Source organism: Lepisma saccharinum, chromosome 11 (genome assembly GCF_977018435.1).
Source record: "Lepisma saccharinum chromosome 11, izLepSacc3.1, whole genome shotgun sequence".
In the NCBI taxonomy this organism is placed as follows: domain Eukaryota; kingdom Metazoa; phylum Arthropoda; class Insecta; order Zygentoma; family Lepismatidae; genus Lepisma; species Lepisma saccharinum.
The window spans coordinates 20,095,517-20,147,054 of NC_139239.1; the positions used below are offsets into that span (position 1 = coordinate 20,095,517).

Here is a 51,538-nt window from a genome sequence, read left to right on the forward strand (position 1 = left end):
ATTCATTCAATCAATCAACTAAACAAAATACTATATAAAAATCATGTTCAAAAATTTCAATCACAACTAGTTAGTATCCGCTGTTAGTTTAATTTATAGAAAGAAATCGTGAAGTGAAAATATAATTTTGTATGAAACAATGTAAATTCACTAATCTCAAAATTAAATATAAAGTAAACAAAAGAGAAGCATGATAGAGAATGTTATTGGATATGCTTACAAATTTCAACTCTGATAGATGTTAAACATACCCAATTTTGTCTAAATTCCACTAATCAATCTGACGTTATCTTCCATCAGTAAATATCCTGATCGACCAACCTGTGTGTACTTATCTTGATTATACGCGTAGATCTGGCAATGGTGCTGCCATCTGTTATCGAAAAATTACCGCAAAATCACCTTTAGTACAGCCTTAAATATAATAATTAATGAACGTCGCACCAGTGGCAGTGGCAGAAACTTTTATTAGCCTACTAAAATTCTTGATTTTAGCCTTCAATCTGTTCTGCTTATTGCTCTTAAGTAATAATGTATAAATTAATTCTTTATTAATTACAGTAATGTTTAAATTATAACTATATAAGGCCACTGTACTTCAGACCAAGGAACAATAATCTCTGCTTTTTTTTCATAATCAGGTTGCAGGTCCTGCGTATAGTGTATGGCCCAGGCCGCGCACCTAGCTAGGGGCGGCCCTGCACCAATCACTGCATTCCTTTCTTTGGCATTTAACTTCTATGATATTTATGGTATCAGGTCACGAACATGGAAACTAATGAAAAACGACTTATGTATTCCAATCGTCCCATTGTTTCTTGCAGGTCAGCACGCACAAATAACAAAAAAATAAAGAAATAATACTCTTGCTGAAATTTACTATCTTTAAAGCATTTTTACATAATAATGGGTGTTTTGTATCAACATACAATAACTCATTTTTGAAACCTAGAAAAATGCATTTTTTGAAGTTAGATATTATTGATCTGAACAACGTATTAACAATAGCATTACCAAGAGACGAGGTACTTTGCATGTCCACGTGTGACTTCGCATTTATTCTACTACTCATGCGATTAATATTCTGAAAAGCAGAGTTGTTGTTAAAATGAAAAATATACTTTTCTGCCGTGTAATTTGAAAGCTATTGTTTCTACGACATAGGCGTATCAAGCGAGAGGAGAAAGGTGAACTTGCCCCTTGGAAAACGAGTGATGAATTCTTAGTTTGAATTCTTGTTATCAGTTCACTTTATGCACAGAAAGGTGAATAGGGACTGGACCTACAGTTTAAAGCAGGATCCGAAGCAGTGTGCAATGTTGAGATTGATTTGGTGTTTTAAGTCCACTTTTTGCACAGTAAGGCTAATCGTGACTGGACGTACAGTTTAAAGTGGAATCCGAACCACTATGTGCCTCCATCGGGTATCGAACACACTGTGCAATGTGCCTCCACCTGGTATCGAACCCGGGACCACTTGATTACAAGGCGATTACGTTATCACTAAGTTTTGGGAGGCAGGAAAAGGAATGAGAAAAAAATCATTTGGTTTATTGTGCTTTTGACGGTGGAAAGTAAAATCAATGTTATTTCCTATTTAAATAATTCAAAGTAAAGTATTATTACAATTCGAAGTATATATTTCCTCTCTGAAAGGGTTGTTGCTCCTTGGGAAAAAGTTTTATTTTGTAACCTTTGGTTGGAAAAAAAGTCTTGCTACGCATGATGTCCGGGACAAAAAGAACATGTGGCAACCCTGCTGAGTACACAAAACTTAATTTTCTCATCCCATAATAGAATCCGGTCTACTAACAGACAACTAAATTCCTGCAGAATACCTTAGCAACATGCAGACACGTTGATTGGAATTCATGAATATACCGTAAATCCAGTGAACGGAATGGCGGTTCAAACTCCTTCCAAGGTCCCCAGAAGGCCACGGACACTGGCAGTGGACCGGGCGTGGTCCCTCCGCCTGCATTTCTTAGGCACGGCATCCCTCATATATAAAAGCCCCCCGCCATCCTACACCAGACACATTTCCTTGTCAGCATCAAGAGAAATACCACAAACAGAAACATGAAGGTAAGTTTGGACGCTGTGCTTGGTCTGTGCATTCAATGAGTACATATGTGTAGCGAGTATGTGCTTTGTTTGGATCTTGCTTGACTCTAACGAATATAGTGACGATTGAGTAGGATTCGATCCTGGAACCCTTGCTTTGTAGCGAACTCAAGCTATCTTGAGGTGGCTAATTTTAATGTCAGAGATATTGTGTTAGTTACGTTTCTCACAACTTGAGCATTATTTCAAATTAGTCCATAAATGTCAAGGAATCGCAAAAGAGAAAATCACTGCACAATTCAGTGGTTCGAATCCCACTTAATCCATAGGTCCACTTTTGATTAATCCACCTGTTCACAGAGACAAACTTCGAGTAAATTGTTGATATAGCTTCCATGGTGCAACTATGGCACAGCAAGGAATTCAAAATTATGTAAAAACTAGGTTTTTCATTAAACTCTGACGGGAATGGAATCACAAATCTCCCGATGGTGAGACAGTTAAGTTGGCATTTCACTCTAGTTATATGACCAAAAAATTAGCAAACAAAACTATTATTCCTTGAAAATTCTTTAATTCTTATTATAATCTCAGACAGTGGCGGTGATTGGGTTTCAATACTAGGGGGGCAAGGTGCCAAAGCTAAGGGGCGTGCAAGGACAGTTTACTTTCGTTTGGTATATATAGATAAGTTTAGCATAATGCGGGGGCAAAAGTGACAAAAAGTGGGAGGGCAACTGCCCCCTCTCGCCCACCCTATATTGCTATTAATCTTAAAACTCGTGAAATAACGCTTTAAGATTAAAAATCTCAATGTACAGGCCTTGAATATTGACACATTTGATTGTTCCAAATATTATTTTAAGGAGAATACGCTCCCCCTCACCCACACATACCTAAGTATCACTGCCTTGAGCTTCTTGAGAAGCCCTATAATTTCCAGGCAGGAATTTCTCTGTTAAACCTACTTAATATTAAGTGAAATTGATTATAAAAATATAGCTGAATTTATTCTTAAGGTGACAACATTTTAAAAATATTATTACAGAAACATTTCAATGTTGAGAATTGAATCAAACAGTAAAATTATTGGAAGAAGTGTTTTTGTTCGATACTCCACTGTTACTTTCTCGAATATTATCTTTAAATTATCTTTCGAACAATGATATTGCGTTTTCCAACAATTAAATGTTTTATAATATATTTGATGTGATTTTTGTGTAATATAAAGACATGCATCCACAATAAAACAGGGAGGGTGGGTTCTAGAATAATACTATTGATACTTGACTGTAACTGACAACAATTTAATAGTGTTCAGAGACACCCATATGCCAAATTTATGACAGTTTAGTCCGTCATACAATTAATGCTCGGTATTCAATCTTCTTTTTTCAGTCTTGAATTTTATTTCAAACATACAGACTAGTATTGAAACAAAAAATTATACGATAGTTTGTCTTTTTCTCCGTACAGGTCGCCGTCGTTATCTGCGCCGTCTTGGCCGTCGCCAACGCTGGTCTGATTGGCGCCCCAGGCGCCGCCGTCGTGAGGGCTCCAAGCTTCGACAGCGCTGTCATCCAGTCCGACCGCATCGGAGGGAATTTCGCCTACAGCGTCGCCGAGAACCACGCCTACGCCGCCATCTCTCCAATTGTCCAGAACGTCGCCACTCCAGTTGCCGTCTCCTACTCCGCTCCAGCTGTTGTCGCCGCTCCAGTCGCTGTCGCTCACCATGCCCCAGTCGCTGTCGCTCATCATGCTCCAATCGCCTACGGCGCCCACGCTGTTGGCGTCCCAGCCGTCTCTGGCGTTTACGCTAACCACGTCGGCGTCGCCCCAGTCGGTGGTGTCGTCGTTGCCAAGTAAGCTTCCTTTCTGCTTGAGCAGTATCGTGCTGTGACGTTTCTGTCTGTTTTCTCCGACTTATCTCTTCCGACTGTTGGCCTTCACTGTTGACGTTTGAAAGGTTTTACAAAAAAATAGTAATTTATGGCTGAATAAAGTACCTTCTCTTCCAATTATATGTATTTTATTGATGCTTTATCCTTATTTAACAGAAAAAGGATCTAGTCTATGTTATGCTGTTGTACCATGTCTTAATTGAAATTACATTTTTGCAACATATTGAAAGTTTAGTTTGAGGGATTTATTTTTGCATTCTTTCAGAAGAAAAATCACATTTTAAAAAAAGTATTACTATTAAAATAAGGTCGTCAAAATTTGCCTTAAATCCACTTTATGTTCAGATAAACTAATAAGGACTGGGCCTACAGTTTAAAATGAGATCCTAATCATTGTGCAATGTGTCTGCAGTAAAAACGAACCTGGGACCCCTTCATTACAGTGGGTATTAATAACAACGTTAATAAGAAATGTAAAGATACATTGTTATTATTAGTATTATTATTATTAAGTTATATTCGGCACAAAACACGATAGAAATAATATTAATAATCGCACATACTATATAAAATGAAGGAAAATAACGAAAACATATAGTAATACGAATAGATTTATCAACCCAGAATTTTCGTTCTGGAGAAGGATGGTGTGTGTATGGTCGATTTTCGGAATATGTAAAGATATATTTAGTACCAAAATGACCATAAATTGAACTTTTGTGAAAAATTGGAGAGAAGAGGGGTGTATGGATAAATTACAGGTTGAAACAAGTGGGAGGTGATGATTTTAATTATCTTCTCATTTGTATCCTAATTATTATCGACTATCTTCATCAACACACATCATCATCATCACGTTCAACTAACAGCAGCAAATATAAATGTTAATTTACAAGTGTTAAGTTTTTCTTTATATCTGGAAAAAACTTGAGGTGAACAATGATTACTAGATAAACTTCTTATAATCCTGAATGGAGTAATTTAAGATTTAAAATTGTTGAGTAGCCAGTGTCCAATATAACCCGCGTTTGAATTCCATAAATAAAAATATGCATGCAACATGGATAATGAGCCAATAGATATTTCACCTCAACTTTTTTTTTTTTAAAGAAAAAACTCTTGTAGGTCATAATCTGAGAAGGAATACTCACAAGATGGCACTCTGCTGTCTTTCCTTTTGAACTGTCTGTACACCTAATACAGCAGACTTATCAACATCATTGAAATATACGTAAAGAGAACCTATTTATGCTATTTAAGAGCGTACTGGGTAACACTTTCTTTACGTTACCTAAGTTTGTTATATCCGTATAAACTACTGCGCATGGATAGTGATACGCGACAATATTTGTTAACTCTTGCCTAAAAGGAGTGGCGTTAATGTACGATGTTCAAAAAATTACACATTTTCCGAGAGCACAGAAATTTTGGCATTTCGGTATATTTGGATACTGCAGTGTTTTCTTTATGCTAACTAAATATTAAGATTCGGTTTGACATCTATGATGGAAAAAGGTACTGAAATGTAGATTTAATTATAATAAACAAAATGAAATTCATTGTAGAACAGGCTTCAACAACTCGTGTGCTTGCTCTCAGGTGTCCCGGGTTTGAATCCTGGCCTGGGCATGGATGTTTGTGAGTGTCCATTCATCATATCATCACTCATCCCTATCTTCGCAAATTAGCCAAAAGTGGCACAAAAGGCGAAGTAAAATAAAGCAAATCAAATCAAATTAAAAATTCGTATGTACTTGCGGAGCCCAGAGATCCCTCCATGTGCTAACCACTCTGCCACGGTGGTCGGCAGAGAAAGCGAGCGAGAGAGAGAGCTAGATCGAAGGAGATATTGCGGCCGGGATTTGACACTGGCGTTCGTGGCGCGCTGTGCTAACCACTCCGCCAAGCACGTCGGCTCCTAAATCTAAGAATCCATTAATATGGTAATAAATGGTTATCTCTACCCTCTTTGAGGTCTTCCTTCATCACCTTTTGAGGGGGGGGCGGTCTAATATTAAGCGATCGTTTTTAGGGGCGTCTAAAATTAAAGGATCAGCCATAGGAGCGTCTAAACCTAAGTGATCACCTCTAGGGGGTCTAAAATAAGTGATCATGTCTAAGGACGTCTATAATTAAGCGATCACCTCTAAAATTAACAGTAACCCCTTTATGAGCCAATAGGAGACAGACTAAAAGGGGGGGCCTCTCCCATGGCGCAGTGGTAGAGTCCTCGCCTTGTAATCAAGAGGTCCGGGGTTCGATACCTGGTGGAGGCACATATAGTGGTTCGGATTCCACTTTAAACTGTAGGTGCAGTCCCGATTAGCCTTACTGTACATAAGGTGGACTTAAAACACCAAATCAGTCGTTATTTTTGTGTGTGTGCATTCCTTAAGAACTAATATTGTTCCTCCATTTAAAAATTTATTTTAAGGCAAGGAGTGACAGTTTCGCATCAGGTATGCATTTATTTCAATATTCGAAATAGGCACTGCTACTGAAAAGAAAACAGGTACAAGAGAGTATGAATTTCCCGCCATAAGCTGCAACTGGAAACTGTTTTTTTAATAAACTGCATACAATGTGTTAAGAAAATGTGGTGAATAACTGTTTACAGAATCCTGTGTATTCCTTATGGACAAACAACTTCAAGTTAAGGTTAAACAAATGAAAGTTTCGGACTTTTCCCAACACAAACAAAATATTCAGCCTGTCCCCTTTCCGTTCATGTGTTTTTCTGCACCATCGGAAGTTTGATATTCCCAAGAGAACAAGCAAAATAATACTTACTTCCCCTCCTACAACCTCCAGCTCGCCGTACGGAAAGGTCAGTTGGGGAGGAGCAGTTTCGGGTCCCTCGCATCTGGCTGAACATAGAAACTTTTCCTCGTATCTTTAAGTCTTTGTCACATCTACCAATAAAAGTAGATTTTTTTTCTTCTATAAGCAACTCGTGTAACTAAGTTATCTAATCTCTAAGATACTTAATGCATAAAAATACTAACGCCAAGATATAAGGAAGAAGAATAGTGGAAATCTGAAATTAGATTAGTACTTTTATAGGGACCTGTTATAACGAATCAGTAGAATAAGGGCAAAGTCAAATTTCATCTGAAAAGCAATCCGAATAGGAAGATCATATTTTAGCACTCAAATTACGCTTGTAAGCATGATTGACGCCAACGGTAGGTCAAAGTTGGCCATGGCCCACGGAAAAAATAAAATTTTGTAAACTTATTCAACGATATGACGAAAAAAGTGCATCTGAACATCAAATTAGAAGTCGCCTTCATCAATAACAGTAGCGTGCCCAAGCGGGGTTTATGGGGCCATAACATATCCCCCCTTTTGGCCCAATATTCCTATAGAAAAAAACGCCGAAGGTAGAGAAGATTGCTACGTTCCGCGGATTATTCTCAATGGAACAACTTACGTTTATTCCTCGACGGCGAGCCTGAGACTTATCAGCCTACTATGAAGCCCTCAGGTTGTGGGAAATCAGATAAGGATATGCTTACGTAAACCTTACCAACTTGCACTCGAAATTAAACTCCTTATTAGAAACAAAATTGTATTAAGTTCATAATTGTTCTTCACTACACAAATTACCACATTCACATTTCCAAAATCACTTCCATTATTCCAGCAACATTCATAATAATATCTCTCTCCTAACAACTCACAATCGAATGTTTTAAGGTTAGTCCATAACCATAACAGACTACTCATTTGAACAAAACAAATTACGTCATCACAGACAATTAACATCTTAAACATATTAAACACTTAAAATGATACAACAAGTGGGTGTGTATCAAGATGGCAACATGAGGACTGACTACTACGTAACTCCCCATTTCAAAAATCTTGGGCGCGCCACTGATCAAGTTTTCAATAACTTTGAAATTTAGTATTTTACTCTCATATCAGAAGTACTGATTTAGCGTTTATCCATATTTTTCCTCAACATATTACAATGTTAATTATTAGTAGAATAATAAAGTGTTGTTTTAAATCAACTTTTAAGCACAAATTGGCTAATTGGAACTGAACGTAGAGTTTAAGGTGGGATCCTAACCACTACGTGCATCCGCTGGGTATTGAACCCGGGTCCCCTTGATTACAAAGCGAAGGCTTTACCACAACGCCATCGGGAAGGCGCTTGTAATATTAATTAGTGTATTATAACTTGTAATTATAATTAGCCCTGAATCATGTTTTGAAACATCAAACCTAAAATTTAAGCATTTTTATGCAATATTTTAATGCAGCCTATACTATTTCTTTTTACTCCAATATTTAAACTTTCTGTTACCGGATAATGAATCCTTGGTTGAATAACGTAATTACAAGACCACGGATTTTTTTGTAATATCAAGGTACAAAATATGTACATAAATATGTAACAATAAGATCGGACTAGGCCCTTCGAGGGCTGTGGAGCCACGGGGAGTATGTAACAATAATTGATAAAATATGTACCTAAATATCAATTATCAAAAGGATATGTAGCTAAGTATTTAATGTCAAAGAATATATAATAATAATAATCGAGTATCCAAGCAATTTCAAGAATTCTGCTAGATATTTATTTTATTTGAACATATTCAACATAATTTTAAGGACATAAGTTGTTGAAATTAAAATTTGTATCAAAATTTATAAACTCAAAAAAGCACAGCAACGTGTACTTTCCGTATTCTTTTTGGTCTTCAGCCTGTCTATCGACTTGGCAGTCAATTTTAGGTGATAGTAATCACTAGACATTTCCTTGATTAGAAAATATAATATCACATGAGCTGCAAATTTTCTTCGTCATGTTTCCGAGATCTAAAATATAGGACGGAGGATCAAGACAGGAAAAAAAATACCGAAATATGTTGTTTTATGTAAAGAAATTAGCAAATATGTAAAATATGTAATATCCTGGCAAATATGTAAAAATATGTAACATAAAACGTATACTAAATCATATCAGTTATATAATTTGACATTTTCCTGTTCAAGGTATGTATCTAGAGAGGAATAGAATATGTAATTACATACAAACCCGGGCTTTAGTAATTACAATGTAAATATAAAAACACATTTTTATTTCAAAATGTGGCCCGCCCAAATCTACATGCATGACAGCCATCCAATGCCCTCTACATTAGGAAGACTGGTAGTGGTACTGCCACTCTTTGTAAGTAATGAAGCAAATCTTCAAGTTCAAACAAGAGAATGAAGACAATCCCGTCGCGTGTGGAAAGAATTGAAACCCGGGGGTATTTCCAAAATCATCAACCTTCATTCATTCAACCTCGATAACGGATCTGCATGCAACCGCGTCACTTGCAATAACTTTTAGGCTTTTATAAATCTTGGTTTGATATTGATTACGAAGGCCATTGAAACAGATAAAAATTTTTACAACGTTATACTTTGGTCAAAAATCTCCACAAAGCAGGATGTGTTGCGTCTTGATGACAGCAATAAAATAACTTGCGAGCACATAAGCATTCACGACACAATAGATCACGTAAGCCTAACATGGGATTCAAACAAATTCAAGAAACGGAAATTATCCTTCTAGGTTTTGGAAACACGCGTGAGTATATATATATGAAAGTGTACGTCATTCAGCATTATGGCATTCCTCATACTAGTGAGAGGACACTACTCATGTCTCATCAGGAAAGCCTTCCAAATCAACGGGTGTTGAAGCATGTTGCGACTGGTATAAATGCAACGTAGAGGAAACGTCGAAATTACAGCTGTCTTGAGGTGCACTGCAAGTGGTTTGCAGTAGACACTTGTGTCAAAGGAACAGAATGAAGGTAAGATTGATCTACAGTTCGACCACGGTATTAGTGCTTAGCTCGACTGGATGAAACCAAACCCAAAAAAGAGGGGAGTAGGTTAAAACATGCACGAAACTACACTGCATATTTCAGATCAGTATTTCTTTTATATGCGTTTGGTCATTTATTATTGCTCGATTCTTTGTGATTTGTAATGGCTGTTACAACTCCTAACAAACACTCTCTAAGTGGAACAACCCTCGAAGTGGAACAAAAACATTTTCGAGTTACACCTGCAGGCAGGGCTGTAGTCGAGGGCTATACGGCGGTATACACTTCAATCCCTGAATATTAGTGACGTTATCCGGAAATCACTTGGTGAACATACCGAGAAAAAATCATCATCAAGTATGAACATGTTCTCAAATGGGCAAAAGTATGGGAATCAACATGTTCTGAGCTAAGGTTCCACCATGAGAGCCTACGCAATAACATACACTAAAAATTAGTCGGTTTGCTAATGTATTTATTTCTCGTTGTTTAATTGATTGTTGCATCCGCACAGTTGCTAGGCTACAACATAAATCTTTCAGATTACTTTTGAGAAGAACTATAACTTCTCAACAGAATTAGGATTTTCTTGCAACTTGAACTTTAGTTTTCGACTGCTAGATGGTCTAACTGCAGGTAAAGTCAATGTAACATATTCTGTAGTGACAAAACCAGAATTCACTCCTTTTCAAAGCTAGTTTTTACGTATCTTCTGTAAGTATAAATAGAATTCGATGATTTTCGTAGAAAGTAATAATGAGCAAGGTGATTTTTTTACCAGATTGTTATGCTACGAGTAAATACTTCATCAGTTTCTCATTCTCACCCAACATGTCGCTGGGAACCAGGGTTTGCTCCTTGTTTGATTCTTGGAAAATGTGTTATGCTTAAAAGATTAAAGTATAAGGTAAAGTTACTTAGTAGCTCATACAGGTTGAACTAAAATACTTACATTTCCCTCTTATTTCAAACATTTCAGGCTCTGCCCACCTTATGGGCCTTACTGGTTGTATCGAGAGCATCTTTCACAAGCAACCCCCGAGTGTTCAATGGTGTGACTTTCCAGTTACAAGTTCCAGTGCGAAATGTGTACGGTTCCTCAGAATTGGCCATTGCATCGCCTACAGCGGTCGCTTTGGCTCCAGTGCCAAACTTTGCGGTCCATCAGAACTACATCCACAACCAATTCGCCCTTGACTCCGGGGTCCCCCAAACGTTCACGTTCAAGAAGAAGATTACCAGAACTCCCATCACGCTACACGAACACCGTGAACCAGTGAGGCTGAGGTTTCAACTGCAGAGGACTCAAGACGATAGGGACGTAACTGTGGTTCGAAGACCTGTGCATATACAAGTCCAGCAGAACAGGGTGGCGGTACCTACGGTATTGGCGGTTCCGATATGGCACATTCCTCCGCCCCCTCCCCCACCACCACCGCCGCCGCCACCACCCCCTCCTTCACCACCGCCACCTCCTCCACCACCACCACCGTACAGACCGCCAAGAAGACCTGCAAGACGGCACCAGGAGAACAGAGGCGCGGGTCTTGCGGCACAGGCAGCAAGACAAGGTTCCAGAAACAGATACGATTCTGTGACCCGCAGACAGCAATCCAGCGGAGGAGTTCCAACGGGTCCCGTGACGGCCACGGTGACAGTGTCCAGTCCGGGACAGATCGGTCTTCCGCCGCCTCAGCGCGGACCGGGCAACCGCAGAGGACGGCCACGAGGACCTCCCGGCATAAACCCCAACAGTCCCGCGGCGCAGGCGGCTGCGCAGGCGGTCGTGGCAGCGCAGGCAGCGTTGGAAGCCCAAAATTCGCTGCTCGCGCAAGCTGCCGAGGCGGCTAGAGCAGCGACGCAAGCAACAGTGGCGCAGCAAGCGGCGGTTGCAGCCAGGAACGCGGCGAATACAGCCTCCGCTAACCTCGGTATACCGTCCCCGCTACCACCCGGACCACCACCTGGACCACCACCTGGCCGTGGCCCAGGTCGGCCACCATTCTAGGCTTGATGAAACAATGAGCGATTCTTAAATGATATTAAGCGATCAAACTGACAATCTTACTGCACGGAAACTTGGTGTTGAGTTAAATCTCAACCTCACAAATGCAACACCGTCACTAATACAAACACTATGTTTTTACACATCGCATTAACAACATACAAATCACACGCAAAAGTGAAATTAAAGACATCGGGATTGACTTTCATCACCAAGCACACCATTGATATTTTTATGTGAGTTTACACAAACTTTAAAAAAAATCATCACTAAAACATTGCAGTGAATCTGTAGTAATTATACTATGTAATCAGAGCACTATCATTTAATCTCATGATCTACATATCTATGAATAAATAAATATATAGGAAGAGCTGCGTTTGTACATACTTTGGTACATTGTTTTACTACAGTAATAAAACCTTTTCTGTACATTTTGTGTATAATTTAAAACTTTATTCATGTCACATTAATATAAGATACAGCTAAAATAGTTTCCTCGATACATTTAAAATAAAGGGTCAAATAAATTAAATGTAATAATGGTATGGATCAATTCAGCACTAGGGGTGTAAGGGGTGCTCCTTCCACGTAGTACACCCTGGACTGCAGACTAACGAGGCTCTGGCGACTGGCCGCATGACCAGTATCATTCTGTGTTCGTCCTGTGTTTTGTCCTTATTTGTGCTGAGTGCCCTTTTTTAGCCTCAGCTTTTAACCAAGGTAAGGAAATTTTAGTTTTGAGACACGCTTTTATTTTTTGTTATGATAAGGGGCTGGATAGTGTGACGCACTCAAAAATTTTTAATTCAAATTCAAAAATTCAAATTCGTCACTAATTTCGATGTAACCCATCTACTTACACATGCAGAAAATATAAAGTTCATACGCGCTCGCCTAAGTGCTACATGTCAACTAGAATAATCGTGACGTCAAGAACAGACGATGATCTCGATACCAAAAAAAATATGTTTTTTTAGTATTTACCCATAATTATGAGCATTCCAATATAATAGCTACTTAGCAAAAGTCACCATTACACATTCAGTATTTCCGTACAGGCACTTTAAAAGCACAATGGGCCAGGATTCGAACTTAATTTTCACAGCCTAGATGAACAAATGAATCAATGTTGCCAGATGAGTCAGCACTTTGCACCCTTCATTTTATGCGGGGAAACCTTTTATCTAGGCTTCATACTGGAGCTTGGATAGAAGCCGTTTGTCATCTCCTCGAAACTTAACAAATAAGAATTTAAGGAATACGAAAATTTCAGCTTGAGTCTACTCTGCTAGACTATGTATTCAGGATTAGAATGCAATGTTAATTGGATCTTACTTGGATAAGGTCCATTAACTTGCATGCTAATTGCTAATATACAACTATTGCGACTAACGTTCAGAGAGTTTTTATACAAGAGGATATTTGTCTGACTGTTCACAGATAGAATTATATGTACTGTTTAATGTGCAAAAAATTAATGCTTTTAGTTTATTTTATGCTAAGTATTTTTTAAAAAAGCCTTTTCTCCTCAAATATTTTTAAACTTCCCTCTCGAGAGCGAGACGACAATAAGAGAGATTTCATGTTGAAACAGACAATTATTCTACTTCCGGTGGCAGCGATTAGGCACTACACTATCTTGTATTCGGTATTATTCTTAGTACAGTATATTTGAAATTAAAAGTAATTGTTTATCTTTTGTTTGTTGTAACAAAAACTCTCACCCCGAAAATTTTTGGTGGGGGGATTTTTGAGGCCAAGATTGCTGGTGGGGGTGGGGAATCCCCCCTCCCTCCAGGATTTCGCACCCTGTTCTTAATGCTATGCTTTGTCTGCCAAAAGAAAATAAACTGTCCTTGTCCCCCAGATTTGGTCTCCAATCGCCGCTACTGTCTACTTCATTTTCTACTTTGGTTATTTCACGTTGTTTTCTACCTCCTGGATTATTCGTGACGATGCGAATTAATAATAAAGTGATAAAATGACGATGGGACAAGCACAATAATAAACATTCATTGCTAGGTTTCGAACCTAGTACATCTGGCCTCGTAGCGCTTTACACTGACCACTCCTCCGAGGAGGACGAAGACAAAGAGATTCCTAACATGATATATAACATAGACCGAGATTACGCGAGAAGAGATCAGAGTGTGTCTAGCCTAGACACTGTCCTTAGCCCATTTAAGAAACTTCCTTAGGAAAAATAAGAGTTGCAATTGGCAGAAATATGTTGCTTATTTCGAGTCACATGTCTGCCACTTTTGGCTAATAGCGACGATGAGGATGAGTGAAAAGATTAAATTCATGAAGATACACTCAAAAGGAACACCCAAGGAACACTCGACTCGAACCCAAGAACTTCGAAAGTTCACTCGTTCACAAATAACTTTTAGCTAATATGGTCACACGAGTACATCAGCTTTTAGTAGCAGAGCGTGAACGTGAAGCAACAGATTTTTTGGGAACACTTTCTCCTTCTCCTAGACGCCACACACTCAAGTACCGTTACTGATGACGTTACTTCCGGGCTTGCGTGACGTAAGAGAAACATCCCGAGGCTTACCACGCACATGCGTGTGGATATCCCAGTGTTTGGAGGAGTTGTCGCTGTGAAAGTTACAAGCCTCCTCGATTCAGAACCTCATTCATACTTCCGACCAGTCATGTGCGTAGGAGACCTGCGTACACTTAAAATTTATATTTTTGTTATTTTACGTTGCTTCTCTGCAACTTTTGGCTAATCTGGACGATGAGAACGAGTGAAATCGATGAAATCTAAGGGGAAAAGAAACACGAATGATCGCACCAGGACTTGAACCTGGGAACGTAGACTTAGAGAAGTTGCACAGTCTTTATTGAAGCCTCTTTAATCGTTCTTGCAATAAAAAAAGTGAAATAATGAATGTGGGCCTGGGACGTTGTCTACACAAATTAGAAATTTTCAAAACTATACATTAAGCTAGAATCACACGTGCAGACGGATAAAGAGACAGCAGGTAAGAGATACAGAGTAAGGAACAAAGGTAGAAATGGAAAGAAGATAGAATGCAAACAACGAGGGGACAGAGGAAGAAATAAATATAGAAAGGGATAGATATGCTGAGGAAGAACTGTACACATCAGAGGAAGAAATAAGGAAAGAGAAAAAGAGAAACAGAATTGAGAGGGAGAAAAATAAAACCTATAGAAAGGAAGAAACAAAGATATAGAGGAGAGAAAGAAAGAGAGAGGGAGAGATAGAAAGGTAGAAAGAGGACAGAGAAACAGGGGAGAGAAAGAAGGTCAAATAAGGGGAAGAAGAAGAGAGAGAGAAATAGAAAAATCGAGGAATCCAAAGAAAAAAGAGGCAGAGAAAGAGACAGAGGAAGCAAGTAGTGAAGGAAAGAGAAAGAGGCAGAGAAAAGAGAGGCAGAAAAAATAAGATAAAAGTCAGAGAAGGAGAGAAATAAAAGATAGAGGAAAGAAAGAAAGCATAAATATATAAAAAACAGTGAAAGAAAGAAAATGAGAAGCAAAGACAGAGGAAGAAAGTAAGATCCTTAGGAGCCATGACAACCGAAGCACAGTCAGAGTATTTCGTCCATCTCTGAGCCCGCCTTATGAAAATTCTAACAATAATTTGCGTTAATTATTATGAAAGATTGACAATTACGAGAAAGACACAGGAACGCAAGAACTTCAAAGTGCAGGCGCGTTTTTTGAAGGGGGCAGAAATGAGAGGATCAGAACACAAGTGGCGTAACTCCATTCAAGACAGTTTTGAGAAAAAGGCATATTTGAATAACTTAGTACTATGTTTAGCTGTTGGAGCACAAACATAGTGGTGCCTCTATGAGCAAGAATTTGAAACTTAGGAGATACTGAAATATTGATACTTTTCAGTTCTAATGAAAAGTGGAGTTACGCCACTTGTGCTCTGAACCCCTCAGATAATACAAAAAGAAATACCTCACGTTTAAGTACCTAGGTAATACCACAGATAAAGGTATATAATACCCTTTCTGTGGTAATACCCTTCAGCAAATACAGTCATCTAGAACAAACGTTACATAATAATACCAACGTTATTTTATAATATCAGAAGGAACTGCAATGTGAATCAATTGGTGAATAGTAATTGTAGTAATAATACATTGCCCTAATTAAACGAGTAGTTGCCTGACTATTTATAGGCATGGCACGTTATATTATTTGTTCATCAAATGTTGGTTGGTTGGTTGATTTGGTGTTTTAAGTCCCACTTTATGCACAGTAAGGCTAATCGGGACTGGACCTAGAGTTTAAAGTGGGATCTGAACCACTTGTGCCTCCACCGGGTACCCGGGATCCCTTGATTACAAGGCGGCGACGCTACCACTGCGCCATCAGGCAGGCCCTGTTCATCAAATGTGAGTGAGAAAACAAGCCTGTACCTTTGTGGTGGAATGCGTAAAGTACCTTGAAGCAAGGGGTTATAGGTTTGAATGTTGGGTAAGGCATGTACGAGGTTGTTGTGTTTGCCTTATCACTTATTTCATTCGATATTAGGTAAAACGAAATATCACTGAGAATCAGAATTCTCAACACAAATCATGACGCCATTTTTGCCAGATAGATGGTATTGGTCTACAAACAAAACTTTCTGAGAAGTTACAAAAATTCATTTTGCATAATTGAAACATGTTAATTGGAGAAACAATTTCAGTTTTCCTGCATTATATCAGGCTTCTTTACACATTCAAAAGAAATATGGTTCGAAAAATCTCTTACATTGAAATATCGCAATGGAAAAATACATTATGAACACAATACAAGTACAGTACAATTATTGAAAGTTCAATTGTCAATCTCTTTAGCTGGAAAATCTCTTACAACTATAGACGAAATGTCAGACATATCACAGGAGCAAGGATATACTGTAGCGCAAAAGGGTCTGTCTTCAGGCACATTCAACTGCTAACAGTCGCTAAATTTTATTTCTAAGAGTTCTAAACCTAACAATTCATAACCTACAATTCCGCTTAGTTCTAATACTGCATATGTAGTTAGGTTAGGAGGGCCTGGTTTAGAGCTCTTAGCATTTAGTTTTAGTGACTGTTAGCAGCTGGATGTACCTGGAGACAGACCCAGCCCAAACACCCTCTCCCCAAGTCAATTTTCAAAATTATTTATAGTAGAGAGATAACCGAATTTGAATTGGCCATACAAAGGGAGAAAGCAAGTGTTACAACTCGGGGAAGGCATTTGATGATTTTGCACCTTTATTTCAAATAAGGTTGAAAGATTGCTCGAATATATAAAAATGTATATCGTGAAAAAAATTGGTTAATTAAAGGTAATTTGGTTGGGCATTTTAATTTTTGCACTTTTCGTAATTTTCGATAGATGTGTAATTTTTTTGTGATTTTGAGCATTTTCAATACTCTTCTTGAAGAAAATGGCATTTTCTAATATGTGTTGAGATTTTATTATTTATTGAATATTGCTGCTTGTTAATGCTTGTCCACATAAGCAAATAACATTTCCAGGAAACAAAGTAGACATGTATCAATAGCTCCTAACCCTATTTTCCAAGTCTTTGGTGTGTTTTTTTTTCCTCTTGGTGACTGTGAATTAAATCCAGCAGACATTTCTTGCTTCAGTATGCTCCAATTGTTCCAGTGAAGGTAGACAGGAACGTCTCCATGCACAAGTCTTCACTAGCAGACGTTAGGCAATGATTTTTATTTGAGAATGCTCACAAAGTGTTTATTGTTGATTTTAATTCAGATAAATTGTGAAAAGCCACTGAAATTTGTGTTTTCAATACCAATACAGGATATTATTTTGTAAATTGGCTTTAAATTTCACGTATTTGGCAAATATTGCAATAATAATAATCAGTGTTTCTTGCAGGCGTTGTCTAGGGGACATGTCTCTTCTAGAACTAGTTTAAGTAAATTTAAACCTTTTTTTCACTGTCATGAATTAAATTACTCTCTAAAATTAGCTCATTTTCTACTAAGGAACTAACAAGGAAACGTTTTTTATAAAATTATTGGTAATTTTTTTTTAAATTCTTGGATCATTTTTTTTACTGTTACAGGTCATTTTTTAGCAATGTTTGGGACATTAAATGCCTTGCCCTGATCATCACACATCTCGAAATTTCGTTACCGTTTCAACAAGCCTTAGCATTATTGGCTCAAGAGAAGTTGCATTACCAATTTAAAAAATCATTTCCGAATTTCGAATGGTCGAAGTTTTCTTGAAAATAGCAATTTTCATTTCAGAAATGCGAAATAAATCACTTCAGGGAGCAATAGTGTGTAAAATTCGGAATTTTCATAAAATATACGTGCATATTAGGAATTATCTCTGCTGACTACTATGTCTTTCTCTCTCTCTGAGTTTTTAAGTCTATTTTATGCACAGACAAGCTAATCGGGACTGGACTTACCGTTTAAAGTGGATCCGAACCACTATGTGCCTCCACCGGGTATCGAATCCGGGATCCCTTGATTACATGTCGACGACGTTAGCACTACCTCTCCATATGTATTGCATACATAACAGCTTATGAACAATTATTCAATTATTATTAATTTTGCAACCTTTTAGTGATTAGTACTCTAAACGTTGTCAAAATATAAGCGGGAGAATAACCGTAGTGCATAACGAAAGAAACCGTTTCAAACCAGAAGTCAGTTCCGGTGCACACGTGCGGTATTTTGATGGATCGAGCTCTCAGCGAGAGCAGGTTTGTCTCTGGCTTTAAATCTCCCTCCATAGCTACTTATCGCTGATACTTCCTACTCCAAACTATTAATGGAATGCTGGTAATAGAATTTCAACTCATTATCCCACACGATTTAAAATTCCTATCAAATCTCTACGCCGCGAATATAACCTTTCCGAAATGGAAAAAAAAATGCCTAAATACCAATTAAGACAAACAAGGAACTTTAACGTCTATGGGCGTGGAAGAGAAGAAAATCCCCTGGAGTATTGGGCGTTCCAAGTTTAACATTTCTACAAGCGCTGTCCTTGAATTTTCCATCATTTGCAGAGAATGGTATATAAAATGGACACACTTCGTTGTAAGGCAGGAATCTGTCAGCTGAACAGCAAGCCAAAAACTCCTCCAACATGAAGGTAAGTATAGTGAGTGCAATGAACCTCACGGGGGAAAATGTGGTATCTTTATGCTATACGTTGATTGGTGATATGGTAGGCGATACGCGCTACAAAGCCACAGATCCATGGTTTGAACCCTGATTGCCGTGATATCTATTTCATCAGTTCATCATTCATTCTTAACGCCGCGATTAACCCTGAGCTCGAAGAAAAGCGACGCGAAATAGAAGGAAACAAAGAAATATATTTGTGATATAATCGTATGTAGTTATTTTTATAATACGTATATCAAAGTATTCTATAAAGAGCCAAAAATGCAGCTCGTACATTTGAGAAATTTAATTAGGACATTTGTCCAAACTTTTTGAACCAGGTTCTTAACCTAAACAAGTTGGAAAGGCGAGTTAAATCACAAAAATGCAACTACATGTAAAAGTCATGAGAACAATCATTATTCAGCACGAAATGTCTTTGCTTCTAGCAACTGGTAAGAGATGTTTTATTGAATTCAGTGGCACAATAGCTTTTGAAGGACAAGGTCTTCTAAGTGGCTTTTCCTTGTGTGGTCAGTGCATCGAATCCCATCGCCGCTGTTTTCTGGCTTCAGTGACCAGAGACTGCCATTTCGGCTTTCAACTAACTCCCCGACTGTTCTCACGATGATGAATGAACATAATACTTAGATTTGCATGTATTTTCCTTACTATACAAACTTCTTGCTTCGTTAGGCTAATCGCGACGATGATACTTAGATGGAATTGATGAAGGAACACTCCCAAAGAAACAAGGATACGTTGTATCACATTAGGTTACGCGTATAATAGAATATATTTGTAATGAAAATTTATACGAGAGTTTGTCTTTTTCTCCGTACAGGTCGCCGTCGTTCTCTGCGCCGTCTTGGCCGCCGCCAATGCTGGTCTGATCGCCGCCCCAGCCGCCGCCGTCGTGAGGGCTCCCAGTTTCGACAGCGCCGTCATCCAGTCCGACCGCATCGGAGGGAATTTTGCCTACAGCGTCGCCGAGAACCACGCCTACGCTGCCGTCTCTCCAATCGTTCAGAACGTGGCCACTCCAGTTGCCGTCTCCTACTCCGCTCCAGCCGTCGTGGCCGGTCCGGCACCCGTCGTCGCCGCTGCTCCCGCTCCCGTATTTGCTGCTGCTGCTGCTCCTGTTGCCTACAGTTCTGCTGTTGCTGTTGGTGCTCCAGCTGGTCTTGTGCTAGGATAAGTAGGAAGATCCTTGGCGATTCCATCGGAAGATTCTTGGCGTTTCCAACCGTAGAAGTCGAAAGATCATCATCTTAGCAAGATATCACTTACCATTTGCTCAGCAATGTTACCAAATTTTATGAGATAATAATTTATACAAAAATAAAACACAAGACATTAAATCTTTACTTTCGTTTCATTATGCGTTAACTTCAAAGCAAAATGACATCTGTTGATCAAATTTTCAAGTGAACTTCTTGCAAAATCAAGAGAATTATCAGGAGAAACTTCATGCAGTTCTACTCGTAGGAGGAATTTTGTAAGTTTCGTGACATTGTGTGCCTGTTATCTATTACAAAAACACACATAACAGGTCAGGGGCGTGAGGAAGAAAAAATCGGAGGTTGATAGGATAATACTGGCTACACACCCACACTGTTTGTGTGTGTGCAAATAGACAGAAAAGGCCAGCTTATTGTTATTATTTCAAAAGAAATTGGGAGATTCAACTTGGAAAAAAACTAAGATGTAACAGGGTGTACACTCGCCTTACTTAATAGTGCCCCAATTCGTTTCTTTGTACAGAGCGTTTGTCCAAGGTGTAGTACAACCTACATTGTTCTATTGTTTTTAAGTAGAATTTTCTATTCCTTTGTGTAATTAGTTTTTAATTCTCCTTAGTGAATGTGAAAACTTCTCTAGTTAATTTTAGAAAACGTTAAAACGAGTGTATCACAATTGTTCTGCATTAATTAACACGTTACTTGTTCTTGGTATGCAAGGCTTAGCGTTGAGGCCATAGCGTGGGGGCAAAAATAAAAAACAGCAAAAAGTGCAGGGAGTAACTGCCCCAATCGCCGCCACTGAATGTGCTCATTACATACGAGAGCCCGTCGTAGACAGACTAGGAAAGGAGAAATAAAGAAAGAAAAGAAAGAAAAACAAAATATATGAACCAAAGATAGGTAGAAAATGGGTCGGCTTGGTCTCTTCTTTATATTACTAGGTGTATGGCGTAATGAATGGATGTATGGTAGAAGAAGAGAAGGTCCAGGACTTGAAAGGAAGAATAACATGGCCTTAATTACACTCAAACATTCACTTAGCGAGGCTGAGAAAAAGCCGCGAATAGCCAGCCGCGATATTCGAACCAGCGATATCTTGAATAAGACTGTCACTTAAAGCAATTCTCAAAGCCTGTCCGGCCTGGAAAACAAAGAACAAAGTGTCAAACCGTAAAAGGGCTTTCTGAATTTCGTCAAATATGGCGTGGAAACGTGCCCACATGCATGCAGGGAATGGAATACCTTTCTCAAGGCGAGCCACTTGCGTACTACGTGACCCTGAAGTTTTTGTAATAAGGAAAGGACTGGCTACGGCGCCATAAACATGAAGTTTGCAACATGGTGCCGACGGCAGTTAATAATGCGGGAAACAGTTTTTCTGCCATTATGACCGCTTGCGTCTGTTAAATATAGCTGACAAAGTTAATTGTAGATGGCAGCACCTATGTTGTTTGTGTGCGCTTGCGTCAGGCACTTGTTCTCCCATTTAATTACATGTGGATTCCAATGCCGGATGTGCACATACTAATTCTTCTATACTTTCTTCTACCTTCCTGACTGCATATTCTATAGCTAAACTAACAAATACAATATATCAAGCACCTATACGGATTTTACTTTCTCTCGTTAAGGTACACTCTTACCATATAAAGAAATTTCTATGTATTCCAAACTCAACTAACTATGACCGCCACATTGAAGTTCACCATATTGGATTCAGATCAGGTTTTTCAAATGGGAAATCAAATCAGGCTAGTTTCTTTCTCAGAAATTCATTTCTCAATCAGTATCACTTAAGAAAAAGAAACCGACACTTTTGACTTTTATAAACGCATTCTTATTTGAAAACATTAGAAACCGTAAATGGCTCCGGGGTTACAATACTCCCCATATTCCCCGGTTCAGCCCCTGAGGTCCCTGCCCAATGAAATTGCAATTATCCATGAGACTTTTCAGTTTCAACTGGTTTGGTCGCAATTGCCTGGATCCTATTCTCACATGACACGAGTTAATGAAGTTTTCGTTACAACACAGTGCAGTCAGCTCGTTACATACCACGAAACTCCATCTGCATGCACGAAATTGATATTTAAATTTCTACTAACTGCAATATAAAAAGAGGACAAGAACTAAATTTTCTTGCTTTTCTTTAGTGCTACTGAAGGTGTTTCGGAGGAGATTAACCCCCAAAACCTTTCTCGGCACGCCCTTGTCAAGTAGTATATTTTTCTCTCAAGCGTATCTTTCTCTTTTCCAGAATATTTATCTTTCTTTCTTTCTCTATCCCGTACTGTTGTTATAGCTCTCGACTTTCACACTCTCTCTATGTCGCTTTATTCTTGCTCGCTTTTTCTCTATCTCCTTCTCTCCTCTTCCGTATTTCGATTCTCTCTCTCTCTCTCTCTCTCTCTCTCTCGCCCTCTTTATACACATCTCCCTCTATCTCACATCGTTTATACACCCCTCCCTCTTTCTCTAGCCATCTCTCGTTTTTCTACGGATGTTTCTCTCCTGCGATGTGTCCCCTGTCTGCAGGGCTGTAGTTAGTGCCTGATCTACAAAATTTGGGCCTTCCTGAAAAAATATTACTACAGGTCCCTTCCTTACATAAAATACACGTACTTGTGGAAGGCAAAGTCAGAGATTTTGCTGCTAATCAGTTTATTCAATGTGCGTGTGAGTGATTGATTAGATTCTATTTTTATGTAGCGTCGCACTTCTGCTACTTTTGGTTAATCGCAGCGATGAGGATGGGTGACGACAGGGTGAAATTAATGAAGGAAAACTCACAAAGGACATCCATGTTCAGGCCGGGATTCGAACCGGTCGCCATGGAGGTCGATATACATCTGGAGAGTCAGGTAGAATTGTAATCACATTGAAGTTTTACAAAATCATGCACAAATGAAACCTTTGATAAATCACTTTTGACAGCTCCTTTAAGTAGGTAGGTGGCCAAGTGGGTACTGGGGTGCTCACGACACCCCACAGAAAAAAATACTTTACAGTTATATTTCTAACAATTATTACAATTAGCAAATTTACTCTAGCAAAATAAAGTTTAAAACAATACGCAAGTAGGTAGGTGGGGTGCTGATAAGACCCCAGAACGCGGAGCTCTTTGTTATTGTGGACCAGCGCACAACAATAAGGCGACTAAAAGACCTACCCCTCATTATCCCACACGATTTAAAATTCCTATCAAATCTCTCCGCCGCGAATATAACCTTTCCGAAATGGAAAAAAATGCCTTAATACCAATTAAGACAAACAAGGAACTTTAACATCTATGGGCGTGGAAGAGAAGAAAATCCCCTGGAGTATTGGGCGTTCCAAGTTACGACGCACGCTTTTAGAAGCGATATCGGGCGGGGCAACGCAGAGGGTGTGTGTGGCGATCAGCCAATGGCAGGAGTGCAACGTTGTACAGTTAGGAGACTGCGGCACGGAAGTTAAAAGCCGTGTTCTGTATTTTTCTTGCGCGCAAGAAGTTTTCATAAAACTCGCCACTTTAAGGTTCATCATAAGATGGGGAAAGACATTTTGAACCTGACGGTCCAAGTCGCATGAATTTCCGTCGCATTCAGGCGGAGTTATCGTTCCTTGAAGAAACAATAGAAACATCACCTTTCATTTCCTTCCGCCTGCTTTTTTCGTTGCCACTGTGTTGACGCAGCTCAGTTATTGTGTCTAGGGAAAGCTCTGGGTGTTAAATTCGCCTCGATATAAACAATGACCCTTCATTGTTCTGGGCGTTCTCGAACATTGAAAGTCTGGGTCAGTTTGATGGGTCATGGCAGTTCCTTTTCGGGAAGCAGTTCACCGGAGCTCGCTCACCGAAAGGAAGCGTTCACTGGAAGTCATTCAATGGAAGTACGAAGCCATGGAGCATGCTCTCGCCCGAGGCAGTTCACTGGAACTTGCTCGTTAAAGGAATCGTTCACAAGAGGAGCTACCATACCAACACAGCTCGAAGTTGATTTCGTTGGGCGGAGGAGGCGATGTGAGAGACTGCTCTGGAGTGAGTGAAAAGAATTAAGAGGGGAGGAATCCGTCTTCGTGCACATATTAAACAGCTATAGGAAACAATGTATCGACTGACCGACCGAGGTTCGGGAGCTGCTTTCAGGATGGGGGTGAATGAAAATACATTTTAATGGATAATTGAACTTTAGCGGACAAAAAGTCTCATCGGAAAGGAAAAGTTGGACAAGTTATATTCTCCCCTCTTCCCTTCCAAAAATGAATTCCTACCCCTTGTTGTCGCAGTGCATTACAGCGCCTGGTGATAGAGGAGGAAAAATAATTGTAAATATTTTAAACATGGACGTCCGCTGTATTTTTTCCAGGGAAGGGCAAACAAGTTATTTTCCCAAGGTGTCAAACGAGGCATATTTTCTTCCAAAATAGTATAATCCCCTTAAAAAAAACTTCAGTTTGAAGTTAGCATGCACCTGTAACGTCCTTCTAATAATTAACAAATTGAGATTGAAATGAAATTATACGTATGTGTAAAATGTACAAATTTTAGGTTGAAATTTATTTTCTAGGGTGGCCATCGCCCCTCCCCACCCTTTCAGACTTTCATGCAATTAAATGGATACACGATCAAACAAACACGCGTAAGAGAATGGAAGAGAGGACGCCATATGAAGGTTCATAATTAATCCTTCCCTTTTTAATGCTCACAACCCGTACGAAAAATAGCATTCGTATTTTTCAAGCTCTCCGCCTCCCGGCCCCACTTTTACTTTGACAAAATGGAAGAGCACGGAAACGGAACGTTGTCGTAAGTTTGATATGATTATCTTCTATCTGTCAAGTTCCTTCTACAGTTCCTTGCAATGCGAGTTGCGAAAATATGCCACAAAAAGGGTTAAAAGTGAATTACTTGCCCATCCCTCCCTCATTGTTGAGCTTCTGCAGCATTACTGTAAACAGAGTTGCACGCATAGCTACGCCGAAAACCGCCACTATCAACAATCAGCAACAAAAGACGGAACCTCGCGCGCTCTCTCTCTCTCGATGGTTCGTAGGAGTGAGTCATCGACTGGGAGCGTTGGCAACATACAAGCAAAGCTCACGACTTCTGAGGAACTACCACGGGACATGGCAGTTCCTTTTCGGGAAACACTTCACCGGAGTTCGCTCACTCAAGCAGCCATTCAAAGAAACGAACGATGAACTCCTCCCGGTGTTAGTTTCATGCAGCTGAAGTGAAGGGGGTGGGGGAGGACTTGCTGCAGTTAGCTTGAGTGAAAGAGATTAGGGAAGAGGGAACTGCGCTTACCTACTACTCGACTTCCCACAAGAAAACCAGAGAACATACACAGCAGTAATAATACACGCAAAGCTGGAACGAGGAACTACTCGTTCACTCCGAAGGAGTGAGCACTTCACACTTCCCAAGAGGGAGTAGTTCAGAAGGAACGGTTCGTTCACGAACGACCCATCACTATACCGCGTTTGTTACAACCTGTCCCCTTTCCCGCGCTAGGGAGCGCTCGACAGTTTCGGTGCCAATGAGAAACGAGGAAAAACTCGTCTGCTGGGCAGCGAGGAGCGAATGGAAGCCAGAAGAGAGGCGCTTACGTAGACGCTGTTGCGACGCTGCGTATTTTAATTGGCTGCCTGGCTTTGACTTTCCCCAGCACCGAGAAAAGCCAGGGAGCAACTAGCGCGGGAACCGGGCGTTTTCGTACCAAGGCCGGTGTAAAATTATTCGTTTATCGTTCACTGTGCGCCACAAAGAACAGTTTGTGAAAAGATTAAATACAGCACTTTCGTGCAATAGTGTGTGTTCCGTGTGTTCTTTTTATTTTAAATAATGTCACTCTCAAAACCTAGCACCAGTAGCACCAAGGGTGCAAAATCTAATCATTAACCTCCAGGAGAATGACTTGGAAATGAGTGAAATCAGTGACACGGAGACCGAGGAAGACGACGAGAGCGGTGATGAATAAATACCTTCAAGCTTCTTTCAGGTATGGGTTTCTCGTATATGCTACAGTGATATGATATTATAATCCTGTGAAGAAATATTCACTATATTATTTCACTGTACATATATACTGTGCATGGATTATCAAAATAATGGACACATCGCGAATTTTCTGTCCTTCCCTTGCGCTAGCAGTTAGTTTGGCAACAGCGCAGTAGCACTGGTTGGGTATTGGCCGAACTCATGTTCATTCTAAAAGCGTGCGCCGTTATAACAAGGCGTAAACAACATGAAGGTAACGGAAAGATAAACAGTGTTGCCAACTTATAAGACTATATTTTTTTAAACAATTTTTAGACCTGGGGTGTTGTGACCACTCCACATGCCCACTTAAAAGGTTAGAGAGAGACGTCAATTCAGCTGGGAATGATGCACCAATACCTGTTTCATAATATTTCTGCAATTGCTCTGCTTTCGCTATCAGTTCGTCATGCATTGGGTTTGTTATGCAGTGACGGTTAGGTAAGCAAATCAGGTTTGAAAGTAAATAGTGATTTCGTTCCATTCACGGGTTTATCGTCCATTGATCCGCCGTGTTAAACTTCTACAAAGAGCAGTTTCTGACTTAAACTGATGTGTATGTACAGTACAATCTCACACCACGGAGTTAGGAAAGAAAAACTCGCGGATAGAAGTAAATTGATGTTTAGTTTGTGATATGAAGCATTAAACAGAAGTTATTAACCGAAAAATACTGTACATTAACCAACTTAAAATGAATAGCAAATCGTCTCACCTTAAAATATTTAATGCATCTTTTCTTCTCTGCTCTGGTCGCCGCACTGCGGGGTTTTGCTGTTTATAGATCCGGCACTGACTGTAGTGGAGGGTATTTGACTTATACCTAGAGGTAGGAATTTTAGGTGCAAAAATTTGCCAATAAAGGTGCAAAAAAGGTGCCAATTTTTGTACAAAAAAGGTGCTAAAATAGGTGCTAATTTTCAGATGTAAAATTTATTGTGAGCAGTGCATACATATATGATTCAACTTGTCTGGATAAACACATAGAGTATTCTCTGGTTTTAAATCGTTTAATATAACTAAGCAAAGAAAATTATCTGATACATTAGAAAGCGACATAAAGGAAAACATGCTTCTTCTTACTTGCTTAGAATTAGTCATCTAGAAAATTGTTAAAATAGATTACATTCAAAATTTGTATGTTCTTCTGAGTGAAGCTACATCTGCGGTCACTAAGCAGATACAAGTGGTGCGTATTTTGTTTTCAACCGGTAATCCACATCCTTGTTGGTTGCGACTTCTTGAACATCAGGGTTTTTGGCTAAACTTTGTTCTAACTTCTCTTTCCCGACCCCTTGCAGCTCTCGTTGCACATCCATCAAAACAGCCCACTGTGCTTTCTTTTCAGGACACTGCTCCTCCAGTTTTGTGATTGCAGTAGTAAGGAAAGAGAAGTCATGTACAATATAGAGTTCATCTTGCAATTCCTGTTTAAGTGCAAGTTTTTTGGCTTTTTCTACAGCTGAGGAATCACTAGGCAAAGCATCTAAAAATTTCGATATTGTATGGAAATGATTGCAAATAAACACTGCAGCTTATAACCTTGTCTCCCATCTAGTGAGGATGGGAGAGGGTGGTAGTGGAAGTTTCGTAATTTCTACGTACTTCTGTATTCTAGAAGGAGCCTTTTTCAGTATTTTCTTAATGCTAGAAACAAATTCGTTCACATATGTATATTCATCTTTAAGAGCTTCACAAACTCTATGCAAAGCATGAACAATGAAGGTCACATGTTTTAAGTTAGGATACATATTCTTCAGTTAGAAAATGCAGCAAACATGTAAGATGCTTGGTTGAAGAACTAACCACACACTATCATATTTTACGACCTCCGGCCACAATACAAAACATGTATCATTGAAACTTTGCATTACACTTGCATTATCTGTTTTGCCGAGAAAATAAGTTTTTAAAAGCATGGGTTTCACTTGATGTCCATTGAGAGGTGCTACTAAAATGTTCAAAACGTACCTGTTTTGCCTATCTGTGGTTTCATCTAGTATGAAATAGACTGGATGGTCAGCTACTACTTGCCTGATCTGCGAGATTTTAGATTCATAAAGAGGTTGAAGGTAAGATTTCCTTAAGGTGCTCTCATCTGGAACTGATTTCCCAGTATATTTTTGCAAATATGATTTCATGTCAGATTGTTAAGTTTCGGAAGAGGTATTCCACACGCTATAAATGTCCTTGCTGTCTCACTAAAAAATTCATTTGTATTTCTGGAACTCAAAGATGCAAGCGCCTCACAAATGAATTGCTGTCGCTTCCCACCTTTACCATCTCATAGTTCTTTATTCCTGACATGCTTCCCACTTTGTAGATGCTGCACAAACCGAGTGCGTTGGTGTTTGTCATCTACAGCAATAGAAATATCACACACATCACACCTCAGAACAGATCCATCACTCTGAATGCCGTCACCGCTAAACTGTTTAATAATGTCCTGCAGTTTCCCAATATTTACTGTATGTTTTGGCATGGTGAACAGGCAAATCCGATGCATCGATCAGTCGATCACAGACTGCAGTTACCTTGCTAGCTGAGACGGGAGAAGGAAACAAAAACAAAACAGCTTTCCTACAACAATTCGTAAACAATACAGCATAGGACAAAAAGAGCACAACTTCTAGCAATTGTAACGCTTCGTTGTTGGCACTGTTTAAAGTCTGCGCGCTTACTACATTAACGTCCAAGAACTGAAGAAAGCCGATTCATTGTTGTGTGGTAAACAAGAATCGCGTGCCAAGAAGCCGTGCCTCGAATGTGGATGGGGTTAAACAGCATGCGAGTTGTATTTGAAAAAAATAATAAAGATGCAAAAAGGGCGAAAAGGTGCAAAAGGTTCTGACATTGTGAAAAAGGTGGAAAAGGTTCTGAGATTGTGAAAAAGGTGCAAAAAGGTGCAACCGAAACACCATGAGCAGAGTTCAATACATGCTTATTTTGGGGATGAGTCACTTTTTTACCCATTTTAACACAAAAAAATATAAGGTGCAGCACCTAAAATTCCTAGCTCTACTTATACCCTCTGGTTAACCTTACTCACAGGGTGCGAAATCATTTAAGACTGGTGGGGAGGGGGAGAAAGAGCTTAATCTACAAATCCCCCCTCCCTCACACACATACATATAAATTATAGGACATACATATTTATAATGTTATTAAAAGTACAAATAAATTACTAAATTAAAAATATAACGTATTATTATTATTAATTACAAAAAAATTGTTACTTTTTCTATATCAGATATTATAAAGTAGCAAACTACGTCCCTTACTAACTGGTTAAAGATGTTAATAAATTAGTTATTATTGTTTTGCATTCCTGTTTTACTTTTATTGTGCGTATTCGTGTAGATTTCTTAATGATCTCTTGAGAGAGAAAAAGCATTGAACATTCACAACTACACTAATTTGTGTATGCATTCGATATTATTCTTAGTACAGTATATTTGAAATTAAAAGTAATTGCTTATCTTTTGTTTTTTGTTTTCGCCCCCGGAAATTTTTGGTGGGGGATTTTTGAGGGCAAGATTGTTGGTGGGGGAAATCCCCCGTCCCCCAGGATTTCGCACCCTCCTTACTCATTAGCATATTCTTACTTTATGTTCAGGTTTTAATCATTAATCAGTGTATTTTAGTGGGACGTGTAGCACGCCAGTGAAGCAGCGTGTAAAGTTGGCAACACTGCCTCAAGACAGTCTCAGTCGGCAGCAGTGGAACATTCTACGAAGACGTGCGTGTGTGTTGTGGGAACACAATCTAGTTGTACTTGTTAGTTTGTGTATGTAATCATGTGTATTCTTCAAATATAGCATTTACAAGACAAAACGTCTACTGCATTCGTACAAAAATCGGTATGGTGAAACAGTTACGGCAATCGCAAACATGTATGGTCCTCCGTGCGGACGGATGCCATTGTGGACGTTATCAAGTGCGTAGTTTGTGATGTGAAAAACAGTCATTGCAGTACAGTTATGTGCGTGTCGCTTCAAGAACACACTCGGTACTAGTGTGTTCTTAGTGTTCTTAATGTATTACATACAGTTAACAGCAGCATTATTGTGTATTACATACATTGAACATAGCAGCATACGTATATTTCTCAGTACGGGAACTAAGAAGGTTACGTGAATATTTCGGGCGTGGCACATTTCGCGCGCAGTTCATTTCGTCGCGGCCAGCAATTCTTCTCGTGTTGCAGCCACTATCAACAACGGAGCTCCGATCAGCCTTGTTGACGTCTGGAGTCAGGAGCGGCAATCAGCTGTACAAAGGTCAGTCATTTCTGCCAACACAACACCCACACAAGCTCAATTCCTTCCCTCTTGTTTCTTTCCCTTCCTTTTACAATGAATCAAGAAGCACGGAAGAAATTAACACGACGGCGCGGAGTTGTAAAGGGGCAACTTACACGTTTGTTAGAATTCATTCAGAACTTCGAGGAAACTCAAAATATTGAGGAGGTGAAATGCCGTGCTCCGTATTTATCAGATGTTTGGGCAAAATTCAATGAAGTGCAAACACAGCTGGAACTCGAAGACGACGAGTCAGAAGAACATGAAACTTACCGCATTGAAGTTGAAGAGTTGTACTTTCAAATAAAGGTTCAAATGCAAAACATAATTTCTAAACATGATGCAATCAATAATCAGGGTCAAGAATCAGCTGATCAGAAATTTACAAATAAAGACAACCAGCTCAAGCTACCTTCGATTTCTCTTCCTACTTTTGATGGTAGTTACGACAAATGGTTAGGGTTTTCGGATACATTTGTAGCCATGGTGCACAATAATGACACCTTATCTGCAATTCAGAAATTCCATTATTTGAAATCAGCTGTTAAGGGTCAGGCACTACGCTTAATCCAGAATTTGCCAATCACTGAAGGCAACTACACAGTAGCTTGGGAACAGCTAGTTCAGCGCTATGAACACAAGAAGTTCATAGCGGCAACACACATAAAGGAATTCTTGCACGTTCACTCAGTTAGTAGGGAAAATGCGTCAGATTTGCGTCACTTCGCAAATACCATTACAAGCAATCTTTCGGCATTAAAGGCATTACAGTTGTCGCAACCTTTAGAGGATGTAGTATTATTGCAGCACTTCGTATCTCAATTAGACATGCAAACAAGACGTGATTGGGAATTAACTCACACTGAGCAAGACTTCCCACCACTCTCAGAATTCTTTACATTTCTCGAGCATAAATGTCAAGCTCTAGAAACTATCAAACCGCAAATCAGCCAGACACCAAGGGATAATAAATTCAATGAGGCAAGGACCAAACAAAACAAAACTACACAGCAGTCACATTCATATTTGGCTTCTTCATCAAATGCATGTTTGTATTGTAAACAACAGCCTTCTCATTTTCTGTATGCATGCCCAGGTTTTCTCAGTGCAAATGTACATCAAAGGAGACAGTGTGTGCGTGAAAACAAGTTGTGTTGGAACTGTTTGAAGCCACATCGAAGCAGAGACTGTAAATCAGGCAATTGCAGAGCATGTTCACAGAAGCACAACACTTTGCTGCACGATGATCAACGAAAGCTCGGTGCCGTTCGAAGGGAAACACAGAACAGACACACCGACACCCAAGGCTCAGTGGCGGAGAGTGAGACTCACAATCGGGAGAATACGCAAGCATCATACTGCAGTTTCAAGACCAGACACACATCGCATGTTCTACTTTCAACTGCTTTGGTACAAGTGAAGGATAAGGACGGAAGATTGGTTACATGTCGTGCCTTACTAGATAATGGAAGTCAATCAAATATCGTAACGGAGGAAACCGTACAAAGACTGCGTCTCAAGAAACAAAGGACGTACATTCCAATTCATGGGATAAATAACTCAACGTCGGAAACTCGCTTCAGTGTGAATGTGAACATTTCATCACTCGCGAATGACTTCTCCACTACAATCTCTTGTTCAGTTCTGCCAAAAATCACTGGAGATATGCCTGCAGAGCACATAAACTACGATACATGGAATATTCCAACGGACATCGCACTGGCAGACCCCACATTCAACAAACCTGGCAAGATAGACATTCGTTTGGGCGCAGGGCTTTTCTACTCCATACTGAAGCCAGAACGTCTAAGTAGAGAAGGCAATTACCCTGTTCTGCAAGATTCGCAACTTGGATGGATACTGGGTGGATCCATGCCTCAAGAATGCAACTCATCAATCACTGCATGTTTTGCAAGAACAGATGACAGTTTGGAAAAACAACTTGCACGCTTCTGGGAGTTGGAAGGAATAGAGTCACCACACGGATCTATGGAAGAAGAACTATGTGAAGAGCACTTTAAATTAAATACAACGCGATCCGAATCTGGTCGTTTCATAGTACGTCTACCTAAACGCCCAAATCATCCACAATTAGGAGATTCAACTCAGCAAGCCATGAGTAGACTGGAACAACTGGAGAGAAGATTGAAGAGGCAGCCAGCTCTGAAAGAAGATTACAATAACTTCATGAAGGAATACGAGAATTTAGGACACATGAGAAAGTTAGAATCAGACACAGTCAAGGATGACACACAAGTATTCTACATGCCTCATCATCCAGTATTCAAGCCAGACAGCAGCACAACGAAGACCAGAGTTGTCTATGATGCCAGCGCCAACACTACATCTGGAAAGTCACTTAACGACATTTTACTAGCAGGTCCAATTCTGCAACAAGATCTGTACTCCGTCATTCTACGATTTCGCACACACAGCATAGCATTTACGGCAGACACGGAGAAAATGTTCCGCCAAATTATGGTGCATGAAGACGACTTACCATTGCAGAGAATATTCTGGAGATACTCATCAGACAGCGCAGTAGACACTTATGAACTTTTAACGGTGACTTATGGCACAAAACCAGCTTCATTCCTCGCAACAGCGTGTACACAAATGCTAGCCGAACAGCAACAACACGTGTATCCGAATGGAGCAAGAGCTGTAAGGGAAGATATGTACATGGATGATTGTTTATCAGGCAGCGACAGTGTAGAGGATGCACTGAAATTACAACAAGAATTAATCCATCTTCTACGAAGTGGCGGTTTCAATCTTCGAAAATGGTGTTCTAACCATCCAGCACTTTTAGAGGCAGTACCTCATAGCCACAGAGAAGTGCAGTTACCACTTCAGTTAGATAAGGATAAAGGTGTCAAAACTCTTGGTCTACTCTGGGATCCAGGCACAGACAAATTCTTAATCGCCAACAAGGCAGGATCAACATCTGCCCACGCAGCAGAAATAAGCAAAAGAAGAGTACCGTCAATAATCGCCTCAATATTCGATCCTCTTGGATTGGTCAGTCCTGTAGTCATCAGTTTTAAGGCATTTCTACAACAGTTGTGGTTTCAACGCATCGATTGGGACGAGAGCTTACCACCGACGTTATTGCAGCAATGGTTTCAGTTGTATAGAAACCTACCACGCATCAATGATATACGAGTCAATAGATTCATCTTGATTGAAGGAAAAATAAACGACATACAGCTTCATGGATTCTGCGATGCCAGTACAAGGGCTTACGGTGCAGCAATCTACGTTAGGTCAACAAACAAAAGTGGTGATGTTGCAGTTAAACTTCTTTGCGCCAAATCAAGAGTGGCTCCAGTAAAACAGGTTACACTTCCACGTCTGGAACTGTGTGGAGCAGTTTTACTTGCCAAATTAATGAAGAAGGTATTAGCGGTACTCAATCTTCCAATCAGTAAAGTATATTTTTGGACAGATTCGAAGATAGTCCTAGCATGGCTGTCATCGCCACCAAACAAGTGGAAAACTTTTATCGCCAACAGGGTGGCACAGGTTCAAGATTCAACAAGTCCTTCACAATGGAGACACGTGTCATCACATGACAATCCTGCGGACCTTGTATCTCGAGGTGTAGAACCGGCCACATTGCAAGACAATACACTGGTGGAATGAACCCACATTCTTGAGTGAAGAATCTTCATCATGGCCAAATTCTTCGTCACACGCAGAGCAAGACGAAGTTACAAAAGAAAGAAAGGGGGTTACATCACTAGTCATTCAAGTTCCATCGACGACCTTCATCCACAATTTTTCGTCATTATCGAAACTAGTTAGAGTCATTGTCTATTGCCAGCGTTTCATTCAAAACACAAAGAATCGTGAAAACAAGAAAACAGAGCAGCTAACAGCAAACGATTTGAGACTCAGCCTGGCAGCAATAATCAAGGCAACACAACAAGATGTTTTCAGAGAAGCATTCCAGGATCTTCAACGCAATGGACAAGTGTCAAGGGATAGTCCATTAAAAGTCTCTATCCATTCATAGACGAAAACAACATGCCTCGAGTAGGTGGGAGACTACAAAATGCTCAAATACCCTATGAGAGCAAACACCAACTCATATTGCCATCAGAGCATCATTTAACAAGACTCATTATACTAGCAGAGCATCAGAGATTACTTCACGCGGGCTCTCAGCCACTGTTGGCCTCACTTCGCCAAAAATACTGGATTCCGAGAGTAAGACAAGTCATCAGGAAGGTTATACATAATTGTTTACCTTGCTTCAAGCTAAAATCATCTATGTCAGAGCAACTAATGGGTCAACTACCATCAACAAGACTTCAACCAGGTAGAGCATTCCTCAATGCAGGAGTGGATTATGCTGGTCCATTTAATGTGAAATCAGGAAATGCAAGAAGCAAGATTTCGAGAAAATGTTATGTAGCAGTCTTCGTCTGTCTCACTACAAAGGCTATACATCTAGAATTAGTCTCAGATCTAACATCATCTGCCTTTATCGCAGCTCTAAGGAGATTTACTTCAAGAAGGGAAAATGTAGAAATTTATACAGCGATAATGGAACAAACTTCGTTGGAGCTTACAGAGAACTACAACAATTGCGTCAGCTGTTTGAGTCTCAAGAATTCAAGACTGAAATACACAAGTATGCAGCATCAGAAGAATTCATATGGCATTTCATACCTCCACATGCGCCCCATTTCAATGGCCTGCAGGAAGCAGCGATAAAATCAATGAAATACCACTTAAGAAGATCAGCTGGAAATCAGCACTTCAAATTTGAAGAACTTTCAACTTTGCTTTGTCAAATCGAAGCGTGTTTAAATTCACGTCCTATCACTGCTATGTCCAATGACCCTACTGACAATAGTTATCTCACCCCAGGTCGTTTCCTAATAGGTAGTCCTCTAACATCCTTTCCCGAGCTTGATGTGACACATATAGCAGAAAATCGCCTGGATCGGTGGCAACGGATTCAACGGATCTACCAACACATCTGGCAGCGGTGGTCCAGGGACTATCTCAACAACCTGCAGCAGAGAACCAAATGGACAACAACCAAACCCAATCTCCGACCAGGAATGGTGGTGCTAATGAAGGAAGACCATGTTCCACCCCTCACATGGAGGACTGGAGTCATCGAAGAGGTCTACACAGGATCTGATAAATTTGTGAGAGTAGTGAACGTTCGCACTACTCAGGGTACATTTAAAAGACCAATTCATAAACTCATCCCTTTTCCAACAGAGAAATAATTTGTTGTAGTGTTTTATGTTGATTTAGTAAATCAAGGAGGGGGGGGAGAATGTTCAGGTTTTAATCATTAATCAGTGTATTTTAGTGGGACGTGTAGCACGCCAGTGAAGCAGCGTGTAAAGTTGGCAACACTGCCTCAAGACAGTCTCAGTCGGCAGCAGTGGAACATTCTACGAAGACGTGCGTGTGTGTTGCGGAAACACAATCTAGTTGTACTTGTTAGTTTGTGTATGTAATCATGTGTATTCTTCAAATATAGCATTTACAAGACATAACGTCTACTGCATTCGTACAAAAATCAGTATGGTGAAACAGTTACGGCAATCGCAAACACTTGACTTTCGTTATGTTTATATTTATTTACATAATTTGGTCATCTCCACCTCCAGTGAACTTGTCAAATACTTCTGGTATCACGTGATCGGGAACAATGTTGAGATGGGGAGAGGGGTGTGATTCCACGATGCATATCAGCATTTTATTGAGATACAATTTGAGTGAATAATTTTGCAAAAATGTGTGCAGTAAATTTTAACAACCTTTGCTATCCTGGTTGATGTGCAAGTCTTAAGTAATATGAGATCTGCTTTTTGTTATCCAAGCTAATGCAGAAGTTTGACTTTACATCGAGTAAGCCCGCCTATGGGAGTCTCGGCAATATTCTATTTCTCTTCCCTGCAACAATTGGTGGCACACTAGGCTCTTATCGTTAAACGCAACAACTGAGGTCTGTTACATTTCAGTTTAAAAACAAAGGGAACTAAAGATAACAAGATAAGTGTTGTTTTTTGTGTTCGTTTCTTGCTCTTTCCAAACATTTTTTCAGTGAAATTAGCAGTATTATTAAAGTTAGTAACAGCATACACAGGCCCGTAGCCAGGCAGGGGCCAGGGGGGGCTCAGCCCCCCTGACAGGGTCGCCAGCCCCCCCTGACACTGCCTCAAGCCCCCTTGACATTAGCTAAAACTATTTTGTATTCTAATTTGTTTGAGGTGAAGAGTGAAAATGTAGACAGAATATATTATTTTGTTCACAACTTCGTTCGTTCGTCTTGTTTATGGGCAGAAATCTAAGCAGCGGCAAGTATTTAGAAGATTCTCTAGACTTTAGAAAGTTTTTCATAGAGAGCCTTCTTTATCTCTACCTTCCCTGCCCCTGTTGCAGCCTCTCGTTCAGACAGAAATCTGTGACTTTGACGTCATCATCCACATTCCTTCCGCATCTGCGTCAAATGTCAACAGATCCCAAGTTTTATTGCTTTGGCCGGGGATGGAATGCACGGTAGGCACTATGATTCAAGTGAATATTGTACATTTGAACATGTATGATATATATATATATATATATATATATATATATATATCTGTATCATCAAAAATAGTATGGAGTGTGTATTAAGGGATGGTGCAGCAGTCATTAGCACTTCAAGAGATGTTTTAGAAGATATAGAAAAACAAACTGTAGTATTTGTATGATATTTCTAAATTTTATATTTTAAATTAATTTAATGACTCCCGACACACATAATTTACCTTCATTTAATACTATTTTACTTTTGAAAAATGGACTTGGTTTACAAAGCCCCCCTGATAACCCGTGAGCTCTCCCTGGAGGTCAGTTCTAGCTACGGGCCTGAGTATACAAACGGACAATTCCAAAATAAGTAAGGCAATTGTGAAAATACACGTTTCATATCTATATCTTTAATGCCTTCTATTGTAAAATGCTTCTTTTTATGTCAATTATAGGTATATCATCATCAGTATTCTAACATGAATTATTTTTTGGTAAACTTTATTCCTTTCTTCAGTTTTTGGAAACAATCAAAAGTTAATGGAAACATGGCCTCCACCTAACGTTTCACGAAACGTAGGGTATATTCTGTGACAATGTTGAGACTACAGCACTGCCTGCCTATTTGTAGCATGTAACAAATTCGCGATACATCTAACCTTCTCCTCTATTCCCTAAATTTCCACCTATAATTGAAATAACGTTCAGTATCGATTAAATTAATATATCTGAGAAAGACCAAATTCGATATTGGCGTAGTTGTGACAAGAAAGAATGACATGGTTCCTTTTTTGCACGCCAATAAGCGTTTGAAATGTAAAGGAGTAAATATTTTTCAATCTTAATATAGATATGTTTTAGTTTCCGCTGTTGATTTGCCTTGAGGAAGCGATCGGTAAAGTGTCGCTTCCAACCAGCTTATTGCAAAGTGGGAGAAAGTAGTACAGTAAATATAGTACCATTCACGTTAACCACGAAAGACAACGGTTACCTCTCTGTAGAAAGTGAAAGGAAGACTACAAGTTTTATCGCAGACGTTTACATTACTTGTTTATAAAGCAACTTGCGGAAGAGGAAAGGGTTTCGGCAGTTACGTCATGCTTAAGTGAAGAAAACGGAAAGATTTAACTTATTCACCATCACACTACAGCGTACATGCGAAGTTATCACTCTGTCGATATCAGCAGACGATCTGTAAGGTTCGGTTTTGAGAAAAGAACAACGGTACGTAAAATGTCAGGGAGATGCTGCGACCTTGACGGCACGATAAATCGGTTCACGTGACCAGATCTTACTTTCTTCGACTTCGCCGTTAGCGGTGCCACCTGGTTGCGAGATCGGGAAGCTTCGTCGTAAACCTGGCTGCTGCGAAACTTGGGAGCCAGGATTTTTGGACGATTATGGTGCTTTTTTAGAAGGATTTGTGCATGAGAAATGTCCGTGTTGGGACGGTGGTATCGCAAATGTCCAGATCACGCAGAAAAAATCGGAAACGAATCTTCTGCGATTCAGAAACGGTGACTGAACAGAATGCTGTGACCCAATCATCGGAGATACAATACGAGCAGACGGGAGAAAGTGAAAATCGCGTGTATGAGGTAAGACCACTTTCGATTTCTTTGTACATTTCCACGTGTGTAAGTGCTTTAAGTCCTTGCAACAGTATGAAGATGAATTATTTTCGGGGCGAATCCAGCATGCTAAGTAAAATTATGCAATGTAGATGCCACTGTAATTGTACAAAATAATAGATTGTTTTTGTTATGAAACGGCTTGTCACCTCCATTCTGGTGTTTTCCTAGACCAGCAAGGTGTGTCAAAGACCGATGGTCAAAGCTCAGTTTACAGTGGCGGATCTATGCAATTCTTTTAGAGGTGAGACAATTTTCTTTTAGTTGTTACTCACTTATTTGTTAACGATTTGGCAGTTTGTCTCGAATATCGCTTATTTTTATGCGTTAAAGGGGGTCATTTTATAATTCACTCTTAAGTTAATTGTTTGCTTTTAGACATCTCGATGTGCGCGCCCATCGCATCTCTCCTGTTCTGAATTTGCTCATAGCCTTTTTACCATTAAGTCCACTTTATGAACACAGAAAGAATAATTGGGATGAACCTACAGTTTAAAGTGGGGTCCGAACCACTATGTACCTCCACAGTATCGAACCCGGAATCCTTTGTTTACAAAGCGACGGGAGGACTAATTTGCTCATAGCCTTTGTATTCTACTTCTCTACTTCTAAGGCTGTATCAAGGGATCCGAAACCATATTAGTTTGACTTGTTGTTTTTAGTCCACTTTATGAACATATAAGCTAATCGGGACTGAACCTACAGTTTAAAGTGGGATCTGAAACACTGTGCAACGTGCCTCTACCGGGTATAGAACCCGCGACACCTTGATTTAAACCAAGCCTATTTCTTAAGCCATTATATCATTATAGTCGAAACTCACTGAAAGTAATTCAACAGAAGCTCCATATTATTAGCATGCAAACTCAATTGGGCATTGTCCACTGCAGTGGTTTATGCACCCTTCCCTAAGTCCCCATAACATTTTTCACAAAGACCCAATTTATGGTCATTTTGTGTGTTTACCCTCACCTCCTCTCCCCACCACCAGATGGAAAATTCTGGACAAACCCTTGCATACACTGCCTGGACTACCTTCTTGCAGACTAAGTAGGCTCTGGCGTCTGCACTTGCAGCCAAGATAATATTGTGTGGCGCTGGTATTGTGCCCTGCCCATTTGTATATCTGATTGTCCATTCGTCAATTTCATCTTATCACTTTTCACTTTTAATCCTCATCTTCGCAATTAGTAAAACGTGGTAGAAAAAGCGAAGTAAAATAAAACAAAATAAAATTATCCAAATTTAAATAAAGAACTAGGACTGAGCCGATAACAATGCCGATGTATCGATATCGGCCGATATCAGTGGTATCGGTATCGGAAAGTATCGGTTGGAATTTGCTAACGATACCGGCTGATAAGTTTTCATCATTTTTGTCTTTCACGGGATACGTAAAATACTGAGCGATACTTTCGAGGGGTCTAATGTTCTTGTTAATTATGCAAAATTTCAAGTCTAATTTATATTTTGCACCAGTTTTGTGTGAAAATAATCTGAATTTTCTTATAACAAGACATGTGTCGGTTTAGCCCCAAAACAGAAAAACGGCTGCATTAACAGGCAGACTGTTAAGTTTTAACGGTAGAATACTACAGTAACTTTTACGAGTATGACACTCCCATCCCAAAGATAGACTTGCAATTCAATGCACGTGATCTCACGCTAAGATTATTTCGTAAAATGTCTTCCTTTGCTCAGGTCTTCGTCCTGCTTGTATGTCTTCGTGATGTAATAAGTGACGTAAATAACGAGAAAGGAACAGGTTTTTGCGTAACTCCGAACAACACTGGTTCTTGGTGGTCAGTAAAGCTGCGTTCCCGTTGTACGTCGTAATTTGGCTTTCCAAAGCTGTTTAGTTTCTTCTTGGTTATTCAACTTTCTTGTATTTCTGTTTCTGTATTGAAGAATATATTTCAAAACCGTACGAGAAGGGTTTCATTAGATTGATTGAATTGATGTTTTAAGTCCACCTTATGCACAGTAAGGCTAATTGGGACTGGGCGTTTTGTTCCTCTTGGGTAATTTGTGAAGATGGGAATGAGTGAGGAAATGATGAAATTGATTGATTGATTGACAGGTGTGCTAACCACTCAGCCACAGGGTCCGGCTGGAAGTTTCGAGTCGGAAGTGGGTCGGGAAGTGAGGACCAACTTAACTACCGTGTGAGACTGGCTTAAGAGTCCCTTCATAGCGTCAGCTTTTAAACTTGGAATGGAGATTTCATCCTCAGATGACAAGAGTTTTAGTTGTTGGTAAGGAGCCGAGGACCGCATTAGTTTTAGAAACTGAGCGAGGGAGGTTTTTTAGCGGAGATCTTTAATTTTCTTCTTAACGCCCTGTCCTCAATTTTGTTCTAGTTAAGGGGCTTAAGCCTGCATTTTGTGACGAGTACAAATAGCCCATGTGCTGACGTACCCATAATTACCGACTGATAGGATAGAAGGGAACCTTTAGATTTCACCGTGCTGTTTACCATTACGAAACGTCCGTTTCGACATACATGTGCTAATGGAACAGGAAACTTGTTTGCAATACGTCTAAACATTGTGACATAAGACCGCAACGGAAGAAGAATGGCGCCGTGCAAAATGCATGAAACCGTTGTCAAATATTGACTTTAGTGAAACATTTGTTGAGTATAGGAATAATGACGAGGCGATAGAGAGTACGATATAGGCGTATGTATAAATCGAGACGAGGGCCAAAGTTTGCTATCCAAGAGCATCATCTTGTTCGGAACTTTAGTAAAGAACGTCACTTCACAGTTTGAGTTCGAACCGTAAAGGAAATCAACTTCCCAGATTTTTATTAACATGCATTTGAATTTAGTCACAATGATGAATAAGTTTCTAATATGGAAAAGGTTTGCTCATTCATCAAAATTACTAAAACATCACAAAAATATTACATGATTGGGATTATTATTATTTTTTATTTTTTTGAAAAAATAATGAAGTGAATATTTGTAGGCATGTAGATACTGTTATGTAGGCTGGTTTTGAAAGTGAACAAATTGTAATTTCCAGTATCTCCCAAAAAGAAAAAAACAAACGATACAATTTTCATAATTTGAAAATTAAATAAATTGGAAAAAGTAATAGATACACTCAAGTATCTGCTTAAATTTTTACACTAATTAAATGAAAGGAATAAGGCAATATTAGCGAGAATCTTGTTCCTGTATATTTCATTATTTTTATTATAATTTTATCTATTATCATTCTTTTTTGACAAATATTTTACTATTATTTATAATTATTCTGCTGTTGACTAACTTTCGGGCCTATAGAAACATTCCTCGTGTCACTCTTCGCAAAACAGTGCCATCTCGTAGATGAAATTAAGATTTCCTGTTGGTGAAGTTGCTCTATGTCCATTGCACCTTCTAATATGGTCTCCAGATTCTACCCAGTTTTCGGAACATCACATTTTTTTAAGTATAAATGGTTGATTCGTTGATTTCGTAAATTTTACTTCGGTTTTCTGCCACTTTCGGCTAATCGCGATGAGGATGAGTGATAAAATTGATGAAGAGGCTGGGATCCTAATCACTCCGCCACAGAGGACGGCTTAAGTAACACATGCTGTTACGTATTTGGAATAAGCTGCAGATTAGATTTTGTTTCCTATTGTCGACAAACGCAAATTGTCCATGACAATATTAATTCTCTCTCTCTCTCTCTCTCTCTCTCTCTCTCTCTCTCTGTCTTATAAGTTTGCAGAGGATAGTTTTGTAATGGTAGAGTTACGAATAGTACTCTCGTTATTTCGTTGGCGATTTTGAATCTTGTATTGTGCAAATAAATTGATTGAATACGGTAGTGGGGCAATTTCGGTACATAGTGTCGGATCCAGAAAGATTTCAATGAAGGAACCCAAGATGATAAAATCATACCCTGTACCTACGCCAATGGCAAAAATTTTCACTATATTTCAATGTGTTTTTAAATTTTATTCGCAGCACTCCTACTGAATAACCGCAGCTAGGGAGAAGTCTTGGACTCATGTCGAAAATTCGAGACGATATCTGCCAACCTGTGGCGGAGTGGTTAGCACCGCGCTCTACGACGCCAGGGATCCGGGTTCGAATCCAGGCCTGGGTATGGCTATTCTTTGTAAGTGTCCTTTCATCAGTCTCAAAAAAGTGACAGAAAAGCGAAGTAAAATAAATCAAATCAATAGTGTCAAGAACAAGAACAGACCCTTCGAGACTTGTCAAGACGAGGCCGAGAACGAGACAAACCTCTGTAATTGATTGATTTAGTTTATTTGTGCCTCTTGGCTGATTTGCGAAGATGGGTGATGAATGATGAAATTGATGAATGGACATTCACAAACAACCAAGCCCGAGCGGGATTCGAACCCGGGACCCTGGGCGTCGCAGCGCGATGTGGTAACCACTCGGCCACAGGGTCCGGCACAAACCTCTGTAAAATCGAGATGAGACCGACACTTGGTGTTCTCTCAATCTCTCTTCCATCCTTTCTATTAGAATATTGCGACGACGAGGAGGAATGAAATGGATGTTGCCTTAATTGATGTTCGAACCGGGGTCTCTAATTTTGCAGTATTATGCTGAGGTTGACGAGACTTTGTTGAACTATAATGTAACCAAAATCAATATATCTTATTTGATTTGATAATTTTATTTAGCGTTGCTTTTCTTCCAGTTTTAACTAATCACGACGATGGGAATGATGATATATGATGAAACTTATATAGGAACACTTACAAAGAACAACCATGCCCAGGCCGGGATTCGAACTCGCGACCCCTGGTGTCGTAGCGCGATGTGCTTACCACTCCGCCACGAAGGTCAGCTCAAAATCATTTTAATATGAGACTAGTAGCCATACCAAGAAGACTGCCCTTAATCGCAGCCAACAAGGTTGTTGAGAATCATTTGTGTACAACAGCATCATCATTAAAGTGATGGATTTCGATTGACGATATTTTGGACCTTAACCTCGGTCGAGACACATCAACATCTTTAGTGTCGAATTTGCTGTTACCTTAGGCTAGGGGAAGGAGGTAATGCAACCACAATCCACTCCCCACTGCCTCCAAATGAAGATGAGCTGTGTTCCAAGTGAGGAACTGAGAAGGTCATTTTTGCCATAGTTTATGGCATATGGACTTTTCAAACAATTCTTCAGGAGTTTTTTCCATGACGTTCGGCTGTAAAATTCGACACCGTATTCCATTAATATTTACAATGCAAAACTTTCCAATAACCGTTTCATTTGTCATGTCAAATCAGAAAATTCCCTGCGTCTTGAGAAACATTTTACTAGTAAGCAACACTGCAGGGTGCTATATTTCGGAACATTTACTTCGGGTGTACCGCAACACTCGAACTCCTCTGACACTGGACTTCACCTCAAACAAGTATGCTACTTATGTGAACAGAATTTTACAATAAATTTCTGACTTTGTTGAAATTATCTTTCACCTAAGTCACTGAAATTTCCCAGCGGAGGGAAATTCCCTCCATTCAAAATATTCGGCGAAACGGTAATTCCAATTTTGCCGAAAATTTTGTTTAGGTGAGATATTTGTCTCTGGGGCATTCGGCGAAACGGGAGTAAATCCAGTCCAGTATACTACCGCCATTTCGAAGTTTTTAGAAGTGATTTCTTTCTTGTATGGTCCATAAAGACAACTTTTGGTGGAATGATAGGCCTACCAAAGCGTAACTCAATACAACATAAATTAACACGATCGGTTCGTCCTTCTGGTCGTGAGAGACAACAATCGATCTAAATTAACCTGCTGATATCTCGAGAACTATCAAATGTGAAATTAGAAATTTTCTAAAATTGAAGATCTACAAAACGCTAATCCTAATGGACTGCAAAAAATACGCATTTCCTGGTGCTTTTCTTTTCATAAGCAATAAATCCACAGTTTCTGGCTTTAGATCAATTGAATATGCTGTTGTGTATTCATTACATATAACATGAAATAAAACAGGGTGCGAAATCATTGAAAACTGGTGGGGGGGAGAAAGTTCTTAATCTACAACACCCCCTCCTTAGATATACATATTTGTAATGTTATTAAAAGTAGAAATAAATTACTCAATTAAAATTTATTATTATTATGGTTATTAATTACATAAAGGAAATTAATTTGTTACTTTTATACATATCAGATAGTGTAAACCAGCTGACTAATTCCTTTCCTAACCGGTTAAAGATGTTAATATATTATGTAATAGTTGAAGTGGTTTTATTATGACTAAGTTTTTGTTTAGTTTGTGCATTATGTTAATATAAATCAATTAGATTTCATACTTATTATTGTCTTGCATTCTTGTTTTACTTTTATTGTGCGAATTGATGTAGATTTGTTAATGAAAATGATCTCTTGAGAGAGAAAACATTCAATACTCACAACCTCACTAATTTGTGTGTGTGTTTTCGATAATATTCTTAGTAAAGTATATTTGAAATTAAAAGTAAATTACTTATCTTTTGTTTGTTATAACAAAAACGCTCCTCCCCGGAAATGTTTGGTGGGGGATTTTTGAAGCCAAGATTTTTGGTGGGGGAAATCCCCCTCGTCCCCCCCAGGATTTCGCACCCTGAATAAAAACTATTGGCCGATGTTTAAAATGAAGAATGATTTTTTTTGTTTCAATATTTTACGATATAAACACAAAATGTAAGACAATTAATACACTCTACAATGCAATTTGATGAAATTTAGTAAATAACTTCATGAGTTACTTTTCGACCGCAGAGTAATCGCAAAAAGCATGTTACTTCTCCATGTTGAGTTCTACAGTCGCTTTTCCATATGCTATGGTAAACATTCTTACCTAGAAATTGTTCTTGTTCAGGTGTTTAATATCTGCATATTGTGACACTATCGTTTTACTGTTTCACATTCTAGTGATTGCGCACAACACACTTAAGTGTCACCTTGGAGACAGGCCGGATTGCATTCGCCTGTCTACTGGAGCGAAACAATCGATATATCTTGAACCTTCAATATCTTTGAATCACCCAAAGACACAAACATATCGTTTGGTGGTTCTGAGAGAGATATCAAATAACAACTTCATTCGGCAAGTTATCATCGATTGGACTATTATTCATTGGTATACTCGAGTCAAGAATCGAACCATTAAATACATCTTGATAACTCACAAAGGTGCTTATATGAAATTTTGTGAATTGAAGTAAGTAGCAAGTTTCTGTATAATGGAATATTTAATATGTTGATCGACGTGCCAGAGAAATCCAAACAATTGTTAGCAACAATCAATATTATAGTGATCTCTCGTTAACAAATAAATGGACAGGTTAAAGCTACAGTGGTGTTAGACACTTTAAAAAAAAGACTTAGACACAGAAACCAGATCGAGATAAGTCAATCTGTTAACAGAAAACGTGAAGTAAGTCAGAGATTGATTCAATTGGCAACAGATGACAGTTGAAGTTCTAGTGATAAAGGAAACAGTCCTTGTGTTCAGCAGCAAAGTGCTGTGAGCCAGACTTTTTTTTTTTTGTTTTTTTAAAGTGATTTACACCACTGTAACTTTAACCCGTCCAAGTATAGAAATATACGTATTTTGTTAAATATCCACAAAGTAACAACTTCATAAAACACTAATTATCTCGATTTGTCTATTTAGAAAACTATAAGAAATACAAATGTAATATATTGTATATCGAAATTTGATTCAAATTACGAAATCAATACGATATGCTACGACCCTTTCCAAGTTGGGTAAAACACTTTCTATACTTATCAAACTAAATTACTATATCTTAAAAGATATGTACTTCAAACTTTTTAATATCCTTAAAGAAGTCTCTGTGTTGTTTGTTAATTGTAAATCTGAATTGCATTCACAAATTGTTGAAATGAAGATAAATCATTAACGTGATGCAAGATTACTTCATTACTTGAACTCGTAGCCCATTGCTAGTTCCTTGGGCGGGGTCACAATTCAATATTTTTTTTGTAATCATATTTTTAAAAGGAAAATTCAACGCACGTGTACGTATATATTGAATAATAAATTGCACAAGTAAAAGTATAATAGTCGTCTTCTTCAGCATGTGGATATGCCAGTTTTGTAATTAGTGCTCATGCAAAATATCGGTACATTTTCTTCGTTGTTTAGACAAAGTGCAGCGCCAGCGTGGCCCAAAATTCCCAAAATGCGAGAATTTAGCAAGTCACCCCTGCCAATGGACCTAAAAACACACCACTAGAAATTTGGGATCCGAGCGACATTTTCCGGCCGTACACCACGTGTTTTTATTTTTCCCATTAGAATAACGTGCCTAGAATGTAAGCGTCCTCACCGGACTTGCTCTATGTCCCTCAAAGGATCTTATCACCTTTTTTTTTTAACTTGAGCTCATGGAAGAACCACAGAATACATATTCATTGAAAAAACATTACATTGGAAATTTATGTGTAACATTATAACAAGATTATGTTAAAATAAAGAGCTAAAGTCACAACTTAATTACTTGGCTATTGGTTATGATAGAAACAGGTTAAGCTCAGTGAGAACATTGCTGTGTGTGTGAAGTGCACACTGCATACCTTTGAGCTCAAGTTTAAAAGAAAATTAAAGTGGTCAGAACCTTTGAGGATCATATAGCAGGTTCACCACGGATACCTACATTCTAGATATGTTATACTTACGGGGAAAATAAAAATTCGTGGGGCACGGCCGAAAAATGTCGCCCGAATCCCAAACTTTAAGGGGGTGTGTTTAGCTCAAATGGCACCCAACTGTGGGGTGACTTGCTTTTGGAAGAAGAAAAAATTGGACCATGTTGCTGCGCTTTGAACTTCCTGTATTGTGTGCATAGCACCATAAAATTTACTATTATTATTGTTGAATTAAATTACTTTTATGTTTTTAAAAATTTTAGTATCACTCACTTTCATCTCTTCTAATCCCGCTTATTTTTGTTTACCATGAATATTGAGTCTGTTTTCATTCTTTTCAGTTCCCACGGTCGTATGGGGTAGCCTTTTTTGCAGCCATGTTATTCCTAACAGCCTCTTCGCCCTTGTGGCTGGTGTTCATTTACATCGGACTGTTCCTTCTAGTGAGCCCCTTCGTCTTCATGACTGTGATGGTGATCCTTCCGCAGCTGCCATTGCTCGTGCTACGGAGGATATCAGCGATACCCATCGAGTCCATTTGACTTCAAAGAATCTGTCGGTTCATCCGTGCTTTTGGCCTTGGCAAAAGTTTATGCAGCGACCTGAACTGCCAGCGATTCTTTGTTGCAATGTTCACAAGGACTACATTAGGTGACACAGCGGTGCCTCTCTTATTTTTAATTGTGCTACAATGTAACTGTAAATTTATGTATTGACTTATTTATATACTGGTATGATATGCAAATAAAGATTACTTCATATGAAGATCAATATGTCGAATCACATGTCCATACTTTGATCAACTATCAAATAAGAAAATACATGTATGTATGACCACTTATACGTATATCTTTATCTGTGGTATGACTATCATAAATTCCTCTGAATTCATTTTGTGTCACTGTTATTTGTGTCACTATTGACTAACTAATCCACAATAGTAATATGTTGTTAAAAGTGGTCACCTCTCTACAATTTTGATAAGTATACGCGTTTATTTTGGACTCCTTCAATTCAAATATTGGTAGCGCTATCTATGTATTAACTATTAAATACTATATTGTAGCGCGACACGGTTAACGTACAGGGTACAGCTTCTTATGATAAATAGGTGTGAATCGTGCACATATGAAAAGGAGGGCATACCACATATTAACTTCATTTCTAGGTGTTGCCGGACAGTATAATTATCTCTTCCTTTCTCTTATGAGTTCAGTGTTAAAAGATTTTCATACACAGGATGTCAGGCACTCTGTACCAAATGTTATCCTTTAATGTGTTCTCAATCAGCCAACAATGTCTAATGAAACCTTCAGAACCAAATGATGCTTTGCTCACACAGATTACTGTCGCTCCTGCAATTTCACAGATTACAATTGCCTTCTGTAATTTTACCAAGTTGTTAATATGTGCTTTTATACTCAGATGTTCGATTCATGATTCATTTAGCGTGGAATGGATTAGGGAACATAATTGTTTATGTCTTTATTTTAGTTCGTCGCGAAGAAAGGCTAGTATAGTACTTCGAAATTTCAACGGTAATGGCATGTATTACTACTGTATGCTCTCATAAATTTGTTTTATGTGCAGTTCGTGGATTTATTGTTCGCCTTAAAGTTTTGTAGACTTGTACATTAAATCATCAAATACCATTTTTCTTGTTGCAGCCGGAGGGCAAAATTTTGTACGTCCCGAACAATTTATGATACTTCTTGCAAGCTTTTTTCACTTAACCTGTTAACCTTGATTTCCTTCGAAAAACTGGCAGCGTAGCTGAGATAAACTTTCCTTTGTCATTTGTGGAAAAGAACATCTTCGTAAACAATTACCCGAATTTTTTTGGAAAATTATATATTGTAAAAAATCATAAATAAATAGAGGATTTCATTTACTCAAATTATGTATTTACAGAATTACTACTGTAAGGACGGCGCCAGATCAGGATCAATGGTCCCAATATTTGAAGAAAACATGATATATTCAGCTTAAAAATCTGATTTATAAAAAAAAAAGGTAAAGTGTTCCCCTGTGCATAGCACCACGCCATGAAGGCGTATAGGGGGTGTGGGGGTAACGCCCCACACTTTCTTGATCCGGTCGTGAGTGGGGGTGATGTGATCAGCATCACGCCCCTGACCGCCTTTACCCCCCAGGGTTTCCCCCAGGTACCCATGTTATTCGACGCTGGGTGGGCGCCGGGGCCGCTTCCATCGTTAGAAAAGTTCCCGGATTTGAACCGGCCGGGGATCGAACCCGGGACCTTGAGCATGGTAGTCAGACGCGTTACCGACTGAGCCACCGCGGCCACCATCTGATTTATAATAGTACACAAAATATAATCACTTGTCATAACCCCTTGTTTCTACGGAACTATTTGCACTGGCCCAAGTCACTTGACTACAGAAAGGTGAGCGAGACGAACATATCAGCGATGCATTCATCTTACCAAGAAAAAACATATTATTTACTGGTGTGAATATTCAATAAAAAAAGTCAATATTTGTGACTCTGTACTACAGCGCCTTGAATAACGTAGTGTAGAAAACGGCACGGTTCTGCGCTCTCTGGCTGGTTCCACTCGAAAATGATCCGCTTGAGGCGCTGGTGTTGGACCCGGTGCTTGGTATTCGTCTGCTTATAATGGAAGTAAATGGAGTTTTCGCTGCAACAAGTTTCAATTGTTCTAATTTCTTTACTTTTTTTTCGCTTCTCACAACAATCAGTCAGATTTACCAGAGCTGTAGTGAGCTCCCAATTATGCTTTAGTTTCCAGAAATGAAATATTTTCAGTGTTTTCCCACTGCTTTCTTCTGTTAAAGAAATTTTTACTTCATTTAATAACTCACCCTAGTCGACCTTTCCTGGAAGATTCTGATTCGAAAGTACTGTTGTCCATATTTTTGCTTTACTGGAAATATTTCTGCCTTTTTCTGACATATTTTGAATTTTTCATGGCATATTTTTCAATTTTTATGACATAATTACTTACATATTTTGCAGTTTTATAGGACATAAAGTCCCGGGCCCTAGTGATAACCACTCCGCCACGGAGATAGGCGACATTGAAACTGAAAACTACTAGACCGCTCTAGGGACTTGCTTAATTTTTGCTTGCTTTTAACCGTAGTAACTACGTGTTTTGTAATTTGAAAGCCAGTTCAAGGCAGCCAATGATAGCTGTAGCCCTATATTGTGACTTACAAATGAATACAGTTCTTAGCAACAATAATGATGAAAGAAAGACAATAGCTACTTGATCATTGTAGAGACTGGCCCAGTACATGAAAGTTCTGCAGATTAGCATCAATGGCTTGCCTGTTGTAAGATGACTAACTTCAATACCTATGCTGAATATAAGAACATAGTTTAATAAGTTCTCATAACGTAATATAACACTGTACGATTTAATAGTAAGCGAACATTTTCTATGTTCGTATTACACATGACGACTTCTCCATGTGTTGTCTGGCGTTCACATCCTCACCAGAAAGCAATGTGTCTAATAGGGCTAAACCCACATGCAGAGTTCATGTCAACTTGCAGACAGATATCTGTTCGAATTCGAAATAAATCTAGCAGAAACAACATATACAGTGTGTCGCCTTACAGAGGCCATTATGGCATACATAACGTTTCCTGAATGTATGCAACCACTCACCGCAGGAAAAGGGGGGGTCCCGGCGTGAGGCCCATATACATTATTAGACCTGAGCAACATTTTAGGTTCGGAGGGCCAGGTTTAGAGCTCTTAGCATTTACTTTTGGCCTTTGGTGCAAGCTAGGTGTGTCCCGCACAGAACCACCGCAGGGCAAACAAGAAAAGTTGGTTGTAAGTTCACTTCACGCACAGACAGGCTAATCAGGACTGGACCTGCAGTTTAAAGTGGAATTCGAACCACTATATGCCTCAACCGGGGACAGAACTGGGACTCATTGATTACAAGGCGGCGGTGTTACCACTCCGCCATCGGGGAAACCAGATCTAATAGATTGATTTTGTAATTAGGAGAGAGTGGGGCAAGTGAGACCTCTTAACAGAAGAAAGGTTATAGTGTGCATATTATTTATTTGAGAAGAAACGAACTTTAACCACGCTACACGTAAAACAGTTATGAACAATTTTATCTAGTTCAAATACAAAAAAAGAATTATCTTCTCTGTTAAAAAAATTAAATAAATCAAGTCTGCATGTGGACGCACTTGCCCCACCGGGTGGG

At 39.2% G+C, this 51,538-nt stretch overlaps 5 protein-coding genes across 5 annotated transcripts; all 5 read left to right on the top strand.

Annotated features, from left to right (window-relative positions):
• Positions 1-1,999: 1,999 nt before the first annotated feature.
• On the top strand, positions 2,000-4,085 carry LOC145995158 (uncharacterized). The gene is made up of 2 exons (XM_083131707.1): positions 2,000-2,085; positions 3,541-4,085. The coding sequence occupies exons 1-2, from the start codon at positions 2,080-2,082 to the stop codon at positions 3,931-3,933; spliced, it is 399 nt and encodes a 132-aa protein (XP_082987833.1). The 5' UTR covers positions 2,000-2,079; the 3' UTR covers positions 3,934-4,085.
• Positions 4,086-18,861: 14,776 nt separating this feature from the next.
• Positions 18,862-20,293, top strand: LOC145995159 (uncharacterized). The gene is made up of 2 exons (XM_083131708.1): positions 18,862-18,923; positions 19,782-20,293. Exons 1-2 carry the CDS (start codon positions 18,918-18,920, stop codon positions 20,133-20,135), a joined length of 360 nt encoding a protein of 119 aa, XP_082987834.1. The 5' UTR covers positions 18,862-18,917; the 3' UTR covers positions 20,136-20,293.
• A 10,265-nt stretch (positions 20,294-30,558) lies between these two features.
• LOC145994964 (uncharacterized) lies at positions 30,559-34,149 on the top strand. Its single transcript, XM_083131496.1, has one exon. The coding sequence runs from the start codon at positions 30,559-30,561 to the stop codon at positions 34,147-34,149; it is 3,591 nt and encodes a 1,196-aa protein (XP_082987622.1).
• Positions 34,150-34,913: 764 nt separating this feature from the next.
• LOC145994965 (uncharacterized) lies at positions 34,914-35,753 on the top strand. Its single transcript, XM_083131497.1, has one exon. The coding sequence runs from the start codon at positions 34,914-34,916 to the stop codon at positions 35,751-35,753; it is 840 nt and encodes a 279-aa protein (XP_082987623.1).
• Positions 35,754-38,235: 2,482 nt separating this feature from the next.
• LOC145995160 (uncharacterized) lies at positions 38,236-48,086 on the top strand. The gene is made up of 2 exons (XM_083131710.1): positions 38,236-38,645; positions 47,663-48,086. Exons 1-2 carry the CDS (start codon positions 38,475-38,477, stop codon positions 47,861-47,863), a joined length of 372 nt encoding a protein of 123 aa, XP_082987836.1. The 5' UTR covers positions 38,236-38,474; the 3' UTR covers positions 47,864-48,086.
• Positions 48,087-51,538: the final 3,452 nt, after the last annotated feature.

Bases quoted from the DNA above. Each gene is read 5' to 3' on its own strand.
- LOC145995160 (XM_083131710.1), top strand. From the start codon at position 38,475: ATGAGAAATGTCCGTGTTGGGACGGTGGTATCGCAAATGTCCAGATCA. The intron at 38,646-47,662 runs GTAAGACCACTT...CATTCTTTTCAG, and splicing joins GTGAAAATCGCGTGTATGAG to TTCCCACGGTCGTATGGGGT.
- LOC145994964 (XM_083131496.1), top strand. From the start codon at position 30,559: ATGAATCAAGAAGCACGGAAGAAATTAACACGACGGCGCGGAGTTGTA.
- LOC145994965 (XM_083131497.1), top strand. From the start codon at position 34,914: ATGTTATGTAGCAGTCTTCGTCTGTCTCACTACAAAGGCTATACATCT.